The sequence below is a fragment of the Giraffa tippelskirchi genome, chromosome 7 (assembly GCF_054371585.1).
Source record: "Giraffa tippelskirchi isolate mGirTip1 chromosome 7, T2T-mGirTip1v1.2.pri, whole genome shotgun sequence".
Classification (NCBI taxonomy): Eukaryota; Metazoa; Chordata; class Mammalia; order Artiodactyla; family Giraffidae; genus Giraffa; species Giraffa tippelskirchi.
The window spans coordinates 123,897,046-123,969,134 of record NC_137281.1 but is presented as its reverse complement, the minus strand read 5'-3'; the positions used below and the strand labels follow the sequence as shown (position 1 = coordinate 123,969,134).

The window sequence follows — 72,089 nt, the reverse complement described above, 5'->3', positions numbered from 1 at the left end:
AGAAACCTTTGCAGGGTAGCCATGCTCCTCAAACCAAGCGGAACCTGCTTCCACAAAGTGGGAGTTGCCTCAGTCCCAGAGTCCTTTTTCCAATCCTCTCCTTTGACAGAGCACACATAAGAGACTGTTTGGGCAACAGGATGTTGTGTTTTTCTGCCTCTCTCCAACTTAAGGAATGTCAGAGGGAGAAAGGGGTAGAGGGAGCTCAGGAGGCCAGATCAGCAATTCAGTCCCTGGTGAAAAATGCTCCAGATCTCACAGCGAAAGTGGAATCTTGAGAGCTCTCTAGCATATTAAATATTCATCAAAAGCCAAACACTACTTTTTCAACATTTGACTAATATAAGTGTAGCTTTGTCCCATCGCTACTCTTGGGTTGATCAGATATACATCACGCTAAACTACAGTTTTAATGAAGTCAGTTTAAACGATAAGGAAAGAATCCTTTGTAGTTTATCCTTGCCTTTCATTTCCTCTTAATTTAACCATAAAGTAAATGGATTCATAAAATGTTTATAGAGGGCAATAAAGTGATGTTTTTAATGCAAAGGTGGCTTATGTAATTAAGCATACATTCTACGACATTCTGTGTAATTTGAAATAGTTTGCATGAAATTAACAAATACTTATATCTATTTTATTTCTTCTTCTGTTAATGGCAAAGAATAAAACAAAAAGAAAACAAGTAAGTTCCTGCCTATGTAAGTACCTACACTTTGGAAATTGAAACTGCAGATGTTGCTAAAGACTTTATCTTTTTCTTGGAAATGTGTCATTAAATTTAATTAGATTCCTTATTTGTCTTCCTTTTCTTTCACTCTTTTGCTCTTTTTCTTTTCTGCCCATCTCTCCTTTTTCTCTCCTCTCTCTCCTCCCTAAATGTTAGGAAAACAGTATATATTTTTAAGTGACCTACATAATATAAATGAAAACTAATTACTATAAGAAAAAATAAAGTGGCCGTTTTTCTAATCCTCTAAGTTTGACAGTATAAATTTTCTTGAAAATACTGTTACTTCAAAGTTCACTGTGATCATTACATAATATGACAGTAATCATGGCTACCACACTCACTTTTCATAAACTTTCTTTTCTTTTTCTAAATAAGAAGGAAAACTGTCCTTGAAGAATTAAAGTCATATTCTATTTTATATACAACTTTTGTAAGGAGAATTGGAAGTGATCTAATCTTTATCGTTATAGCATTTCATCACCTAACTGTCAAGATGTGATTTCTTACTCTGAAATGATCCACTCTCTATTATATTTCATGTTAACATTTCAAATCAAGTAAAATGATGATGTTCATGTCGTCCAAGATAATTTAGAGAAGAAGCCACTGAATTGTATTCCTCTAAGTTCATTTGGAGAAGGCAATGGCACCCCACTCCAGTACTCTTGCCTGGAAAATCCCATGAATGGAGGAGCCTGGTAGGCTACAGTCCATGGGGTCGCTAAGAGTCGGACACGACTGAGTGACTTCACTTTCACTTTTCCCTTTCATGCACTGGAGAAGGAAATGGCAACCCACTCCAGTATTCTTGCCTGCAGAATCCCAGGGACGGCAGAGCCTGGTGGGCTGCCGTCTATGGGGTCGCACAGAGTCAGACACGACTGAAGCGACTTAGCAGCAAGTTCATTTAGAGTTTAGCAGCAAGTATTGATAATCAGAGCCTACAGATGCCTAATTTTACATGGAGTGATAATGGTTTAAGTAAACTAATTTGTGGACATTTTTCCTCATCTAAGAATTAGATGAGAAAAGACACTAAAAAAGACAGAAGTTCCCTTAGCAAATCTAACATAATGATTTTGGATAGTTTCACAGAAAGTTTTTAAAGTATCCATCAGCATTTTCTGTAAAAGTGTCAGGCTGAAAAGATATCACCAAACAGCTCACAAAGGTGCTAGATAAAATATGGTGAATTGCCATATCTATTCTTTCTATGTTTGCAAGACATGAGTGAGAAATGGGAATAACACCATAATTCTCCACTGTGTGGTTTCTATGTTGGAGGAAACAGTCCAGAAGTGGGAAGGGTAAAAGGTGAGAAACTTTTCTCACCTCAGTGCATCTGAGGACATGTGACTTCAGAGAGTATATTCGTTAGCCAGGGACTGCCCTAGTGGCTCAGATGGTAAAGAATCTGCCTGCAATGCAGGAGACTGAGTTTGATCCCTGGGTCGGGAAGATCCCCTGGAGAAACCAATGGCTACCCAGTCCAGTATTCTTGTCTGAGAAAGTCCAATAGTCAGAGGAGCTTGGCAGGCTACAGCCCATGGGGTCACAAAGAGTTGGACACACTGGGCAGCTATCACTTTTACTTTCAGTTATTCAGTGATTTCCTTACTCTCTGTAAGTATTTAGCTCATTTAGATTTTGCTGTTTCTCTGGAAGATAGAAAGTACCCTTGTCCACTAACTGTAATTATAAGAACAATTTCCAATTTTCTGTTGGATATCTCCTCAGGGACACCATACCAGCACTTTAAGCTCCACTTAGCCAAAACTAAACTTAATTATTCCCCCTGCAAACCTGTATATCTCCATCACTTATAATATTTCAACTTTTCTTAAATTCAGGAAGACAGAGAAACTTGGAGAAATCTCCCACGTCTCCACCTCTGACATTCAAAGATCAGCCCACTCTGCTGCATCACTGGTATATATAATCCTACTTTTCTATTGACTCCACCACTGAAGTTATCTTCTGTCATGACCCCTACTAGCATCCTGACTTCTCTGATGCCTCCTGTTTCTCCAAGCTGTGCTTCCCTCTGGCTTGAGAGCTGTCTCGCAAAAGTACAGCCTAGATTAGGATGACCTTTTCCTCAAAACTCTATGATTTCTAAACTCTCTGAGTAAAATTTTCAAATTCCAGCAAGTGCCAATTCAGAAGTACCATACAATGATCCTATCCTGTGCTTTCAGTCACATCTCCTCCTTCTTTGCCTCCAGAAACAGCAGTCATGCCCCAACTCCACCATGCCCCCCACCACCCATTTCCACTTTTGCTTTCTTCAAGGTCCACAGGACTTTGGCCATAATCCTCTCCCTTTGACACCTGTCTTTCAGAGTGCTGGGCTGAGATCATATGATCCCACATCATTAAGTCTTTCACAACCACACTGTTATTCGAGCCTTCTTTTTCTGTCTACAGTACTCTTTCTCTGCCTCTGGGTGTAGCATCTCCAGCGTGCTGCCACATATGATGTTAGCCTATTGCATATTTTGTTTCTCCAGCTAGGATGCACACTCTGTCACTGAGTCCATTCATCAAATGCGTCCAGGGTTCCAGTCCCCATCACTGTTCTAGACAGTAATGATACAAAAAAGACCTACTTCTCTCTCTCCAGAAGCTCAGTCTAGTAAGTGATAAAACAGGTCAGTAATGTGATATGGTGAAATAAGTATAATAAGGAAGTCCAAAGGGCAGGGGATAGGGAGACCCTGTGATAAGCACCAACTTAGATTCAGAAGACTCAGGTTCAAGGTCTGGCTGTGCTGTGTAAGCTGTGATTAAATGAATCTCCTTGTTTCCGTTTTTTCATTTGCAAAATTAAGATCCCTACCACTTAGTGTTCTTGAAGTCTCAAAATAAAATTAAGTAGTGCATTTCCATTTGTTCCACCAGATTCACTCTGTCCTCTTCCTCTACTCCTTGCCTGTAGAAGTGGACCTCTAAGCAAGGGGTTCCCCTCCACATCGCCACTGTGTCTCCAGGTTCCGCTACTTGCTCCCTCCTCTGGCTGCTCAGGTCCTCGGGGTAGTCAGGCCCCAGAGTAACTCTCCCTTGTGGGTTCCCTGCACCTTTGCAAATAATTTCTTTATTAAAGGCTCCTCAAATTACCCAAGTCAAATGTGCCATCTGTTCCCTGCCAGGACTCTGACTGATAAAACCGCTTTTCAAACTTGAAGTTGCTGTCTAAATGCAAGTTATTTCTCATTTATCTCTGCACAGAGCTTTACACAAAGCAGATTGCTGCTATTAATAACAAATGGTAAAATGAATGCTTGCAAGGATGAATGAGTGAATGATCCTACCCTCTTCCACTTCACTTATGTTCTTCTCTGGGGAATATCTCCTTGTCACCTTGATTGGATTTTGTGATGCCCTGATCTGATTTCTGTTCTCCTTGGAACTCACTGTCTCTTAGGGCAAATGTTTCTGCAGAGAGTCTAACTCAGGCTTTGTATGTTTCTAGTGGTTTAACTTGGAAGGGTTAACTTTGTTTGAAATTTCTAAAATATCTGCCTTCAATAGGCTGCACACTTACCTGATATCAAAATGGATTGCTTATTTGTTCATTTGTTTGTATTTTTTGTTCATCAACGTAAATAAATCAAAAGCGAGCAAATTGATTGTTCTCCTATCACTTGAGAACCAAGAGCATAATTAAGGAATCAGTAACCCAGATTGGGGTAATTTTTTTCAAAAGCACAATGAATAAATGTGGGGTAAATTATTTCCTCCACTGACCCCTTTTCTAGGTAAAATCCTAGCCAATGAATGGACAGCTGGGTATCTTTACCAACTGATCTAAACAAAGATAAATCTCAGAATTCAGTATCTTGATATTTATTAAGAGGTGAGATCATGACTAATTAGACTTTAATATGAAATTAATTTATTTACAGCAATTACAGACTATCCTTTTTTCCTGAATCCTCACGTATCTCAATAAAATAAGAGACAAACCTTTCGTTTTATTTTAGCATTAGGTGGGTGACTTAGAAATGTGAAACTGACCTATGGAAGCTATCTTTATAAAACATAATTTTGAGTAAACATATTTAATGGTATGCTTTGATAATGAGCAGGTATTATTAATTAGCAAATAATTGCATAACTGGAATTCTTAATTAAAATTTGTGATGAGAAATGAATCTGTTTATTCTGTAATTATGACCCAGAGATTCAGAATATGTTGGGATAGATTACGAGCACAATTCCCCAAATTTTAATATAATAAAAGAACTCACAAAGCCTTTAAATAGGGACTGTTGGAGGAAAACTACACATACAAACACACACACACCATGCACAGCATGTGTATGCATGGGTTCAGATGCAATAATATTTGAAAAGTCAACTGTTGAATGTAACTATTAATATAACATGAAAATATTCTTACTTAATGATGTGTGATACTATTAAAAATCTCACTATTAAAAACAGTACTTCTGGACCTCTCTGGATTTTCCAGAAAGGCTCTTAGACAATAGTTTCTTATTTTAGCTTTGTAATTGAAATACAAATTCAGACAATTGAAGACTCCTTTTTAAAGCTTTCCTTAATAATACATTTGAAGCGATTGTTCAGCATCCATCACAATTCACGCTTTTAGAAGACAGCCATGCAGGAGTCCATCCCGGCTCATAATCAACTGAATCAGATAATGTTTAAATCTAACTTGGCTACTAGGGCCTCCCTGGTAAAAAATTCTGTTATAAAAATGAAATAGGCCTTGTTGTTTTTACTTGCTGATTGTCAACATGTGATAGGTTCTAGGTTCGAAGACCAGAGAGATCTGGGGACGAGGAGAATATGAGTGCAGAATACCCTGTGGAACCAAGCAAAGGCTAGATAAGCTGAAGGTTTCTCCAACCTCATTCTAGAACATAAATGAAACCCCTGTAGCTGGGGCTGGTGGAGCAAGCATTACCTCTTGTCACCTAGTTTGTGCCATTGCTGACTCAATGGACACCATATTCCAGACTCGGATTTAAAACTTGTTAGCCAGATGTATCTCCTGTGTGCTGCTGGGCCTTGCCACTTCATCACGGTCTAATAGGGCATTGGGGATTTTAGACAACTCCTCTAATTACAGTGGAGCACTGACAGTGTTTGCTATTGATTTTTATCCCACAATGTCAACTGCTTCTGATCCTCTGTACACATACTATGCTCACTCCCCTGCATATCAGCAGTGTAATTTTTAAATGACTTTAATATATTCAATATTAACAAAATGCCCGTCATAGTAAGCATCCTATCTGAGAAAGCGAAAAGAAAGAAAGAAAGAAATGTATTGTGAGCCTTTGTTTTGAAAGACAGGAATTACCCAGAATCCTATTCCTTTTTTCAAACCAATAGGTGGCACTAGTGGTTGCTGTCAATACCTTGGCTCTGTGGCTCTAACATGTAGAAGTTCTAGTACTTAGAGGGTCATGATGATGATGATTTTGTCAAAGCTTTGATCATATAGCCCTAACCACTAATTGAAACATTTGTAACCTAACCAGTAAGGTTGATTTTAATATAAATTCACATGCTGCTAAACAGGTCTATTTTCTCTTTATTTATAAGCAATCCAGGGGAATTACATGGGTAATAGAATGCATATAATGTATAGAGGTTTAAACTATGTTATAAACCCCATCAAAGGGTTCCTGACACTAGTTTATAGGTAACAAAAACTAACAAAGAATTAGAAACTGAAGCACACATTTTAACCTTACTCTGAGTATCTAGTTGAGGATTTTTTTAATGTTTTTATTTCCTTTATAATTCAAGACATGTTTTTTTAAACTTATGCTCTTTCCATTTTTCAGAGCATAGTGTCCTTGAAAGAAAATTAGGCTTGAGAGCCAGACAGACCTGTATTAGACTCTAGGCTCCATCATCTACTGGGGCTAAAAATCCTGACAAGATGGTTAACTTAAACAAGGACGGGTTTCGTTGTTCCTAAACGATGCCTGTCTCCAAGAGCTATGTCAGAATTAAGTGATACTGTTATGGCTAGTCACAGTTTCTTCTCCCTTTGTTGATTTGAATTTTAACGTTGACTTAAGCAATGATAATAATAATAGGAAAGGTCTATTTTTAAAAACAAAGTAAAAAGTTATATATTTTTGAAACAGATGAAATTTTCTAATTCTCTGCCACTTTTGATTATTTTTGTTGTCTTTGTCCTTGGTTAAGACAGTCTAACATTTATTAGGTATTATTTGGGCCCAATTCTTCAAGGTCAGAGGCTTGATTACTGTAGATTTGTGGAGAGAAGGCTGTCAGGAACTTACACAGAGTCTCATAAGCTGACCTCCCTGTATCCTAAGCTTTCCTCCTCAACGTATGTATAAATAAAATTAAGCAACTCAAACTGAGTTAACACCTCTTTATTTGACCTTTCCTTCAGAAAGTTTGTTTTGCTTCTGTTTGTTCAAAAGATCTTCGATAAAATGTTGATAGCATCCTGCCTCTTGTCTGTTTTCAAAAGCGCTAGTATTATTAAAGGTTGTTTGCTCTTCATCCTTGATGGAAAAAGAAAAGCCTGATTCTTTTTATTTGTCTTGAGCACTCAGTGTCCTTCCACACAGTGGCACCTGCAGAGTCATTAGCAAAACTAGCTAAGTAACTGATTTATTATTTCCATAAATGCATGGTGCATTCGCCTTCCTTGGAGTGCACAGCAAAATTAGTCATGCTAAGATGGAGTAATCACAATGACTAAAAAAGCACATTTTTATCATTCCAAACATAAGCAGAACTGTGGTGGTATGCTATCGTAGTACATAATAATAGAAATGAATTATGTCAGTAAAATGTTGAGGTTTAAGATTTATCGTGATAAATATTTTTCATTAAAATGAAATATCTTGGCAGAGTCACTTTCATATGCAGACTGTTGACACAGGAGACCAGCTGTGCCTATGCAGATGCTGAGATTTGGATCTATATTATTAATGATTTATCATGTCATGGAGAGCTTAGATTAGTTTTGAAAGCAATCCCTTGGCACAAAAGCACTTTCTATAATGTGCGAACGCAAGGAATACTATATGTGCATTCCAAATTAATCATAGAAGCTATAGCTACCTTTGAAATTTCAATACCTCTAGCTTCTTATTTTGAAATATGAAATTCTACATTCTAAACTGTATGATTCATGAAAATTCATGCAAAATGTTATTTCATATCAACTGGATAGTAAGTGGTGTATCTGAATTATATATATATATGTGTGTGTGTGTATATATATGTATACACACACACACACACACGCATAGATAAGGAAATTAAAGCAATGGAATGGAACAAAAATTTATTGCAAACCTATTGTGTACCATGTGCTTTTACTCTAAGTCTCACATTTAGTGTGAGGTTGGATTAAGTTTCTAATCCAATTCTGCAGGATTCTAAGGTTGCTCTGCCTACAGGGCATGTATAATAACATTGGCTAATATTTATTCAGTGCTTGCAGTGTTCCAGGTAAGATGCTAAACACTTTACATGCATTATCACATTCAGTTTTCATAAAATCCATTTGAAGTATTGTTATGACTCCTGTTTCACAGATAAGAAGACTGATGCTCAGTGTAGTTAAATAAATTATCCCAGGAGAGGGGGGAGTCTGGATTTGAGTCCAAGTTGTCTAATGTTTCCAAAGCCTTCACTATTTACCACTGCTGTTAACTGTGACCTCAGTATTAATCACTATTACAACTAAGTAAGAGGTTAGGTTTCTCTTACACAATTACTACCGGCGTGGCCTTAGGCAAGTCACTTAAATCCTCTAAGCCTCAGTTTCCTTTTCTACAAAATGTAGATAATAATAATACTTAACTCATAGAATTATTGTGCACATTAGTATTTTAAAAATGCTTAAAAGAGACTGACACACAGTAAACACTAATGTTTTATTTAATAGCTGTAATAGTTAAGGAGTGGTATTCGCTGATGATTGATAAACTTTTACTATTACACACTGATTTTCTATAATTTTCAGATGAATTTTATTGTTAAAGCTGGATTAGAAATGAAACATACAAACAAAATTTTGAACTTTTCCTAAAGCAAACAGACAAAAAATAGATTGTAAACAAAGTTATTACTTATCACATCACTGCTGGGAGATGTATACAGATAACACAAAAGCATAATCCCTAACCATCTAAAACACAGACCATTTTAAGTATTCTTTCTAGGTGTTAAAAGAGCCAAATATCTTCCTTCTTTCTTTCTTGATGCATTCATTCTTCTCTCATTCAACAAACACCCTTGGGTAGATACTGTGCTTGCCCTGGGGATACAAATGAATCAGTCCCTACTGTGTAGAAGCATACAATCAAAAGATATCTGTGTTCTCTGGTTCAGCCCATAAAAGAGTATGTTGGGAAAGTTGTGGCTTCCCTTGCCAGATCTGTTTAACAGGTACTTGTTGAGTGCCGACTAAATGCCAGGCACTGTGCTAGGGACTGGGGTTAGCCGGGTAAATAAGACAAGATCCTTGCAGTTGAGAAGCACCCAGTAAGGAAAACATCCTGAGCAATTATTTTCCCTTCCATTTGGTAAATTACAGAAGTGAACTTGCTAGGAGAACACAGAAGAGAGATGCTTATATCCATCTTAGGGGCTGGTGGGATAAGGGAAATTCGGACACCTAAGTGAAATTATTAAATTATTAAAAGTTAAGAAAAGCAGAAACTAAAGTACCTGAAGTGATGGAGAAAGAGAACCCTAAGAAGCAGACAAAAGTGAAGATATGGAGACAAGAGACAGTGTGACAGGGGGGAACTTTACACAGCAGGGCTGTGCTAGAGCCGAAGGGCTTCCCAGGTGGCACAGTGATCAAGAATCCACCTGCCAATGCGGCAGATAGAGACTCGGGTTTAAGCCCTGGTTTGGGAAGATCCCCCGGGCGAGAAATCGCAACCCATTCCAGTATTCTTGCCTGGAAGATTTCATGGACAGAGGAGCCTGGTGGGCTACAATTCACCTGGTTGCAAAGAGTTGGACACGACTGAGCACGCAACAGCAGCTTAGAGCCTAAAGCATACTGAGCAGAGAAAGTCCAGTCTGACTGGAGAAGTAAACAGGGCTAAAAGGTTAAGTGTGTAAAATCAACCGAAAGGACAAATGCTAATAAACTGCACCGAGTGAGCAGTTCCTTTAGATTTCTCTCCACTAAAACCAAGCAAAGAGAGTGTCATTTTCTTGACATTCAAGACTCTGGGAAACAGAGAAATGATTAATCTTTAAGAATAATATTTTTATCTGACCAAAAGTAATATTTTGATTTTTTTTTGAGGTATCCACTGTAATGTGTTATTTCTAAAATACATCTGAAACAAACACATAAAATGTTAAAATGTGTTGAAGTTAAGTGGTGGGCATATGAATGTTACAGCCTTTAATCTTCTGGTTGTTTGAAAAGTTCTTTTTCTTACAAATTACACCTTGAATATAGGGCCTGAATAACACTCTTCCTAAGTCTGCACTTTTACTTGGTAAAAGTAACACTCAGTAAAAGTGTTGTTTACCATTCTTTTGGTGTCACCAGATTGCCCACTTCCCTCTCTCTCTTTCTGTACTGGACCAAACATGGGAACTGGCTCTGAGGTGCACCTCACTGATACTTAGACTGAAAACACGTCTAACCCTTGGCTCGAAATGACCTATCAGCATATTCTTCTGCAACCTAAAAGGTGTTTTCGTTCTTGAATTTAAGAACTCAGTCTAAGGTAAATGGCACTCTCTGGGGTGGCACTCTTTAAAGTTGGCCATTGCAGGATTTCAACAAAGAATTCACAAATCTGGAGAACTGAACTTTCTTTTTTTTTCTTGGCTGCTACTGCAGACAGAGGACAATTCATAAACTTTCTGCCTCTAGGTGGGTGGTGATATAATTCGTTAAGCCACTGGTCACTCCTTTGCATATTCCATTCAATGCACAGAGCCCTCTGCCTGCAGCAGGGCTTGCTCTCTTGATGGAGAAAGGACAGAATGACTGGATACGAGTAAAAGAGGCAGAGCTTTCTGGGTCAGAAGTTGGCTGGGGAAGGGCCCTGACTGCCAAGTAACTTGCAATGATGTCAGAGCCCAGCACAACCCGAAAACACCAGCCAGCCAGCCAACAAAAGCCTTAACAACAACAGAAAAATCACAAAGCTGTGTTGCCAAAGCTGTTCTTTCCGCCCCCTACCCTTTACTTGGAATAGGAAGAACAGCAGGAAGAGAGCTTATATTTTAAAAGACTCCGGGTCTCCTCTTTCTTCCTTTTGGTAACAAAGTGTTAACTAGTAAGGAAACAGTTCTCCGGATGAGTCCTGCAGCAGTTCCTTGGGGTGTCTTTTTTGAGCTCCTTTTCAAGGCTGTCGGTGGAAGTTTCAGAAATAACTCACAACAGGGTATTTTTTTCTAACTGTAAACATGTAACTGTGCTTGGGAGAAGCAGGAACCATTGAGGAAAGGAAAATACTTTGCCCCCTTCTCTTCTCTTTCACGGTAATTAACCATACTCAAATGAAAATTAAAAGTTTGGCGGAAAAGCTTTCGTCTTTTTCTTTAAATGAGGGCATCATGGTTCATTCCAGCCATTTAGAGCCCTCAGTGATTCATAATTCAACTGGAAATTTTAATAAAACAAAGCCCGTTCTTGGATATGAAGTTTGAATTAAAATCCTCTCGTTTTTAAATGTGTGACTTTTTTCCTTTCCTTTGTGACAGTCAGTTTTAAATGATGTCACTTCAAGGACATTTTCATTTCTCCCACAACATATTACACGAAACACTTGCCTGTAAAACCGGCTCATTAGCCTGCAAAATTATACTGTACTGAATGGCTTTCATTCAAAGTAGAAATGGGATTTTTAGTAGGCAATTTCTGTGTTTTATAAAGATAAAACAATGTTTGATTGCTTCTCCCCAGCTGTTTTGCGTAGTGGTTATAAAGGGAAGTGGGGCGGGGGACAACAAAGGTAATATGGGGGCGGGCTTGTAAGGATGTGCTTAAAAAAATAAATCTTAGATCAGGAAAGTAAGGCATAACTTTACGGAGCAACTGTGCCTGCAGCTCCTCTGGGCTGCAATGATTTGTCCTCTAGATGTCTGGAGGAAAGCTCTGAAAAATCTTTGAGAGCGAGAAAAAAGAGGGAAAGAGGGGGAAAAGCGAAAAGGCTGCTTCGCAGGCTGCAGCAGCCGCCGCGAGCCGGATGACTGAGGCGCTGGGAGTTGCTGGAAGGAGCAGCACTTGAGAGGTGGCGAAAGGGAGGGCGCGCAGCCGAGCGCCGGGGAGGAGGGACGCGGAGGCCACTGAGGGGTCAGCCTGGCCGCGGCGCCGGGCTGGGGGCCTCCAGGCGGCGCTGGCCGCGGCGCTCCGCCGAGCGAGCGCGCCGGGCCGCCCGCGCCTCCTGCTGTCCGCGCCCGGGGGTGGGCCCCGCGCCGCGAGCTGCCGAGTGCGGGGAGGGAACGAGACTCCGGCTCGCCTGATGGATTGACTTGGAGATGGATCGAATTACACCATTTGCCGTGCCTCGATTTGTTTTGCTCCCGCTTGGTCCGGCTGCTGCTGTCGCTGCCGCTGCTGCAAGGACTGGTGGTGGCGAGTTTCAGGATTATACCGAAGAAACCAAAACCCAAAGAGACACAGGGATATATATCTTTCAATTTTTTATTTTCATTTCTCCTTGAGCGTAACAAGCTTTTATCATTATTTTTTTAAACCAAGCTTCCCCCCATGAGGTAAGACAGCCCTATAAAAATTTGCTAATGCTCTAGGCGCCTGGTGGGGATCGGACCCAGATCCTTAGAGCCTGAATCTCTTCGTGTGTGTGTGTGTGTGTGTGTGTGTGTGTACGTACGTGTGCGGATGTGTGTGTGTTGGCACTGGAGAGTTGATTTCTTTTCCAAGCAGCTCTCCGCCTGCCGTGCAAGGGACGCGCAAAAGGCTGGAGAGGTTTGGTGGACGCGTCAAAACTGGCATTGCTGGAAGCTTGGGGGGGAGGGGCCCTTCAACATTGTGCACCCCCTTCCCCCCAAAAAAGGAGGAGAAGGAAGGAGCTAGCAGAAGTTTCTTGCCAGGCAGCGCCAGCTCCGCGCTCCCCAACACCTTATCAGGGGGAACCCGGGCTGCTTAGGTGCCGGGCACCACGTCTCCAGCTCTCTCCACCGCCGAGCCGAGGCTAGAGCCGGCTGCGGGCTCCGCCGCCCCCTTCCGCCCGCCCGGCAGCCCCGGAGCCGACTCCGGCATCGCCGGGCCAGGCAAGCAGTGGACGGGCGAGCACTCGCCCGCGCCAGGAGAGGGGGCGCAGCGCAGCCGCCGACACCCGGGCAGCTCTCGGCTGACACCCGCTACCTGTCGGTGCGCCTCGGGGTCGCACGGCCCACCGGTAGTGCCGAGGGGCGGGGGCTCGGGGGACTCGGCCCCTCCCCAGCCCCCAGGCCTCTGCCCCGAGGGCGGCCACTTCCCACCCTCCCTCTCCCCCTGCTGGCCGAGCGCGCCGCAGGCGGGCTCCGGGGCCCGGAGCTGCCCACCGCCCACCCCCGCCTCCCACCCGGCGCCTCGGTTTCTCTTCCCGGCCACTCTCCCCCGCAACTTTCCGTGCTTTGTTCTCCCGCTGGAAGTGATTTACGGAAGCGTCTTGGACAGGGTCTCCGCCAGGCGGCAAGAGCCCAGCGCTGAGATGTGTTACGTTCTCATCTACCCATCAATTATGGATGGAAACAAATAAGGAAGAGTCAATTTTGCATGAGCCCCTTCTCCGGCGGCCAGAGGCATCCGCAGCCGGGAGGGAGCCGCCGCGCGCGTTGGCAGCCGCTGGCAGGGGGATGGTGAGGAGAAGGTAGGGAAACTTTTATTTCCCGTCTTGACAGCGGTGGTGTTTGTTCCTGGTCTGCAAAATTACTGCAGCTGCCTTGGGTAATTTGGAAGGGCTTAAAGCTTCCTCTATCGTGTATAACTCTTGGATTGAAATAAAAGGTCATAAAGGACTTGAAGGTGTGGATGAGAACTGGGTTTGAAAATTTTTGCCGTATATACTCTTGGGACCACTGCTGTCAGGTGATCTTTTAAATCCCGAACCTGTGAAGAGCTAAATGCCAAGAAGCTAGAGATGAGTGAGGTAGCAGTGTTAGAGAAACTCAGAGTAATACTCCCCGTTCCGACGTGACCAGTCAATAACCGAAGTTCTAGCATCCCAACCTCTCACCGCGTTCAGCTGGGAGATTCACACAGAAGGATTATTACAGATAGACAGACTTTGTAAACAGTCATTGGCCCTTATGTCCATTGCTATGGGCGACTGCTTTCCCTTAAAAATGACCGTAGTGTTTCCAGTTACTTGGGAGAAGAAATGAGGGGGACAGTTTTCCCAAGAACTTCTGGCTCCTAAGAATTTAAATCTGCAGTACAATGTTGAGTTGCTTTTTAAGGATTATCCTTCCCTCTACTTGATATTTGGGTGAAGTCGGAGGGAGAGGTTTAACATTTTTCTAATCTCCTTTGCTCTCCCCTCCCTGCCCAGAATTGGACAAATACTTGTTTGGAGAAATTTTTCAAGGTTTCTTTCTTGTAGAACTGAGAAATCTTATCCCAGACAGCTCAAGGTGAGGATTTTACTGTTATTTTGGTGGTTTAACAATAGGTTTTGATGCTGGCTTATTCATGTGGTTGAAAAATCCCCTCCCTCTCTTTGGTATCTAACTCAAGAAATTAAGTTGTGTGTAGTCATGTTTATGTAGTAGTCATGTTTAATGTAGTAAGTGACAGGCATATTCTGTCAGGCTGGTGAGTACTATACAGACATTTACCCTGGCTCAGATAAATAGAAATTGCTAAATAAGTTCTGAGATGTAAGCCTATGTTACCGTGAACTTGAACATTTGTAAGTAAATAAACCGTAGCCCAGCCATAACTGAGTTTTGTATTTTATAGTTAGTGTCTTTGCTATGACTTAGGTCCCTGGACTGTTCTCTCAGAAAGACAGTTAAGTGAAAAAAAAACCCTGAGTTTTCCAAATGCGTTGTTTAGCAGACTGTTTTTTTCCAGTGGTATATTTGGTGAGATTTTAACAGCCAGCACCTAGTTCGGACTGGATTCTAGTTGTTACCTGTCTTTGTTTCTATGAGGGATACTACATAGGTGAACATTTTTTTTGGAGAAACATTTCTGTGATTCAGGACAGTGTGCCAGGATTATTGTGGCTTCTCCTTCACAAAACAGCTAGTTAACTTGAATTTGATTTAGATTTGTGGGCATTCTGCCCTTTTTCTCTTTTATTTATTTATTAGTATTTATTTTGGAGTCCTCTAATAGCACCATCTGGCCTTGTCTCCCCTCATTTGATGGATTTGAAAGATGGTTGTGACGTAAACTATAGAGTGGGGGTAACTTACTTAGAAACCCAGTGGATGTCAGTTCACTTGCTGCTTGCTTAACAGGAAGGATCTGTCCAGTACCTGTGCTGGGGTAAGTAGGCCCCTGAATCCTCTGCGGTGATTTCTATTGCTTTAAAGCACGCAAGCAAAGTAAGCAGGAATCAGAGCTTGGATTCGCAAAGATACCCATAATTGTTAAGGACTTATTGAAACTAGAGAAGTTCTTCACTTCTTGCTGCTCCATCATAATAAACCTTGGTAATTAGCTTAGTCATTGTTCTTGCATTTGACTTTCACTAAGTTACAAAGAGTGAAAAATGCATCTGAAATAGGGTCATTTTTCACCCTTCTGATGCATTTTATGCAGAGTTAAGAGCCTGGCTGAATGCCTAACCATTATTGGTGTAAGAGTAGGAGGTGAACGCCTTCCTTAGCATATTGCAAGATAAAATATTACCTTTTATTTCAGTTAATAGACTTTAAGCCTGCCCATTCTAGATTCATTCCTAGAGGAAGCAAGAGGCACTTGGGGTATGCCAGGCAGTCAGCATTTATTGAGTCCCTGTCGTTTGCAAGGAGCTATGCTAGCCAATGTTCCAACATCACATGAGGCAGACGTGTTTCTCTACGTTAAACTTAGTAAGAATCTAAAGAGACAGAGAATGGCAAAACTGGATCGTTTGGCAAGAAATGTAAATCTGCATCTTCTTCTGAAGCATGTTATTTCATTCTAAAGGTTTTAAGGCAAGATTGTCCATACCAGATGTTTACAAGGGGCCAATCTTCCTGCCTTCAACAGTAATAATGCAATGTACTAGTAGTGTAATTCACATGTTGAAACTGTCAATGGAGCTGGAGATCTCACTTTCAGTAGCTCCTGTGAATGGAGACTTAGCGTTAAAATCTACCAAAGCCAGTGTCTTAGTTGCAGCTTATCTTGTGAACAGCTGCCAACTTCCAGTTGGGGGAAAAAATGTGTTTTGATTTATTCCCATGACACGTGGTGAGAATGAAAATCATATAACTATATTAAGCATATCGTAACCTTTTCAGTTACGGTGGCTATTGTCAGTCTGACTTTTTCTCCTCAGACCTGACAGCAGTGGCAGTGCAGCTGATAAGTGAATCTGCTTCCATTCATCCCAACAGGAAAACTAGGAAACATTCTTACTTTGAAAAGCAACTGTTTATGTAACCAAGAGTGATGAAATCAGTGCTCCACATAGGTACCACATGAGGTAGACTTATTTCTCAAACTTTTCTTTTCTATTAAGCTTTCGTTAACTCACCCAGATTAGCATTTTAACAACCCTGAAGTGAACTTCTGCCATTCTCTCTACTTGGACACAGTATGTAGATCATCCATCATTCTGTCCCTGGCTACAACAGGCTGCTGGCTCCATCACCATTTGGAGTTACACAGAATCCATCCGACTGTGAACAACACAGCTGGCTACAGCAATTTTTTCTTCCACACCACTGGCAGCATTGTCTGGCTGTAGTAACTAAAGTTAACACCCAGAACAGGAAGTTTCCATTGTTTGCCAACCTGTGCTGGGCCCCTCACCCACTTTGGCGGCGGGTGAGGGGCGCACCTGCAGAAAGACCCTGCTGGCTTGCCGTGGCCTGCTCCACTTAAGAGGAGGCTTGCCTCAACCTTACAGGACTCACAGGAAAGCCTCTTCAGACTTGATACAATTAAATCACCAGAATTACAGAATTAGAAGGAGTCATTCAGTCGTCACTCATCCTAGACCTTTAAAACTCAGTCTATCGAAAAGGGGAAGAAAAGAATGAAGTGCCTTTAGCTGGTGATCTCGAATGACTGAAACAGAAAAAGACCCTGTATGGTTGTTTGAAGAAGTGAACGTATCATTGTTTTATCTCTTTTATCACAAAGAATGTGTAATGGACCTAAAATCTGGGACCCAAGCCTAAGGGAACCCAGTGCATTCTGTAACATTTTTTTTTCCTCTTCCTTTTACTCAGTTAAGATACTTGTTACAGTGAAGTGAAGTGAAGTCACTCAGTCGTGTCCGACTCTTTGCGACCCCATGAACTGTAGCCTACCAGGATCCTCTGTCCATGGGATTTTCCAGGCAAGAGTACTGGAGTGAGTTGCCATTTCCTTCTCCATAGCCATTGCTTATTAAACCAAGAATGGCATGAATTAGGTGGACATGTTTGTAAGGTTATGTTGCCAAGCTTTTAAAAGAAAAAGATTTTAAAGTACTGCTTTTTGAGTTTGATATAGGAAGGGGAAAAGACCCTGATGCTGGGAAAGATTGCAGGCAAGAGGAGCAGGGGACGACAGAGGATGAGATGGTTGGATGGCATCACCGACTCAATGGACATGAGTTTGAGTAAACTCTGGGAGTTGGCAATGGACAGGGAGGCCTGGCATGCTGCGGTCCATGGGGTCACAAAGAGTCGGACACAACTGAGCAACTGAACTGAACTGAACCTGATAGGAAGGAGAGAGGGTCTCATAATTTGGTGGGAGCTAGTCTTCTCACCTCTTTTTCTAATGTTTACTAATGAAATCAGCTACAAGATAGCTGGGATAATGTGATGATGATGATGGAGGAGGAAGAGGAGAAAGCAGCAACCTTGACAACTATCACTTATCATTAGTCTCCTTACTAATTTCTAGGTACTACGCTAAGACCTTTATCTTAATTATGTCCTGTAACACTCAGACAGCTGGGATGGTTGAGGCGGATTCTGTTATTATCACTGCTTTACCGAAAAAGCAGAAAAAGAAACTCAAGAACCTGAGAAGTCAAGTCATTGTCCTAAGATCATAGAGCAGGGAAGTAGTTGGGAGTCAGGATTTGAACTCAGGTCTGCCTGACATCTCAGCCCACCATGCCATCACTGCACTAAGTTGTTTTCAGGAATCTGGACCCCCAGGCAATTTTCTGACTCTTTGATACTTCTGACATTCTTTTTCAATAAAATAGTTCTATTTTGAGGGAAATCTTTGCATTGATTGAAATGATATGTGCAGAATATGTATGCTCTTAACTTTTGACCTTTCTCTGAATGAAACTGTATTGACACACTCTTCTTCATTTTAATTCCTGTTAGGCAAATAATTATGACATGCCCTTCTTTTCAAGTGTCCTAGGGTAGCATCTTCTCCCACCATTTTTTCCCTGTTAGGTTTTCCTGTCCAAAATTGCATGGCACAGGACAAACAGCAATATTCATCACTCTACCAAAAAGTGCTTCTGCATCTGGGTGTGATTGACATTCATTTCCCTGATCTTGGCAGGTGAAGATCCATTATGTATCTTTGTCCCATTTCCCAGGAGTATTTATGGGCCCCCATCAGCAAAGACAGTGAAAGCTGCAGCTGTTCAAGCTTTAGTGGCATGAGGATGAAAAGTGTATTACTGAAGTTTGACTGCATATTATACTATAATATACACTTTTCTTACTTATGGCTGAGGGAGAATCCTTTTACCTCTGTGAGTAATCAGATATGTTGCTTGAGAAATCATCACCCATGCATCAGCATTTTTTGTTGATCTTTTTAATTCAGGATTCCTATGGGAGGGAAAAAAACAAATGCACATTACCTATAGTGCTGAAATTTAACGTTTTCAACATTTATTTATGGAAAGGAAATACGGGTTTTAAAAAGTCCAATATGTTGGTACATGTATAAAAAATCCTTGGGAAGATCTGCAATTACTTAGCCTATTATTGGAGTCTGTATTTAAAAATAAAGTCAGGAGTTTCTACTCAGGCGAGGAACTGGCACATATGAACCAGAGCAGATGAAGCTCTTTGAGAAAATAACACTTCCATTCCCAGGAGCCAGCTGTCAGTAGACCAGGGACTCAGACTCCCCCAGCGCCTACATTGGTCGAGGCCTCCTTTGTCATTAGAAGGGTCCCTGGAAACACTTTTTGGTCTGCAGAGCTGTCTATGTATATCAGTAAGTCCCCATACCTCCCCTGGGTAATTGGTAGATCAAGTAAACATATTTTTAAAAGCTATTGAAGAAGGAGGAGAGATAGAAAAAGGAAGAATAAAGAATGTTGCAGTTGCTTCTGTTTTTGTCATTGCTGGGGTAACCATTTGTTCATACAGCTAATTTTTACCAAGTGTCTACTCCGTACAAGGAGGTGCCAGGGTGGGGAAACAGTTCAAAGAGGAACTGACATGGATCCAGAGCTCAAGGCTCTTCTTACTGAGTGGTGTATTGAAGACGAGGTAAACACATAGCCAAAATAAAATGGCCAGTGTCTTAAGTGCCAGAACACACACGGACCTATGGAAATTGAGAGCAGTGAGAAGTTATTTCTGGCTAGGGTGGTCAGGGAAGGCTTTGTGGAGCGCTGATATTTGAGCTGGTCCTTGAACTAGGTAGGATTTGGACAGGTGGACACTGAGGGGCAGTAGGGGAGGTGCTGAGAGGGAGGGCATTCCAAGCATAGAGAACAGCTTAGGCAAAGGCCCTGGGATGGGGGCGGGGGGGTCTAGGTCACTTGTCCTCTTCTGAGTCCCGACCTAGACTTGCGTTTCAGGTGTGAATAAGCAGTTTGCCATGCAAATCCACAAATATTTATTGAGTGTCTCTGGTCTACTGTACTGAGCCGATCAGCAGATGGCCCTGTAGCTTAAGCCATCGGAATGGATGGGATCAATCTTGTGATGATTCAGGAGTTTGCTTCGTGATCAGAGCTAAAACCCCCACATCAACTGCCAACTGGTTCATTGTTACACAGGAACATGGCAAAGGATCATGTGGTTTGCCTCATATTACCCTCCAAGCTGGTTTCCCCCACAGAGGGGTTTAGAAGAATCAGACTAGAAGGTTGTTGCATCATGGGCTTCATCTTTTTGCTTTAACTTGAAAAGACTAGGTGTAGGCTCTTAACAAAGAACACGGTTGCATATATAGATAGGGGTTTGGGGAGGATGTGGAGATAGGAAGTAGAACAGAGAGCAGCAACTTGTTGAAATTGTGAGACACGCATGAGTTGGATTCCAGGTGCTCCTTCGACTGCAGGCTCCAGGAGCTTAGACTGCTTTATTCACCCCTGTAACTTAGCAGAGTATGTGACACATAGTAGATGTGTTGCAAATACTGTAGTAAACGTGTTAATTGAGTCTTAACTTTTTATTCGACTGTAGTTATAACCTGTCATGCCTGGTGAAGGGTTGGAACTCTGGCAACCGTATCCTGATAGAACAAGTGAAAAAGTAGCAGCAAACAACTTGGAGTTACTAATGTAATACTTCCCTTTGGAAGACCCCATCCTTGAGTGACCCTGGGGATCTAGCATCCCTTCCTGAGTCTGAGCTTTCAGGATAAACTCACCCCCCAATAGTGGCTCCCCACGATCCTGCCTTCCCAACTCCCTTACCTTCTCCCTGCTTCCCCACATGCACATCCCTCCTCTACATGGGGCTGTTTGGGTATGAGGATTTCCAAGCCGTTATTAACCACTTGAGTTAACGTAAATTGTAATCAGTCCACAGTTACATATAATAGTGGAGGTGATAAGCTTTCTGGGCTTCCCTGGTGGCTCAGTGGTAAAGAATTCACCTACCAATGCAGAAGACATGGGTTCAGTCAACCCCTGGGTTGGGAAGATCGCTTGGAGAAGGGAATGGCCACCCATTCCAGTATTTTGTCTGGGAAATTGCATGGATAGAGGAATCTGGCAGGCTATAGTCCACAGGGCCACAAAGAGTGGGACACGACTGAGCGTCTAAACAACAACATAAGCGTTCTGAGAGGAAATACCAGAAGTTCTCAGTAGTATAAGCACGAGAACACATACTGAAGGAAAAGTAAAATGAAAACAATTACATTAGGGGATGATTAAGCCAATTGCTTGGCCAAGAAATGCTCCAGTGGTTCAATTTTCCTTGGTATATTTAAGTCTTTTATAAGTTAACAGTTACATGACAGTCTGAGAGCAGATTCTTAGTCTGAAGAATCACTGCCAATGAAAGATCAATCAGAAATGATAAGATAGGTCAATGGGGAAAAAGGGTTAAGCATATACCAATTCAATATTAGGAACTTTTCAGGAATATTCCACTGACATAAAGCAGAGAACCTGTTGGATTTAATAATTAGTCTGGCTGCTACCCAATTACTTTCTGAAGTGAAGGGCGTGCTGCCTCCCCTTGCAGAGAGCACAGTTGCCTTTCAGACAAAACCTAAAATAAACCATCCTGGCTCAACTTGCCTAATAATAACAGCTAGCCCTCACCGTATGCTTACCGGGTGGTGTGGCACTGTGCCTAGTACTTTAAGTATGTTATCTAATTTAATCCTCATGCTACCCCTGAGAGTGGAGGATGGATGAATAGCTAACTCAGAATTAGCATTTATTAAGTGCTGACTGTGTGCTTGATACTCTTTTAAGTGAATATATTAAATCTTCTGGTCAGAATTCTTTAAGGTGGATACTACTGTTATTACTCCTTATTGCACCGGAGAAAACAGGGATGGGAGATTAAGTAATTTTACCAGGGTCAAACAACTAATGAGTACTAGAACCAGGGGACTTGGGCCCGTGAGAAGCAACTTAGTAAGGTGGTTAAGGACATGAACTCTGGCACCAGCCTATTGGGGTGTGAGTCCTGGCTATGTGATCAATAAACTGTGTGATCTTGAGCAAATTACTTAGCCTACCTGAGCCTTAGTTTCATGACATGAAAGGTGGATGATGATGAGTGGTGGCCACCTGGTAGGGTGTATGTGAGACATAAATGAATTAATATTTGAACGGCACTTAGAATAGTGCTTGGCCTGTAGTGAGTACTATATTTATCTCAGTGTCTGTTAAGTAAAAGTAAATACAGTCTGGCTCCAAGGCCCATGCTTTTAGCCCTTATACTATGCAGTCTTTTCACATGTGGTTCTGTCATATCTCTTTGACTGATACATAGACCTTGAAGCCTGTTTTACAACCAGCTCTCCTCCACCCCCACACACTACACTTGCCACACATTCAGCCAGACTGGAAAGGGAAATTTGGCAGGAGAGCTCCAAGGCCCTAGAGATGTACCCAGACCTTGATGCCTAGTTGCCTAGCCCTGACCCAGATAGCAGCCATTTCAGATTCATGATGTCAGAAATCTGGCTCCACTGATGGTTGAGCTGAAGGACAAAATGTAGGTGATTGGCATGTGTTCTATGCTGTTTGCCCCCTGGGCCAATTAAAGCCTGAGTAACATCATGGAAAATTAGGCCCATTGCAGTCATCACCCACATCTTTGATCTCTACCAGTGGTCCTCAAACTTTAGAATTGATCAGAATCACCTAGGGGTATATGCAGATTCCCAGGGCCCCAGCACCAATGGGTCTGTGTTGTTGGATCTGGCATGAGGTCCCAGTGTTAGCATTTTCAACAAACTCCTCAAGTGACTCACATTGGTACCTTGACCACAAATGGAGAAATGATGCTCTGGTGTAGCCAGAGTTTCTCAACCTCAGAGCACCTGCAGCCTGCCCAGCATCTTGTAACATTCAGATTCCCATCCAAGCAAGGTGCTAGACGTCAAGACTAGTGTTGGCAGGCCACTCGGTAGTAGGTCGCAAACCTCTTGCCCACAGCACAGGGAGAATACATATGAGCCAAAGGCAATCCGGCCAGCTCATGAAAGAGTAAAGAGAGTAATAAAATCTGCTCAAAGCTGAAGAGAGACTTTTTTTTTTTTTCCTAGTTTGCAAAGGATCCTCCCGGTGAGCAGAAATTAAGAGAGAAAAAGGGCACTCACTTACTTCTGCTGACTGGCGTATATCATTTCATAAATGGAGTCCTGGTCCAGTATTCATAGCAACAGTCTTTGATTTAATGATAAGCTGAGATAAGGGTAATCAAACTTCATGCTTCAGGGTATCAGGTGATTGCCTGCTGCGGTCAGGATGAAATCTTTTCCCTTGTGCTTTGCACAATTGACTAGATGCATTTGAGACAGGCCACAGGCTGCTCTTGCAAGAGCTGGGGCAGGAGGCGCAGGCAAAAAACGCCGCTGAATGAGACCACGTGGGAAATGGCCTTGTGTGGGATGAACAACCCCATCATCATTTGGCTTTATCATTTTTGTTTCATTTTAAGATTCTCCATACCCTATGTGTATATTTCTATAAACCACATGATGAAATCGGCAGCCTGCTGTGTCTGGAATGACTTAGACTCCCAACTTTGGCCAATAGTGAGCTCTCTGAGTGACCTAAGGAAAGCACTGTCCCCCTCGGAGGCTCTGGCTCCTCGTCTGTGGACTCACAGTTAAGATGAGCATCAAATAAGACAGTGTTGATAAAAGGGCTTCATAAAAACCAAAGTGCCACTCAAATGTAAGGGATCGTTATGATACTATGAATTATACTTCATGGAATCACCATTTATCACAATCATAATATAGCAATCTCATCTCTATGTAATGATATCATACATAATGACAGTGAACATTTATTGAGTTCTTCATTTCTACCAAGCATTAAAGAGTTTTATTTACATTCTGTTATTTAATCCTCATGTCAGCCCTTTGGGGCACATATTTGTTTTACTCCCATTTTTTAGATAAGGGCACGGATGCTCCAGGAGCATCAGTTAGTTTCCTGTTGCTGTTGTAACAATTTAGTACAAACTTAGATGTCTAAACAACAGGGATTTATTACCTGACAATTCTGGAGGTTTGAAGTCCCAAATGGGCTTCACTGAGCTAAAGTTGAGGTGTCAGCAGGACTGTGTTCTTTCCAGAGGCTCAAGGGAACAATTCATTTCCTTCCCTTTTCCAGCTTTTAGGAGGCTACCTGGATTTCTTTGCTGTGGCCCCTTTCTCCAAACTTAAAGTCAGCCATCCTATAACTCTTACTTCTGTTTCCATAGTCATGTCTCCTTGGATTCTTCTGCCTTCCTCTTCCACCTTATAAGGACCCTTGTGATTACATTGGGTCCACCCATGTAATACAGGGTAAATCCACCTATTTTAAGATCCCTTACCACAACTTTCTTATGCATTTGTCTGCCAATGGACATTTAGGTTGCTTCCATGTCCTGGCTGTTGTAAACAGTGCTGCAATAAACACTGGGGTACACGTGTCTCTTTCACTTCTGGTTTCCTCGGTGTTGTGGTACATATACACAATGGAATATTACTCAGCTATTAAAAAGAATGTATCAGTTCTAATGAGGTGGATGAAACTGAAGCCTATTATACAGAGCGAAGTAAGTCAGAAAGAAAAACACCAATACAGGATATTAATGCATAAATATGGAATTTAGAAAGATGATAACGATGACCCTATATGTGGGACAGCAAAAGAGAAAAAAAAAAGATCCCTTAATCACATATGAAAAGTTCCTCTTTCCATATATTATGGTATATTCACAGGTTCTCAGGATTGGGCACGGACATCTTTGCAGATGAATGGGAACATTATTCTGTCCACTACAATTATGTACCTGCTAGGAGCACACAGTGGCAGAGTCAGAATTCATGCCCAAACCTGTCTGACTCCAAAGCCCGTGATGTCAAACCACTCACTGTAAAATCTCCTTGATTCATTCAGTGAAAGAAACAATAAAATCATAGAACGTAAGTAGTGAGGAGGGCCATGTTACTTTTATAATATCAATTGGGGGCTTTTAAATCATTATAAAAGTAACAATAAAAAAATTAACCTTACTGGTCTTCATGTCCTACTTTGTCCTAAGCATTCTATATACATTCCTTCACTTTTTTCTTGGGAGGGTGAATATTATTTACCTGAATAACTGTATTGAAGGGTTCCTAAATCCAGCTGTCTTTTATGGAGTGACTAAACAAAGAAGGAGTGAGGGAACAGGGGACCATTTTGGAGGACTATACAAAGGTATTTGAATGAATCTACTGGTTCAGCAAAGGATGGTTGATCAAAGGTGATAGAGATAACCAGGCTCTCCTTTGCTGGCTCTGACACTGTCTCTTGCCCAATCGGATGTGGTTTCTCAGGTGACAGTTACCCCGCCCTCTCATAGCCAAGACCATCTCCAATTTATGAGGCTTTAATGTCCTCAGGGAAGCACGGCAGCTGCGATGGACAGGAGATCACTTCAAGAAAATTAGAGATACCAAGGCAACATTTCATGCAAAGATGGGCTCATAAAGGACAGATAAAGGACAGAAATGGTATGGAGCTAACAGAAGCAGAAGCTATTAAGAAGAGGTGGCAAGAATACACAGAAGAACTGTACAAAAAAGATCTTCATGACCCAGATAGTCAAGATGATGTGATCACTCACCTAGAGCCAGACATCTTGGAATGTGAAGTCCAGTGGGCCTTAGAAAGCATCACTACGAAGGCTAGTGGAGGTGATGGAATTCCAGTTGAGCTACTTCAAATCCTGAAAGATGATGCTGTGAAAGTGCTGCCCTCAATATGCCAGCAAATATGGAAAACTCAGCAGTGGCCACAGGACTGGAAAAGGTCAGTTTTCATTCTAATCCCAAAGAAAGGCAATGCCAAAGAATGCTCAAACTACCACACAGTTGCACTCATCTCACACGCCAGTAAAGTAATGCTCAAAATTCTCCAAGCCAGGCTTCAGCAATACGTGAACTGTGAACTTCCAGATGTTCAAGCTGGTTTTAGAAAAGGCAGAGGAACCAGAGATAAAATTGCCAACATCTGCTGGATCATCGAAAAAGCAAGAGAGTTCCAGAAAAACATCTATTTCTGCTTTATTGACTATGCCAAAGCCTTTGACTGTGTGGATCACAATAAACTGTGGAAAATTCTGAAAGAGATGGAAATACCAGACCATCTGACCTGTCTCTTGAGAAACTTGTATGCAGGTCAGGAAGCAACAGTTAGAACTGGACATGGAACAACAGACTGGTTCCAAATAGGAAAAGGAGTCCGTCAAGGCTGTATATTGTCACCCTGCTTATTTAACTTATATGCAGAGTACATCATGAGAAATGCTGGGCTGGAAGAAGCACAAGCTGGAATCAAGATTTCTGGGAGAAATATCAATAATCTCAGATATGCAGGTGACACCACCCTTATGGCAGAAAGCAAAGAAGAACTAAAGAGCCTCTTGATGAAAGAGGAGAGTGAAAAAGTTGGCTTAAAGCTCAACATTCAGAAAACTAAGATCATGGCATCTGGTCCCATCACTTCATGGGAAATAGATGGGGAAACAGTGGAAACAGCATCAGACTTTATTTTTGGGGGCTCCAAAATCACTGCAGATGGTGATTGCAGCCATGAAATTAATAGACGCTTACTCCTTGGAAGGAAGGTTATGGCCAACCTAGATAGCATATTTAAAAGCAGAGACATTACTTTGCCAACAAAGGTCCGTCTAGTCAAGACTATGGTTTTTCCAGTGGTCATGTATGGATATGAGAGTTGGACGGTGAAGAAAGCTGAGCGCCGCAGAATTGATGCTTTTGAACTGTGGTGTTGGAGAAGACTCTTGACAGTCCCTTGAACTGCAAGAAGATCCAACCAGTCCATCCTAAAGGAGACCAGTCCTGGGTGTTCATTGGAAGGACTGATGTTGAAGCTGAAACTCCAATACTTTGGCCACCTCATGCGAAGGGTTGACTTATTGGAAAAGACCCGGATGCTGGGAAGGATTGGGGGCAGGAGGAGAAGGGGACGACAGAGGATGAGAGGGTTGGATGGCATCACCGACTCAATGGACGTGGGTTTGGGTAGACTCCAAGAGTTGGTGATGGACAGGGAAGCCTGGCGTGCTACGATTCATGGGGTCGCAGAGTCGGACAGGACTGAGCAACTGAACTGAACTGAATGTCCTCAGAGGTCAATCAGGAAATCAGATGCTGTGTGTGATAGAAAGTGTGAGAAGTTAGCAGAGATCTCTCCCTCACTCTTTCCTTGTCCTGTCTCTCTCCTTCTCTGCCACACACTTATAGCTAATTTGTGAGGCTTAATGTAATTTTAAAGTTCAAAACATGGACCCATCACTGAAAAGGCCATCAGAGCAGTTTAAAATGGAGTGAGAGGACAGAGCTGGGCATCTGGAAACTTGGCCTGGCAACACTATCAGCCAGCCAGCTATCTGGAGAAAGCCCTGGCCTTCTGTGGCCCTTGTGCTCTCATTAGAATAAAGTGAGGTTGGGATGGGCATCAAAGAGAATCTAAACGATTTCCAAGTTTCTTTCTAGTAGTAGCATTCCTTAATGTTATATTTATCTTCGTATTTTAATTGCCACCTAGTATCAAATCTGTTGGTGATTTCAAAAAATATGAACCCACCTCATGAATGTGCATATAACTGTCTGTACAAAGACACACACACACACACAAATAGTCCAACTTCTCAAATTTATTATTGCCATATACATTTTATAACACTTTGCCCTTTTCTTTCAAGATCACTTAAAACTTCATTGCTGCTAATATAGTTTTTATACTCAATTTTCAGAAATATATAGATAATATTTTCAGTTAGCAGTAATTGTACCTCATTGAGCTCTCAGGGGTTGATACGCTACCATGGCACAATTTCCCTGTAATTTTCAGTTATATCCCTGAAGAGCCATTCCCCATGGAACATGTAGGACAGGCAGGGCAAATGAATTTCAGAGAGGCCAAACCTGATTGGTAGTAGGCTGTTGCATCTTGTGTTGTAGAAATGTGTGGGGCTACATCTAAGGTCAGGGAGAAAAAGGATACCTTGATTGATTTGCAGAGTCTTCTATGCAAAGTAGAGAGAGTGCATGGTAGTCCCAATACAGCACATTTGCCATCTTTGATTTAATTTTTTTTGGAGACGTTTATCTCCCTGAAAACACTCATGCATGCATGTTAAGTCGCTTCAGTCATGTCCGACTCTTTGCTACCCCATGGACTGGAAATCCGTCAGGCTCCTCTGTCCATGGGATTCTCCAGGCAAGAACACTGGAGTGGGTTACCATGCCCTCCTTCAGGGGATCTTCTCTACCCAGGGATCAAACGCAAGTCTCTTACATCTCCTGCACCGGCAGGCGAGTTCTTTATCACTAGCGCCACCTGGCAGCCATCCTCATTAATGATCTTTGTATAGGTTGACGAGTATTTAGTGCAGATGCCATCTGGCGCGATGTCTCAGAACAGAGCTTGAATTAGCTGACCTGTGAGAAGGCAAATAAATAACTCAATGGATAAGTAAACTTGGTAATGATTACTTTTGCCAGTTCTTTCCATTTTCTTTGTTGTTGTTGTTGTTGTTGTACAGTGACTAAGTTGTGTCTTTGCGACCCCATGGACTGCAGCACGCCAGGCTTCCTTGTCCTTCACCATCTCCCGGAGTTTGCTCTAACTCATGTCCATTGAATTGGTGATGCCATCCACCATCTCATCCTCTGTCGTCCCCTTCTCCTCCTGCCCTAAATCTTTCCCGGCATCAGGGTATTTTCCAAGGAGTCGGCAGTCTTGGGCAGAGAATGGGACCACCATTATCAACTTATATGGAGGAGACTGGTTTATTATTGAATACATGTACAAAATCAGCATTTTGTTGCAAACTATTTGCAACTGAACAACAACAAAATTTGTATTTATCCATTGTTATATATGCATGTTATGTACACACCATGTAACATTACATAAACATGTTCATGAGGGCTTACAAGCTCCAAAACTTTGGCATTTGGCCAGAAATATTTTTCTGCCATTATGAAAAAATTTTGCATCCCTGGAACAGCACTTTCATTTAATTAGGCAGTTTAAAAATGTAAAAACTATGACATTGGTGGGCAATGCTACAAAAAAGTAGACAGGATATATCAAATGAATTTGCTCTCATATTTCTTTTCTTTTTTTTTGCCTCCCTATGGCTTGTTTTAAATGAGACGTAAGATACCTGTGCCAGACTTACACTTTGAAACATCATAATTAATACAAGCCATAATTATGAAGCCACTTCTATCTGGAGAGGTAGACACAGAAACATTACCTCTCTTCAGTTCTGAGACAAATGTGAGTCTGTCATCATGAATGTTACCCACATTTTTGCCTTTCTGTCCCTTAATGAAATACATTGCCGACGACCTGAGTGGAAATCTCAGCCTGGCGAAGTCTTCCTTCACTCAGAGTAGAGTTCAGTCTCTTTTCCTGTTACAGTAATGCAGTGAATCAGATCCTAAAGCCCCATAAAAGATGGGTGAGGAGGCTTCTCCTTTACCTGTCTTTATCCAAATTTGCAATAAGCTATAAAATTAACCACCTAGATTTTCAATATCAGAAACTTCTACTTGCAGGGTTTTATGACTGCCTTTTTGCTCACCAAAGTGAAACTTCCCTCAGTCCTTATCAGATGAAAGTCTCACTCCTTAAAGGCAGGCCGCAGCCCTCGCTCTATGGTTTTGTGTTTAGCCAACCTTCCAAAGAACTATTAGTCTCCAGGAGTCCACATGGTCCTAAAGGCAAATTCTGTCTGATGTGCCACTCGACCTCTTGGAGCCTCGTTTTCCTCACTGGAAAATCAGGATAATATACTTCATTCACAGTTTGATGTTATGAGGTCTTTTCTTCAGGAGAAATACATGCAAAGCACGGAGCACGGTATCTGACATAATAAAACTCCACAAACTGTTGTGTTGTTATCACTACTGTTATCAAATCAGGGATGCTTGGCAATATATGAAATACTTGCATCTGAAGTATTTTGTAGTTTTGCACATGGATAGGTTCTGTAAAATATACCTGGATAGCTACTTCTAAACACAAAGAGAAAACGAACACAAGACCAGTTCTGCTAAGAAGCTGGCATTTCTTGAGCACATAAAAGCCCTGTAACACTACCACATGTAAACCTTGCTGCTCACATTTTGGACATGGTACTGGCAACTTACTTATGCTGGGGCTAGGAGATTGTTTGTGTTGTGAAGTATTTTCAGATTATGAATTGTGTCACTTAATAATGGACCAAGTTCTCAGGGTGACTTAGTGTATTAACTCAACCTGACCCTGGGTCTGAGGTGTAATTTTCCAGCTGCATTCTTTCACTCATTCACCTACACATTCATTCACTTATCCACATGATAGGTCATTTTTGAGCATATTCAGTGTTCAAAGAGCTGGTCTTCCCCTTGGCCTTCAAAGAGTCACAGTTTAGTAAGTGCTGACATGACTGCAGCCAGGATCAGTTTCATGGATGTGTTACTTGTGCGGTCACACTTGGCCCCATGCCTAGAATGTGCTGCCCTAGCCATCTTGAAATTCTTAATATTTTTTTTAATAAGGAGCCCCCGTTTTCATTTTGCACTGGTCCCTGATTATCATGTAGCCTTGCCCGATTGCTCCTTTTTACCACTGCCATTTATTCTGTAGGATCTGAGTAGACAGACATGAGTTGGAAAGAGGCCCATTTTCTAGGTCTGAGTTCCCACTGCACTGCACACTCAGGCAAGGCGCATAATTTCCCTGGGCCTTGGTTCTCTCCGTTATAAATTGAGGCAGAATAGACATGGTATTCAGGGCCACGCTAGTAATCTGCACACTTCAAGAGAGTATAGACGTGTGTCAAATGACGTTAGGCCTGGGTTTGGGTTATAACTGGGGTGACTAGACTCTCAAAACTTAAAATTATGGTATGGGGATTATATGGGATCAAAAGAAAAAGTAGAAGTCAGGACTCTTCTTGAGAAGTTGAGCTGTATAGCTGAAACTTTTGACTTCTAGTCTAGGCCTACATGCTGTGTGGTGATTTTATAACATAGAATCAAATTGATTCAGCACTGGAATTATTCTGCTCATTTCATTTGGATCTGTCCTTTCCTCTCTATAGATTTTATGCTGATATCCCAGAGGAGATGTAACTCACTCCAGGACTTTTGCCACACTTAGAAAAAAAATCTATATCTGAGACTTTAAAACTCTAATATACAAATATTGGCATCCTTGAGAGTTCTCTAATTTACTGCCCCAGTTTTGTATATTACAAGGTGATAAACTGTTTAGCCAGCCCACTGGCATGGGCCACTGACCAGTTAAAACAGACCCCACAATGTGGTGCCAAGTGAATGCTGGTTCTGGGTCTATTCTGTGTAGTCTTTTCTTTAACATTTTTATTGGTGCATAGTTGCTTTACAATGTTATATTAGTTTCTACTGTACAGTAAAGTGAATCAGCTATATGCATACATATATCCCCTCTCTTTTTTAATTTCCTTCCCATTCAGGTCACCACAGAGCACTGAGTAGAGTTCCCTGACCTATACAGTAGGTCCTCATTAGTTATCTATATTATACGGAGTATCAGTAATGTATGTATATCAATCCCAATCTCCCAATTCATCCCACCCTCCCCTTTCCCCCTTGGTATCCACACATTTGTTCTCTAAGCCCATGTCTCTATTTCTGCTTTGTATATAAGATCATCTCTACCAGTTTTTTTTAGATTCCACATATATGCATTAATATACGATGTTTGTTTTTCTCTTTCTGACTCATTTCACTCTGATGACAGTCTCTAAGTCCATCCATTTGTGCATGCCAAGTCACTTCAGTCGTGTCCGACTCTTTGTGACCGCATGAACTATAGCCCACCAGTCTCCTCTATTGATGGGATTCTCCAGGCAAGAATACTGAAGTGGGTTGCCATGCCCTCCTCCAGGGGATCTTCCCAACCCAGGGATCAAACCCATGTCTCTAATGCATCTCCTGCATTGGCAGGCAGGTTCTTTACCACTAGTGCCACTTGGGAAGCCCAGGTCCATCCATGTCTCTACAAATGACCCAATTTCTGGGTAGCCTTAAACTTTAGTTTTAACTATTAGAAAAGGTACCACTCTACTCATGGTGGCCCAAATACCTAGTTCTGTGGAGACCCAGTCTCTCCAAAGTTCAAGAAAAAGGCACCACCAATGAATCTGCATTTACTCTATGTGAGAACCATGATTTTTCTGGTTCAGTCATTATGACACTTCAGAACACTTGCAAATTCTATATTAAAACTTATAGCTGTTTAATGGGAAGCACAGATTTCAGGTATATTCAAGGTTTTTATCAAGTTGAGGTACCAACTTGATAAGTAAATACCTATCAAATAAGTAAAGACTATCAAAGAAAAACGACTTTAATTGAGATGTAGCAATCATTCTTAGATAGATCTTCATTTCTTCCTGGAGCCACCTTCCACTTGAGCAGATTTTAGATCACAAGAGAATCTGGTGCTCCAAGTGTCTCTCATCACCCACCTAAACATTTACATCATATAAGTGGACCTTTTCCACTTTACAGACATGTTGTTGGCCTGTTTAAGTACAGAGATGGGAGGCTGTTCTGTAATGTTAAAGCCCACAAACATCTCCAGTGTAAGCCACAGTACCACAAGCCAATTAAAGTCAAAGTCTTGATGCTTGATGCTGCAGACTTCATCACTTAAATATTAAGCAATTTTTACTTTGACACTGATCAAGAGGTGTTAATGTAGATTCTTTTAAACAACTCGATTTAAGGTATGTATATGAGAGAAAGAATAGTAATCTTTTTGACTTTTGAAAGCTGGAAGTATCATCTCTGTGGGCCTCCTAAAAGTTACTCAGTTTAGGGGTTGTTTACTCATTTATTTTAATTTAATTTAACCTCATTTAATTTTAGTTTATCTTGGTAGAGAACATCTTGACTTCTGCCTGTTTTATTGTGTGTGTGCAATAAGATGCTTAGCTTAGGAGCCTTGGAACCAAATGGGAGTTTATACTTTAGCTCCCAAGACTTTTCTTGAGCCCCTAATGACTGGCTGACTGATGTGTTTACATTTATATTAGTGTTGAGTGGGCTATTCAAAAAGGGCTACAGGTAGAGCTGATGTCTGACTTCCTGTTGCTCTAATACCTAGAGGCAGAATTATGGAATTTTCTTTCTCTACTATGGAATTTATTTTATGACTGAGAAAAATGGCTCAATGCAACCAAATTCTGAAATGGATTCAGTGTTCCAGCAGCCATTTATCTTTTAAAGTAAATTGTAAACAGCTCTGCTTGGATATTAGCTTAGGAAAATGTGTATTTAATGTTTGGCTACACACACAAATAAAAGTATGTTTAATGCTTAGAATGGCACTTACGTGGCTCATGGTGAAGTAGGCTGATGCCTCCAGCAAGAAGGCTGGCAGAGAAGTCATCCTTACTTCTTGCCACTCCGCTTACCAGTCTATAAGAGGAAGTTTGGAATTTGAGTGAGCCAGGTCTTTCTTCTCCATTTTCCTGTGCATGTTTTTAGGATAGAGAAAGGAGACCATAAAGCCAGTGTTTAAACAACCAGGGTAAAAATGGGTTTGGCTTTAAATATCCAAGGACACAATTGCAATCAGTTATCCTTTTGCTTTTAATGGCATGCACTTGATCACTGAGAAGTCTAAGCCAGGTTTTCTTTCTCCTATGTGGCTAGAATTCTTAATTTTTAATGCAAAAGACAAACACCATCTTACTAGCACCAGGAGTACAGCAGTGATTTTGAATTGTGATGGATCTTTGTGAAAATCAGATTAAAGTTCACTTTAAAAGTAGAAACTTGTTGCTGGTTTTATTTTAGCACTTTATATTTGAGAAGCCTAGGAAAGAAAAAGTTGGAAGGTTAAAAGTCGGGGGGGAGCCGCAGGGAGGAAAGCAAAGCCAAAATTATGATATGCTAACTTAACTGAAATCTCTGAATTACCTCCATTTTCTTTTATTAAATGCCCAGAGTGTAAATATGATATATAAAATTATAGAGGACTTATTTTCTAAGACATTGTCATCTAAAATAATGTTTTCAGATACAGATTCCATAGGATCCAAGTATTAGTTCTTGGCTTTGGTCAACAGAAGGTCAATAATTGCCTTCATCAGGAAAATGTTTAGCTTATTTGGGTTGGAGAGTGATTGTATATTTTTAATGGATCATCGCTCCATCTCTCCTTTTATAATGTTAAAAGTATTATTCTTAAAGGGGAAAAATCCTAAAATAGCTTATTTTGCCTTTCTTCCCTTTTAACATTTGTCAATATGTGTATCTGTTTTTATAGAGTTGTAATTAATGAACATACAATTTTATACTCTGATTTTCCCCATTTGGTATTACATCATAAACTAAGGATTACTTGTCTTCATTATTATCATCTTAATGGTTACATGATATTCCATGAGACTGGTATAATCTACTTTTATTTTTACTACTTCTCCATGTTAACTAAGCATCTTCCTTGTCCTTCTTTAGATCTTTTGCTTAGGATAAAGTATAAGAAGTAAAAATCACTGAGTCAGGGCTAGTATTGTTAGCATACATGTATAGGAGCATGTGTGTACATACTGACAAATTGTTTTCTAAATGGTTGTAACTTTTTTACCCTGCAGTGTGTAATATGTCAGTTAATTCCAATTAACATTGTATATTATCCTTAAGAAAAAAGACATGTATTTGCCTTTTGTAAAATGTACCTTGTTGATATAATTTGCATTCCTTATTATTAACAAGAAGCCTGATTTTTTTTAGAAACTGAGACAAGACCTTTTAGGAACAAGTTTAGTCCTGCTGACACATAGACAATCTGAAGGCTGGAAATTGTGTTAGCATCTACATTCTGACCAGCAGCTGCCTGTGTCTCTGCCATATACCCAGCTCTGACAGCTAATTTCAGTCTTCAGCTGGACCAAGAGGAGAAAGCAAAACAAAGCAGTATTTCAGGCCCCAGAGAGTACCTTAAAGGATCCAGGAAAGGATTCTCCCCAAAACATGCAGTGTATCAATTATCTAGCTTCATTAGACACCATTGCAAAACTGAGTGTTTAAAATAATACCAATCATTCATTCGACTCAAAAATCTACAATTTGAGCAGAGCTCAGCACTGCTCCACTTTAAATCAAGTAGGGTGACTCAATTATGGGCTAGAAGATCCATTTCAAAATTGGTGCACTCATGTGGGAAGCCTATGTGTGTTGCCTTTAAGCTGGGAGATCAACTAGGGCTGAGCCTTAGTCTCAGAGACTAAACCGCAGTCTAGTCTTTCTCTACATGGGCCTCTTCATGAAGGCCTCATAAACAGCGTGGGCTTCCTCATACTATGGTGTGTTTGTATGTGTTCAGCCGTGTCCGACTCTGTGACCCCATGGACTGTAGTCCACCAGACTCCTCTGTCCATGGAATTTTCCAGGCAAGAATACTGAAGTGGGGTACCATTTCCTACTCCAGGGGATCATCCCAACCCAGGGATGGAACCTGAGTCTTTTGTGTCTCCTGTTACCACTAGAGCCACCTGGGAAGCCCCCTACTGTGGTGGCTGGGTTCAAAAAGTATAAGAAGCAGAAATTGGAAGCTGCCCGTTCATTACCTTCTGGACCCACAGGTGATGGAACATCACTTCCACCATATTCCACTCTATTCAGGCAAGTCATATCCCAGATTCAAAGGAGGGATCTATATACCCACTTCTAAATGGGAATGGTAGAAAATATTTGGGGACCATGTTTTTGAGAGGCTAAGAATCTAGATATTTGAAGCATCATAGTCTGGACGGTATTATAGCATTGATGTCTACCCTTGCTTTCTAGAATACTCCAGGAATGAGTTCTCCAATTATTTAACTCACCTTTCCCACAGCAGGGAATTCAGTCATTGAGATGTGTCTCTTCACTGACTTTTCCACTAGGGAAAGCCAGCAGCATTCCTTCCAATCCCCCAGCCTTCCATAGGAAGCCAGGTCTCAGGGCTTTTAATCATCTATGTCATGGCTCTTTTCTTCTGAGATAGATATAGAAGTGGGCCTGAATATGTGATGCATCTCAAGAAAAAAATAGCAACTTTAAGTATATTTGGTGCATTTACACCAGTAAAATGTTTATCATCTGATGTGCTGGAAGATTCCAAGAGAGAATTTAGAACATAGAAGACACTGAAATCACCAGAGGTGGTCTTCAGGAAAGGTTAGATTATCACAGGGCAGGGAACCCAGAGACAGAGTTATGTCGATACTGATACTAACAGCAATAACCATAAGAGCTAAGACTTCACTTATTTGCCTCAACACTTTTCAAGGTTTTCTGAATATTAAGCCTGTAACCTTTAAACAGTCCTTTAAGATAGTCTGCTTGTTTTCTGTTTTTTACAGGTACAAGGCAAAGTAGGTTTTCCGAGGTCACACAGCTAATGGGTAGTAGAACCAGAATATCCTTAAACCCCATTTCCTCAATGAATTGTATGAGGGTGTTTATTCTCAGGCACAGTGAGGAGATGGGCTGTCATCTCATGGCTCTTTCTGTGGGTTTCCATATTGACCCCCTTTTTCCAGCCATCTCAGGGTTGAGATGGAGTATGGATAAAAGTTTCCTCTTTACTGTTCTCTTATTGGTCATTGATGATAGAAAATAAAAGAAGTAGACAAGCCTTCAGAGGTGCAGACTTTCCTTCTCACATGCTCCCTGCCACATCCATGCTGCCTGGCCTGCTGGACATTTACAGGAAGGGATTCTCAAGGAAACCTTTCTTTAACACTGAGAGACCCAGGAGCAGAGGGACCTGGTGGGCTTTCCACCCTCAATTTGTGTCCACACAGGAGGAGCACCTGAACAAGAAGGTTCCCTGATTTTGGAGGTGGGTCCCCATTGCATCCCTGCCCTGTCACCTTGCCCCCTACCCCGCACCCCACACCAGAAAGATCTTGAAGACTTTGATGCTGGGTCAGAGATGGTAAGGAAGAGCCCCTGACCACTTCAAAGGTGGAGGTAGGAAGAAGAGGTGGAAACCAACTCCCAAGACTTAGGGAGACAGGATCTTTGCTCACTTCCTGCATAAAAGTCCTCTTACTATTTTGTTGTTTCATAAAATCTTTTATTTATTTATTTGTCTGCTGCAGTTACCTGCTAGGTCATTAGACTAGAAGAAGACAAGAATGCTGTTTATATCTTCAAATAACAATAGTAAAAGCAAGCTAAAAATATGACTATGCTTTTCTTAATAAATTAAAAAGGCCCCTTTCTCCTCTCCTTTCCATTTCTTCTGCATTATCTTTTTCAGGTGTCGTGATTAAGGCCACAGACATTGGAGTCCAACTGACTTAAGCCCTGCTATTTAGTTTTGTGACCTGAGGCAGATTACCTTTTTATTTTCTTATCTGAAAATTTGGGAAAATAGCACTGGCCTCCTAAGGAGTGTTTATTAGCACAGTGCGTAGTGTTTCCTTAGCATTCGACCATGGCTTGTTGTGCTCAGAATCATCTCCACTTTTTCAGTTTCTAACATGTGCACGTTACTCGGAACTCCAGACGTTTCCCATGAAAATAAAAGAGGAGTATGTTATTAGGCACACCCTGCTCTCTTAGAGAAGTGGGCATGGGAACTATTTCATGTAGTGGCCCGTGAACTTATTTCCACTAAGAAGTCTTAGATCCCGCCTTCCAAGAACTCAGTCTCATCAGAAAGACTAACATGTAGATGGTCAGAGCAACCTACCATGGTCAACCCACAGTCAAAATGGATGGAATGTTGCAAAAGGAGAGAAATGGAAAAGAGCTCAAATTGGTGAAAGGTCCGAAGGGATGAGTAGGAACTTGCCATCAGAGAAGCCATGGAAATGGTCCCTGGTCTAGAGAACAGCAGGAGCCGAGAGTCAGCAGCCCAGCAGGGCCCTCAACTTTCAGAGTAGCTGCATCCAGGGAAACAGGAAGGTTAATATTCATCTGAAGCAAAGCAGAGGCAATGTCGCTGTACCATGCTGTTGCAGACTGGGACTAAATAAAGCACTGATAATAATACTACTACTTCACACGTATAGCACCTTTACAATCTACAGAGTATTTTTACTCTCATTTTCTCACTTGTCCCTTTAAAAAACCGTGGTGAGTTAGTCAGCAGTGATGCTTCCTTATCTCACCTCCATAGAAGCACTGGGCTGGCCTAAGAGCGTGGGCGGCTGAAGAATCCCACACATGTGGGTGGTACCCTTGCCCTGGGATCCCTCTGCTCCTCTGGCCTCTATCTCTTCTCCCTTGGGCAGGCTGGATGCTGCAAAAGACACAGTAAGCAGAGAAGGCGTGAAGGATGACTCAAGACAGAGCTTAGGGCCTGGGAACTTTGGGTTAGGGCACCTCTGAAAGGAATGGCCCCTCCTCCCTTGGATCGAGGGTCGTGCCTGTTGGTGGCTGCTGCTCCTTGATTTCCTGCCACCCTGAGGGCTGGCTGGGACCTTAGCATGTAAAGCATGAAAGAGGCAGCTCTCCTTCCCCCAGCTTGGTGTAGACACAACTTCGGAGGAAATTCAGAGGTCCCTGCTGTCTTTCTTCTCCAAATACCGCTTAGCAGTTCTCTGCTGAATCTCCTTGTAAGCCCACTTTTGTCCCTGTATCCTTTATACAAAAGACCTCCAACCCTCCATCTCCCCTGATTTTTTAATCTTTCCTTTTTATCAAGGAGCTGTGAGTTTGTGTTAAGGGTGGATGGTAAAAAGGAAAGCCAGCCACACTTTTCCTCCAAAGGTAAGCAGGCTAATTTCAACAGTGTTCAGCCTGTTAGCATGAATAAAGCACCAATTATTTTTCTATACCTCCCCAGGATGCTGCCTGGGACGGCGGTAGAATTGTGGGCCCCAGGTCCAAGGCATTGATCATTAAAGGAAATAGGTCGGAGAATATTGCTGGAACATTATTGAAAGTCCTGTATATCTATCCCAGCAATAGTAAGATCAGTGGAAGTCCAAGTCTTAGTGTGATTACATCGGCAGTTGTAAGAGGCCACCTTCCCCACATACTGTAACATCATTCAATGTTGCTGTGTGTCTGTTACTTGGTGACTGGGGGGTAACCTGTTGCTAGCAATTCATCATGAGTGGGAAAGGTGCTCTTCGGAGATTATGTAAGTTTTCTTTTTTTCTTCAAAAGATACAGAGTTGCATCTATCAACTCATCTAACCAACAGCCATTTAAAAAAAAAAAACCTGTATGGTACTGATGAGCCTATTTGCAGGGCAGGATTAGAGATGCAGACTTGGACATAGTGAGGAAAGAGGAGGAGGGGACAAATTGGGAGAGTGATATTGATATGTATACACTACCATGTGTAAAACAGATAGCTAGTGGAAAGCTGCTGTATAGCCCAGGGAGCTCAGCTCAGTGCTCTGTGATGACGTAGAGGGGTAGGGTGGGGGAGTGGAGGGAGGTACAAGAGGGAGGGGACCTATGTATATAGGTGGCCGATTCACTGTTGTACAGCAGAAACATAACACAACATTGTAAAGCAATCATACTCCAATTAAAAACAAAACAACTATGTACCCACCACTTTTTAAGGAATATATTTATGGATGTAAAGGACATAGTCTTTGCACTCAAGGAATTCACAGTGTGGGGCTAGGTGGGGGGAGAGAATGTTGAGAAAACAAGGAATTTTATTTATTCTATTTTTATTTTCTATATTCTATATTTATATATTTATCTATATTTATTATCATGTACATAGCATATTGTATGCTATGTGCTCTGATAAAAGGGGAGCCCGAGTTTTGGCAACAGGTGGAGGAAAAGAGGGGATAGCCTGGTGGGAAGTGATCTCTGATTAGAAACTGACTACATGAAGCAAGAGGGAGGACAAGAAGGGCGCCCGAGGTGGGAGGCACAGCATGTGCAAGGCCAAGAGACAGGAGAAGGAGTGTTGTTTTTAGAACTCAGTGAATTCATACACCCAGAACTGGGGTACTAAAAGAGGTGTCAGCTAAGAGAAGTGAGATCCAAATGCTGACCTCTGGACCTTTTGGGTCCTCATAGTTGTAAGCTCCTTGGACTGCAAGGAGATCAAACCAGTCAATCCTAAAAGAAATCAACCCTGAAGATTCATTGGAAGGACTGATGCTGAAGCTGAAACTCCAATACGTTAACCACCTGATGCGAAGAGCCAATTCATTGGAAAAGATCCTGATGCTGGGAAGGATTGAAGGCAAAAGGAGAAGGGGGTGCCAGAGGATGAGATGGTTGGATGGCATCACCTCAGGGGACATGAATTTGAGCAAACCCCGGGAGATAGTGAAGGACAGGGAAGCCTTGCGTGCCGCAGTCCATGGCGTTGCAGTAGTCCATGGCGTTGCAGTGAGGACAACTCTGTTCAGTGACTGAACAACAACAACTTGTAAATTCACCACTGAATGTCACTGTGGAACCTAGTTTTTCTTTTTCTATGCAAATCCGCTTTGAGCCTCTCTGAATTAGCCACTGAGGTGATAGAGCAATGAACCTGGACACAGACGATCCAGAAGCCTGACCTGGAGCAGTTCTTGAACTTCTCGTCTCTACAGTAAAGATTCATTCACTCACTCAGCAAACATTCTCTAAGTAGATACTGTGTACCAGACAACATGGTGGTTGTGGTTGTAAAGATAAAGCAGAGAACAGAACAGGTGTAACTTCTGTCCTCATGAAGCCGACATGTTGTTCAGTGGAGATAATAATTTCTGTCTTAAACCTTTAAGGACCAAAATGGATAAGGTATATCTGCTTTAAAAAGTGCAGGACGCTATAAAAGTGAACAGCCCATTGCCCGTGGTCTCTGGTCTGGAATGACTGTCACTGAGAGCTGGGAGTTCCTGATCCCTGCCTACACACACAGAAGAAGTTAGTGAAATACCTCCAGCAGATCAGCTACCAAGTACCTCTGGGAACGCAGAGAAGGGCTAAGAAACTTAGTGGTTCCTGGTCTATGTGACCTGAACTTCCCGCGATCATGTCCCTCAATTTAAAGAAGAAATTGAAAATGATCTTTTTGACCCGAAGGAGGGCCCGCACCACCTCACCCCTGGGTCCAGAAGCTAGAGATCAGCATCTAAAGGCAATACTTCCAAGACCACGTGAGTGTGAGGGGGGAAAGATGCACCCTCTGCCTTTCCATCTGGCTTAGAGTCAGAATGCCAGATCCACACACATCAGCATGTGTGGAGATGCGTTCTGTGTTGAACGCATCTAACAGTTTGTACTACAGAGCCCGTTTGTGGTTTGGTGTTACAGATCAGAGGCAGCGATCACAGCTCTCCTGTCTCGGGGTTCAGAAGGAGCATGTGTGTTTTGTATCCTAGGCAACACCAATGCTATAGGAAAAATTTACAAGTGTGAATTGGGAATTCTGTTCCTTTTGGTGAAGAGCCCTTTTTGACTCAGGCACCTAAGTCAGAATCAATAAAATCTAATGACTTAGAAGGACCTTAGGGATCATCGATGTTCTAGCCCAACCCCTTGTTTATAGATGAGGAAACTGAAGCCAGAGAAGGTGGGGCCTCTGAGCTCCTAGAGTAGAATCTAGATTTCTCAAGCCCCTGTTATCTCCAGGTGTGTTTGATATGTTTGATGTTTGGGGTGAGATTAACATCCCCTCAGCTGAGTCATAAGGAGAGGCGAGAATAAATGAAAATAAGGGTCATATAACACTTGAGGCATAATTCTCTCCAGCAGTAGCTTGAACCACACAGCCCTTCCTCAAGGTTGTGCGGTTAGCCTTGCACCTTCCTGGTACTCACCTGATCACAGAACAGGATCAAAGGAGCTCAGGGCACCTCAACTCTTTAGGCACCTCACCCAGTCCTCACAGCATCTTTCCCTAAGAGGAGCTGCTAGTTCTCCCCACTTCACAGGGAAACAAGCACAAAGCAGTTAAGCAGCTTACCCGAGGCTAATTAAGTGGCAAAGCTGGATCTCCTCCCTAGGCATTCTGGCTCCAGAGTCATGTTTGCAAGTTGGTACTACACTGCTCAGCACTCACTCAGGCTCCACCCCAGAGGAGGAAGGACCTGACTGCTCATACCCTCTGGGTGTTGAATCAATTTGGTAAAAATCAAAAATTGGCATCAGTTTACCAAGACTCCCATTTTGCTTCTATGAGCACAGAGGTTTCTAAAGCTCATAGATTCAGAGCCCAGACAAAGAGCTCCAGGTGACTCCCGGTAAACTGACTCTGGCCCCGACTGAGCCCTCACAGAGCTTTCTCTGGCCATAAAATTCACTTGGGCCATTTATTAGTCCAGGACTGCTGGCTGAACCCTCACTGAAGACTTCATTTGCATCAGTAGAACAAAAGAACATTTTTTAGAAGTTGTTTTGAACCCATTATAAACTAATAGGAAATTGCAACTGTAGCAGAGAACCGTGTACTTTTCACCCGGGAAGTGGATTTTTAAAAACAAGTCACAATTCTCAAATGGAATACAGATAAAGGTAGTGCTATGCTTTAGATCCTTCTGAACAGTTAGTAATCATTCTCTACATTTCCCATAGACAAGCAACTGTTAACTGTGTTTTCAAATAGGAGGGCAGATACAAAGGCAACTGGAAGCCATAGTGCTTGGATCAGGAATTTTTGGCTTTACAAATAAGTTTAAAGTGCACTTTTCTTTCTCTGGATTGTTAAGTTTAACCCTTCTATAAACCCTTCAGCAACTGTTTTAAATCATGACATCACCTAGGAACCTCTGGTGAGGGGGCTTGCAGAAGATGAAACCGGAAGACATGAGCTTCTTTATGTTAGAGTGAATCCCTGCTGTGGGCAGGGCTGAGAAACGTAGATCACTAGACTCTAGTGACATCTGGGTTCTACACTAGTTTCACGACTCCTGGACCTTAAGTCCCTTAATTTATCTCTGAGGAGATAAATGAGTTCTTTTAAATGAAAGAATGAGTTCTTTCCTAGGAATAGGAGCAGCAACCCATCCCCAGCCCTCCCTTGCCTAGGTATTTTTCACGTCCTTTGAAAATCCTTAAAAAGAAAAGAAAGAAAAGGCACTGTGGAGGATACTGAAAGCTATGTCTCCATAAAGGCAGCATCAGACATGCCAGTAGGATCACAGCAAACATGTTCTACTTCTGTCATCCCCGCCTGGAGGGAAGAACCAGGCACGGACCCAGGCCCTATTATACCGAACTGAATGTCATGACACAGGCCATACGGCAGCCTCAGCAGGTCAGCTGCTAGAAGAAGCCAATGTTCCAAAGACAGGCTGAGTCCCTTGGCATCTCAGTCATCCCTTGGAACCCTGAGCCCTTGCTTTGTCTAGAATGGTTCCTTTCATGGAGGCCAAAGGGGAACAGCCAAGTCTGGCTGGGACCACACATTTGGAGGAGATAACAAAGGAAAAGCTTTTCATGTCTCTTGTCACTAGTCAGCCTTAAAAGCCTTGCGGTCCTCCCTGAAGAAAGGACACACCGTTGTGTTCATTTCTGCCACAGCAACCTCCTGCTTTCTCTCTCTCTCTTTTTTCAATTGTAGATGATTCCTATGTTTTATATTTTCACAAAGCTAGTTCTCATCTTGATCTCATAAGAAGTTGATGTGTTTTGTCATCTGCCTGGTTAGCAGATACTCTCTGCTTAGATTGGGGCTCATCCTCTCATTAGTTTCTTGTGTTATTTTCACTTTAAATTAAGATTGTTTCTAGAGTGGTTTAGCTTTAAAATGTTACCCAATTTGAGTTAGGACGGACAGGCAAGATCTTGCAGGCAAGTTGTCATTGTCACTGGAATTATGCTCCCCAGAGCCATGGTTCTGATCAGAGGTTGAGTTCTGGGATTCCTGATCAGATTTGCTTAGAATTTGGCAGAGACAGGTTAGATCCTGTTTTCTGTCCCTTCCTGCTCAATTCCTTTTAAGTGCTATTCCTTTTTGAATTATTAATATTTGACCAGAAGCATTACTGATGGAGATATTGTTATGCTTTGCTTTAAGAAAATCTAGGCTTAAAGGGAAAATCTTACATAAGAGCTGCTTTAATTTTCAGAAAACTTCTTTAAATAGCCAGCTTTCCTCATGCATGTAAAATATAATTAAAATAAACAAAACTGACCCAGCTTTTAGGAAGACATTGATTATAAAAGCAAGGCATTAATAAAGAACACGACAGGCTTCCATACCCTGCAGTGTGCCCTTTACTGCCTTCTGCGGTGTCTGCTGCCACCTTTCTTTCTCTTCTATCAGAATCTAGCCCCAAGGAAAGATCTTATAAATGTATTCATACTGATTTCTGGCTTATGTTATGCTCTAGCACTACGTACTTTATACCTGGAAAAAAGGCTGTCAGCCAAAGAAAAGAATTTCCCGTTGTAGAGGCTCCAGCATCAGGCAGCCATTAGGCAGGCTGGTTTTTATTTTATTTTTGCTTGTTGGGTAGTGGGGAGTCAAGTAGACTTCCTTTTCTGCCAGTTCTATATACCCTGCTCTTTAATCTCAGAAGTAGCTCTGCTTTCCTTTTCTTGTACTGGGAAGACTGTAAAATGAGGAGGAATTTCAGTGTGTGTGTATGCGGGAGGCGGGGGGGGTGGGTGGTGACAGAAATCACTTACTCTCTTGGCCTGTGTTGCCCATCCTTCCTGGATTAAAGAGCAGTTTGTTAATGATGCGAAGGTGTGAAAGGAGACATCTGTTGCCATTTGTAAGAACCTGTTAGTTTTGGAGCACCTAGAAGTGCCCAGGGCTGATGAGGCTTATGTACTAGTGCTGTCAGAGGAAAGTAGTAGACCCAAGACTTGGTGCTTATAGCAATGGTGGCAAAGTATTCAAGCCAAGGCACCTGTGTCATCACGGCTATGTCAACCACATGTGCAACCTTTGCCTATTTATTTTTCCCTCTATCCTTTACACACTTATCGGAGAAGGCACTGGCACCCCACTCCAGTACTCTTGCCTGGAAAATCCCATGGACGGAGGAGCCTGGTAGGCTACAGTCCATGGGGTCGCTAAGAGTCGGACACGACTGAGCGACTTCACTTTCACTTTTCCCTTTCATGCACTGGAGAAGGAAATGGCAACCCACTCCAGTATTCTTGCCTGGAGAATCCCAGGGACGGCGGAGCCTGGTGGGCTGCCGTCTATGGGCACAGAGTCGGACACGACTGAAGCGACTTAGTAATAGCAATTACACACTTGTTGAGGACTTCCTTACATGCCAGGTTCTGTGCCTGATGCAAAGGATAAAGAGTTTGAATACAATGTACTCTTTCTCAAGCAGTCCAGTTTAGCAGGGAAAATGTGGAAATAAGTAACATTATGATGAATAGTAAGTTCTGTGTTAGAAGTATTTACACAGTATCATAATATGATTAGTCATCCTGAGGGAAACAGAGTAGCCTGGGGAGAGAGGGCTTTGGAGTATAGGAAGAACCGGAAAGTGGGAAAGGCCAGAGTCATTTTGAGCTGGTAAGTAGACAATTTCCAGGAAGAGCTTTTGAGGGAGAATAGTATGTGTAGAAGACACTACTTTAGGGTCAAGTTTGAGAAGCATCTAAAGCTGAAACAAAGAAGCTAGCAAGAATCAGATTGTGGAGGACCTTGTACATCTTGGAAATGAATTTGGACTTTATCATATAGGCCTTCAGGAGCCATAAAATAGTTTTTAGACAAGGCATTAACATGATGCTATTTGTACTTTGAGAAGATTATTCTGGTGGCTTTGTGGAGAATCAAATAGAAGTCTAGAAGGGCAGAAACCAGTCCAGAGTAGATTCTAGAATGTTGAAAAGAGAGAATCAACAGGATGTACTGACAGGTTGAAAATGGGATGATGGGGCAGGGGAGATCTAGGGTGACTCCCGGGTTTAAGGCTTTGGTGACTGAGTAGGATGTTGAAATACAAATAACAACAACAATATTGTCGTAACAGTAATTGCAACAATAATAGTTGTAACTGTTGGATCTATACTAGGTACAAAAGATTTAGCTATGTGCTTTGACTAGATTATTTCATTGAATCATTGTAATATTAGTGCTAAATTATCTTCATTTTAGACATGAAAACTTGAGACTTTGGAGAGGTAAAGTAGCACCCCAGGGTCACATTGCTGATAAGTGATAATGCATGAATCTGAACCCAAGCATTTGAAGCTCAGAGCCTGCCCTCTGTAGGGAATTTAACAAGAGTACAAGTCAAGGCACAGTACCTGAATTTCAGGCTTGCACCTTCCAAATTTAAGTTGCCTGTATTTTATGAGCCAAAATATCTAGCAAGAGAGTTGCACAACTGGATCTGGAGCTGAGGAGTATGGTATCTGCTGGGCACATGGAGTTGAGGATTCATCAGTTAACTGGTGGTAGTGAAGAAGGTGGGTGTAATGTGGGTGAATCTCCAAAGAGCCAGGTGGAGTCATGAAGAACCACATCTAAGGGTGGGCACGTTTGGACAAGTTTGGAAAGTTTGCTGAAATGGAGTAGCTAGAGAGGTGAGGAGTTAACTAAGAAATCCAAAGGTCCAGTTTCAAGATCTGATGGAGGGACCAACATGACTGAATGCTTCAGGGAAATGAAAGAAGATTTAAAATGAAAATTGAGTTGGATTTGACCATATGGTAGCTGATGGGCAAGAGTTGAAGTTAGACTGGGGGGGATTAAAATTTTAATAAAAAGTGAGTAAAGGGAGACAGTGAGCTCAGACTTCTTATCAAAGAAGTTTGGCTGGAGCGGGTGAGAGATCGGGAGGTAACGGAGGCAGCCTTAGGATCAGGGGACCCAGTTTGTGATGGAGTCACTTGAGATGCTGGTATGTGGCAGGGAAAGACTATGTGGAGCAGTGGGTGTTACACCAGGATTTTATCTGAGCAGGCAGGAAAGTTTGAATCTGCCCTCCAATCCCCAGAAGGAGCTCACAGACTCTTGAGAAAAAGTGCTCCTACATTTTGAATGTACCTACCTTTTATTACATGAAGAAACTCAAGCCCCAAAAGGAAAGTGACTTGGTGCCTGGTTCCTTTCCTCCCCTGCTGCTGGTGTCAGTGGGAGAAGCAGCCCTGATGTGCCTTCTGGTCCCGAGCTCCCAGTCCTCCAGACCAACTCTTCCCTGCTGCATCAGAAGGCACATCCTTCTAGATTCTGACAGGTCCGCAGGGCTTCATGGGGGGGGGGGGTCAGGGGTGAATCAGAGAGCTGCTTTGTCATTTCCTCAGCATGCTAGAGGGCAGTGTTTTAAGTTGTTAAAAGTGTCATTAACAGAACGATGCAGGGAGGAACCATCTCTCAAAGTCAGGGGGCTTTCAGACTTCTCTTCTTGCCCCAGGGTCAGGGAAGACATTTATTTATACCTGGTGCCTGGTCCCCAAGCCCATGTGAAGGAGAGGACTGGGTGGATATGGGTGGGATGTCCATAGAGAATTTCTTAAATGAGAGAGCTAATGCTCTCCCAAGAGACTCCATCAGTCAAGAATCACTAAGTGATCCGGGATGTAAGAAGCTACCTACGCTGCTCAGAAGGACCCAGAGAACCCCCAACTCTGCTTAGAGGTCTTCTGGAATCCGTGTCATCATCCCTTCTTCTCATCTTCTTATACTCCAGAGGTTATGCTGTCAGCCTGGCTGCCATACCATTCTCATTAAATACTGATGTTGAGCACCAATTAAAATCCATAGCCCTACACAGAACGAACTGCCTAGAATCTAGAAATGTGAGCACTCTATAAACATAAACTTCTCTTTTGTAATTGACCTTCAGTTACAACCCTCTGTGTGTTGGTCGACTCCAAGGAATAGCAATTAACTTTCTTCTCTTTGCTCTTTTTCAGTCTGCTTAAACCCATTGCTCCTTTTCCGTTTTGTCATGTGAGGCTGTCAAGCCATAGACACAACTCCTGTAACTCCTCGGGCTGTCTTTCTCATCGACTGCCATGTGGACAGTGCCCCCTGGAATTTCATAGACTGTGGAATGAATGGTACCCCTTATGCTGCAGCCTCAGGTCCACCCCTGTTCTCTCCTGCTGTTCACAGCACTCTCAAATAAAAGAATAAATGCAATTTGGGAACAGAACCTGGGGTGCCTGTCCTCCCTGGGTTTGCTGCCCTCTCTTGTTGCTGTTGTTTAACAGTATTAAATAAATCTAAATCAGACAGAAATCCAAAATGCTAATCTTGCCCTGAGAGATTTACCAGAGCTTGTGGTATTCAGGGCACATGATTAGTTCTTTTGTTTCTTCCTTCCTTTACACTTTATTCACAGTTGTGTCAATGATGACAACTGTGAGACATGCTTGTCCCAAGGGACTGAGAAAACTCTTCTTCAGGCTCTGAAAAAATGAGGAGGACTTAATTAGGTCAAGGATGGGAGGCAAGAAAGGCCATCCAGAGGGAGAGAGGAGCAAAGGCTTGGTGGCATTAGGTAGCGTCTGACACATTCCAGGGTCAGGTGGTAGAAACACAAGTAAAGAGGGAGAGAGGCTCGAGATGAGGCTGAACAGGGAGCCAGGACTCAGAACAGGAAAAACCTCATGGCAGAGATCTGGACTTTCTCCTAGGAGTCATAAGAAGTTCCTGGAGGATTATGAAATTCGGTGATGGGGTTTATATTCTGAAAAGCTCATTCTCACTTCATCTACAGAATGAATGGGAAACAAACAAGGGCAACCAGAAAGTAGGTAAAAGGTCAGAAGAATGTGGTAGAAGGGAAGGGAAGGATCCCCAGTGCTTGAAAAAGCTGTGGACCATCATCTGTGTCTTAAGTTACTGAGGGATCCCATGACATAGAACTGGAAAGCATCCATTGTGTTGAGCTACCTGGAGGTCATCAGTGTTTTTAGAAAGGAACTATGGAGAGAGGAGTTAGAACAGAGGAAGTAGAAAACAAACTGGAGGGTGCGGAAATGATGACAGTGAGAATGAAGAACTTTTGGTCAGTGTCTGTGAATGGAAGGAAAGAGGTAAGTTGTGGCTGGAGAAAGATCTGAGGTCATGGAGCTTTTTCACCTTTTTTTTTTTTTGAGATGAGAGCGGTTTGAGCAAATTTAAGTACTGATGGATAGTTTTTATGCAATAAAAAATTATAGAATATGCCAGTAGAGAAAAACATAATCCATGTTTTTTTTCTGTTCCAGGGAAAACAGCAGGGATTGGATTTAAGGCACACGGAGAGGAGGTGGGGAGTGAAATCCTCTTAAAGCAAGAGAAAAGGAGGAAAAACTAGAGGAAGAAGCATATAGGTTGATATTCTTAGTCATGGGAAGGGGGAAGGAACAAGGAAATTCTTATCTTAAGGCTTTATTTTCTAGGTGAAGTAGCTGTGAGGTCGGAGGGAAGAATTTTTAGAGTAAGGAGGGAGAAGAGGTAAGGGCCTTGAGGAGAAAGGGGAAAGTTTAAACTTACTCATTTGGGATGTGGGCAAATCTAGTAGAAAAATAGTGGACCCCACAGTTTTATACTGCAAGTGACAGTTGGTAACTTGCAGTATAACTTTATGACATTAGTATGTACCAAACTGCCATAACCTGTGGCTGACTTAATTGCTCAGCTCTTCTGGAACAGGTGCAGAAGGCTGAGTTCATCCACAGCAGAAACTTGGTGAGAACCTCTGACACAGAAAGAAAGGATGTGGGAGTTTAGAATACAGGCAAAAGTGTTATTGAAGTGACTGACTACTGAATATCACATGTAAGATGGATAAAGTGTCGAGACTGGGGATGGATAATGGATGAGAAGAAAGTAGCCTGAAGGCCCTGATGAGAAGAAAGTGTTGTCATGGTGAAAGCAGTCAGATAAGCAAGCTAGAAGGACAAAAGTTTGGGATCGAAGCATGTAATGCTTGACTTCATGATTTGGGGAATGAAGAATCTATAACTAATACCAAGTCTTGAGAGTTGAACCATGGACCAGGACTGCTAAAGTCTTTGAAATGTTTTTCTTAGAGAAAGTGACTGGAAAGTTATTAGCTAAAAGAAAGGAGGAGGGAAAGAACCTCAAGTAAGCACAAGATTTTTTTGTAAAAGGCTGGAAGCTCAAGGTCTCCAGATTTATTTGTGTGGGTCTTCCCAAGGTTTCCCAGAGGCCCTGGCAAACTGGGAAGAAGCAACACCCCTTTCAGATCCTGAGGCTGGGGGAGTATGAGTCTAAGCAGCTCCTGTTTGAGAAGGAGCATTTCCAGAAGAAAGCCAGGAATCTAAAATCAATGTGGTTTTGTTTTTTTTTTCTAAGTTCTTTGGACTGGGGAGAAAATTAAGTAGGCCTGCTCTATTTCTGAATTCTCATTTCCTTTAAACTAATATAGTTTTAAGGGAGATAGACTATAGATCAGTTTCTCTGTCTGGGATTCATTAATTCCAAATGTGACCACTATGTTTTAACCATAAAAAGAACCTGTATTAACCAACCCTGTAAATTTTCATGCTTAAAGAACTTCCTTTCAGTATTTCTTTTATTTTGTGTCTGTTAAACAATAAATCTCTCAATTTTTGCTTGTCATAAACATCTTAGCTCGCTTCATTTTTGAAGCATATTTTCACTGATTATAAGATTTTAGGCTGGAAAAGTATTTTCCTTCAGCACTTTAAAAATGTCATTCTGTGGTCTACTGGATTCCATCATTTCTATTGATAAATCAGCTGTCAGTATTCTTGCTTCTTGAGAGTAAAATACCTTAGCTTTTAACATCTTTTAAATGTTTATTTTTAGCATCTTGACTATGATGGATATGTGTGTGTTTTTTCTTTGTGTTTGTAAGTTCTTAGAACTCCTTTAATAGGTGTCGTATTGTCTTTCATCAACTTTGCAGCCATTATCTTGTCACATATTGATTCTATTCCTTTTTCTCTCCTCGCTCTCAGGGATTCCTGTATGTAACATCTTTTCACAAGATCTTATGTATCTCTTACTCACTGGTCTGTTTTTTCCAACTTTTTTGCTGTCCATGTTTCTGTTTGATATTTTCTATTAATGCATCTCCAGTTCACTAATCTTTTCTTCAGCTGTAAGAAATATGTTGCTAAAGACATCTATCAGAAAGCTGTAATTCTGTGCTTTTTAGATGAAGAATTTATGTTTAATAATTCTTTTTCAGTAGATTCTAGGTAGCTGGTGAAATTCTTCATCTTGTCATCTTTTTTTTTTTGACAAAATAAATATAGTTTTTAAAACTATATCTGAGAATTCTAGTACCTGAGTCCTATTTTTTGTTGTCTTTTTTCTCTCTTAGTTCTTGGAATGTCTTGTCATTGCTTTTGGAATGTTGAGCACTTTGTGTAAAAAATTATAGTCTCTGGGTGATTATCTTTTCTGTAAGTAGCTAGAGGGAGAGGAGTTTACATTCATCCAGTCCAGACTTAGTTTATTAGAGATCAAATCGGAGTTTTTATAAGGCTTGATCAGTCTCTGACGATCTATACTGTTAATTTTCAGAGATCCGAATGAAAGGCTTTGGATGGTGGGTCCTAAATTGAGACTGCCAAAAATTTGGCATTTCTTTATAACTACATTCTCACCTTTATATAATTTAAGAACTAGCAAACCCCATAATGTGAACTCAACTGCTGAGTGTGGGGCTCATTTCCTTGTACTTCCCTTTTCTCCTAAATCCTATCATTCAAACCCTAGCTATCTTGGCAACTCTGAACTCCTTTAAAGAGCTTTTGTTTTTATATTTAGGCTTAAAATTAGAAATGTAAGGGGAAGCCCATATAAGAAAATCCAAACTATACTTACTCAAGTACCCCTGCTCTCTCACTGAAAGGAATGACCTCATATAGGTATGTACTTTACTATAAACTTGGACATTAGACATGTGGTTCCCTTCTCCTCCTTGGAGGCATCTGTGTGTATAAAGCTGTACCTTATCCTCTAAGAATACGTCTATTATTGTTATCATCATTAGACAGTTGTAGGTAGTTATACAAAATGAAAGAGTAAACACTTTTTCCTTTTGCCCCATAAGATGTAATAGTCATGATAATATTCACTAAAATTTACTAGAGATTTACTATGGACCGGATTCTGTGTTAGTTGTTTTGTATAGATTATCTCAGAAGAACCTGTGAGGTAGTAAAGGTAATTATTCCTATTTTATACTTGAAGAAACTGAGGCTTAAAGAGGTTAAGACACCTTAAACAAGGTCTCAGAACCAGGAAGTAAATGGCACAAGCAAGTTTAAACTCAGATCTTTCTGGGACTTCTTTGGTGGTTCAGTGGCTAAGACTCCGCATTTCCAATGCAGGGGGCCCAGTGTTTGATCCCTGGTCAGGGAACTAAATCCTACACGCCACAACTAATTGTTCATGTGCTGCAGCTGGAAGATCCTGCACACTGCAGCAAAGCCTGAAGATCCCACATGGTGAAACTAAGACCCTGCACAGCCAAGTAAATGAACTCTAAAAAAATAAAACAAAACTCAGATCTTTCTAACCTCAAAGTCTATGTTCTTTACCAACATCTCGTTATCGTGTCTTGCCTTCATTCCACATAACTGGTTTGATAATCTCAGTAGCCCTGGAACCCTGAGATCAAATATTTCCTTAAGTAAGGTGAGAAAAAAGTAGTCTAAATGATTTACATACAAATAAATCCCCTTCTTGGTCCATTTTTCTCAGGTATTTCCAAATTCTTCCCTTCCCTACTCAGCTTTGCTTTGATATGTATTTCACATTAAATATTTCCATTTATAATTTCTATGGCAAATCTGAAAGTAGTTTTTTAAATACAGCTTTATGCAGGGACAGGAAGTAATTAGCAGTGGGGTTTTATTTTTGGAAGATGAGATGGGTAGGGAGCAGGGTATAGGGAGAAATTGCTTTCTGCAGTGTCAGTTGAATGAGTTAGGAAATGATGGCTCAGCCAGCAGCTTGGTGCTTGCCAGTGAGTCAGCAGTGATTCCATCCTCATCTCAGTGCTGGAATCACAGCTGTAAAAGACACTCTTCCTGGTGAGCACCCCTCCCTGCATTGCTGTCTGGGGCATGGAGGCTCTGCCCACATGATGGGAACTGTTCAGTTACCTGTCCCTGTGGACAAAGATTCACAGAATTATCTTGTGTTCAGGCAAGTGTTTCTATGTTTCTTTAGGATTCATTACTGTTCTCATTTTTCCATCTGATACCCAGCAGAAACATCCAGTGTGGTATTGATGTCCTAGCAGAACTTAATTCCTAGGGCAACATTTCATATTTTTGTATGTCCAGGGTCTCTTTTTTTTGGAGTACAGTTGATTTATAGTATTGTGTTAGTTTCAGGTATACAGCAAAGTGATTCAGTTACACACACACACACACGCACATATATTCCTTTTCAGATTGTTTTCCCTTATAGGTTATTACAAAATATTGAGTATAATTCCCCGTGCTATATAGTAACTTCTTACTGCTTATCTGTTTTATCTGTTTCATATATGTTAGTGTTTATATGTTAATCCCAAACTCTTAACTTATCCCTACCCTCGTTTCCCTTTTGGTAACCATAAGTTTGTTTTCTCTGTCTGTGGGTCTATTTCTGTTTTCTAAATAAGTTCATTTGTATCATTTTTATATATTCTGCATATAAGCAATATCATATTGTTTTTCTCTATGGCTTACTTCACTTAGTATGTAATCTCTAGGTCCATTCATTTTGCTGCCAATGGCATTGTTTCATTTTTATAGCTGAGTAATAGTCCATTGTGTGTGTACACATACAGTGTCCCAGGTGGCACAGAGGTAAAAAATCTGCTTGCCAGGGCAGCAGGAGATGTAGGAGATGTGCGTTTGATCCCTGGGTTGGAAAGATCTCCTGGAGGTAGAAATGGCAACCCACTGTGGTATTCTTGCCTGGAAAATTCCATGGATAGAGGACCCTGGCAGGCTACAGTCCAAGGGGTCACAAAGAATCAGACACGACTGAGCACGCACGCACATATGTATATATAAATGTATATTGTTGTTGTTCTTCAGTCGCTCAGTCGTGTCCAACTCTCTGTGACCCCATGGACTGCAGCATGCCAGGCTTCCCTTTCCTTCACTACCTCCCATAGTTTGCTCAAATTCTTGTCCATTGAGTCAGTGATACTATCTAACTATCTCATCCTCTGCTGTCCTCTTCTTTTGCCTTCAGTCTTTCCCAGCATCAGGGTCTTTTCCAATGAATCAGCTCTTCTCATCAGGTGGCCAAAGTATTGAAGCTTCAGCTTCAGCATCAGTCCTTCCAGTGAGTATTCAGGACTGATTTCCTTTAAGATGGACTATTTGGATCTCCTTGCAGTCCAAGGGACTTTCAAGAGTCTTCTCCAACACCACAGTTCAAAAGCATCAATTCTTCGGCACTCAACTTTCTTTATAGTCCAACTCCCACATCCATACATGACTACTGGAAAAACCATAGCTTTGACTAGATGGACCTTTGTTGGCAAAGTAATGTCTCTGCTTTTTAATACTCTGTCGAAATTTGTCATAGGTTTCCTTCCAAGGAAAAAGTATCTTTTAATTTCATGGCTACAGTCATTGTCTGCAGTGATTTTGGAGCATGTCTTCTTTAGAGTCTTTAAAATTGACAAAATACTGTGGAAAAGCAAGACAGGGAGATGCCACTTAAGGAGAAGTAGTAGATTGAAAGAGGTTTTCTTCTGTGAAGATGGAAAATATGTGCATGTGGCAAGAAAACTAGAACCAGATCATCATAGTTGTTGAGTTGGGATGGTAGGATTATTAGTGATTGCTTTTTACTCTTTTCTATGTTTGATAAATAGGCTCAAGTTGTAAAACTTATTCTAAAAACAACTTAAACCGTTGGGAAAACAATTGACCAAGTAGCGTTAATATTTTAGGATGCCTTTTTTCCAGACTCTGCCCATGTTCTTAAGGTCAACTTGGTCATATGCATGGTGTCCTATAGGAAATGAGAGAGGAGGATTAACTTTGCTGTGAATCTGTAGGTGTCAGGTACTTAGTTCTTTTTCACCCAATGGAGAAGGTGGTATTATCCACATATTATAAATAAGCTAATGCTAAGAGAGATTGAAAAACCTTTCCCAGGTTGATAAGCCAGTAGGTGGTAGAGTTCCATTCAAGCCCAAATCCCATCACCACCAAGTTCTACAGTCTTTCAACTAAAGTACAAGATAATGATGCTGTGAGTTCCATTCCACCAGACTATTTTCAGGACATTTTAAATGTGTTAACTTACGACTGGATTAGTTGTCCATTGAGAAAAATTGTACTGCAGTATTTTTCTCTCCTTTTGAAAAACTAGGATTCCAAATGTTGCATATACATACATGGCTTCTACTTCAGTTAAAAAGATAAATATTGAAAATGTTACTTAGAATGCACATGTGTGCATCTGTGTTTTTGACATTAAGAAGATGAAGCAAAAAAAATTAAAGGGATTTCCCTGGCAATCCAGTTGTTAAGACTCTAGCTGGGGTGTGGATTCAATCCCTGGTTGGGGAACTAAGATCCCGCATGCTGTGTGGCACAGCAAAAAAAAAAAGAAGAAGAAAATGATGATGAAAGAGGTATATAGCATTAGTTGAGTGGTTGAACTCCCCAAGAATTTGAAGTGATTCTTATGATCCCTGATAAAGTTTTTAGATATATAAGACTGAGACTAATAGTATAGTAGCAGTAAGTGACAGTTTTGGTCAAGGAAGGGGTGATACTGTTGCAAAGCAGAGCTTTTACCATTTCACAAAAGTATCCGTTGTCCCAGCAGGGCCTTAGTTTATTTTCTTAATTAATTAATAATATTTAAAGATTTTATTTAAAATATTGCAGCTAATAATGTACAATCAATGCTATAAGCTTTGTTCATATACTGACATACAATACACTGCACATACGTAGCTGTACAACTTGATAGAATTTAATGTAGGCCTATACCTGTGAAATATCACTTCAGTAAAGATAATGAGTATATTCATTACCCCCCAAAGATTTTTTTTTGTAGTGCTCTATTCTCTAAGGAGAAAAACCCAGTCATTTCATTTCATTATCTAATTTGATGAAAAACGCCTGGATAGGGACTCAGGTGATGTCAATCTGGACTCTCCGATCTTGCCCTAAATAGTTCCATGAAATTCAGTGAGTCCCTTAATTTTTCAGGCCTTAGTTTTCTTATCTGAGAAATGAGGGGGTTGGACTAGATGGTCCCTAAGGCCCCATATGGCTCTAAAGCTTAATAAAGCTAAGAGGACAGGCATACTTAGGGTATTGGTTTGTGTCCAAATGCTTTCATGTAAAAATATAGACTTCCCCAGTGGCCTGGTGTCAGCTGTGCTGGTCATCCCTGCCCTACTTTGCCTGATTGATTGATCGTGAAATCATTTCATTTCTTTTCATTCTCTTTCACCCTGATTCAAGGTCATTCATGTCGTTGCTTTCATGCTGTTCTTTCTAAGCTTAGGGAACTGTTCTACTTAAGAATTTAGGGGGTAGCTTGAATAATGCTGGGAATTTGGCAGTGCCTTAAGGGGCTGAGAGGGGCTACAGGCCCATCAGCTCCTTGGATACTCTCGAGGCAGCTTGGGCATTTTTGGAGGGTGGGGAGGGCAGAGACAAGCTGTACTGGATTTATTTCAGGGATGGGGGAAGGGAAGCAGATTGGTATTTAATTAAAATTCTAATCCCAACTTTGCCCATCTTCTTGCCCAGTCAGCAGCCAGCATTTCTGTTTGTGATTCTGGTGATTTTGCTGTGATGACATACGTAGTTACCTAAAAAAACTCTTTCAAATGGGCCTAAAGCTTCAATATGCTCACCAGATGCTTTAATCAGACTTGGCTAATGCCGCCTTTGGCCTGTGTTTTCAGAGGTATCTCCTTCACCACTGCCATCTTTCTGATGGGAGGGGGACGTTGGAGAGAGCTCATGATGAAAACTGAACTGATTACAAATGACAAAATTCTTTCATCACAGCAGAGATCTTTCCAAACTGTTTGTGTTTTCCAGGTAGCTAAGTGGAATTTCTGAGGAGGGGCTGCTCTGCCTTCACCTTGGCCCAACCATGAGGTTCTTCCTGCTTTGTGCCTACATGCTGCTGCTACTGATTTCCCAGTTGAGGGCAGTCAGCTTTCCTGAAGATGATGAACCCCTTAACACTGTTGACTATCACTGTAAGTAATCTAAAGAATACTCTTTTCTAAGAAGGAAGGGTTTCTTTGGTTTTGATTTTCTAAGCATATTCATTTTTAGAAAGAAAATTTTATATCTTTAAAATGTTTTACATCCTCATTTATCCATAATCATTTCCTAGTGTCTGGAGAAAATGGGACAGTTTAGTTAGGCACTTTTCTGAAGCAACCCATATATAGGTTATATGTTTTCAAGAAAAAGACTATTTGGTGATATTCACCGTCTCTTATTCATTCATATTCAAGACCTTAAGAGAAGAATTTAGTTAAAACCCTTCTACAACTAGTATATACAGCTAATCAATGCTGTATATCGATTCTCCAGCTCCGTAATCCTGACTGATGGTTTAGCCCGTTTTTACTTGCAGATTCAAGGCAATATCCGGTTTTTAGAGGACGCCCTTCAGGCAATGAATCACAGCACCGGCTGGACTTTCAGCTGATGTTGAAAATTCGAGACACACTTTATATTGCTGGCAGGTAATTTTCCTCTCATTGGTTTATTAGATTAAAATTCTTTTCTCTTGTGGTGCTTGCATTAATGTGTCTAGTTCATGAAAAACTAATATGTGATTGTGATCAAAAATTGCAAGTAACCAAAAATATTCACTTGAGAAGAGTCAGCGTTGTGTACCAGGAACAAAATACAGCAAAAGCCTTCAGCAGTCCTATTTTATTACTGCCATCAAGAAATCAGACACCATTCTTTATTCCTAAAGCAGCAGGAGAAAAAAAATTTTTTCTTTAGTCTTTTTTAACTTGGAATTATTCAAGCAAATATTAAAAGTATGTCTATGCTAATACTGAGTAGTGGTTTGACCCATGCCTGAAGAAAAGGGCTTTCTTCACTCCCTAACCACAGTGATATATAAAAGCATCTCATAATGAAAAAGTACTCTTTTGTTGACTTTGTTGGAGACAGAGAAAATCCAAATGATCTCTAAAACACAATAAAAGCAGCTCTGTAAAAATAAAATAAGAAGCAGCTTAACATTTTTATGTATTCACATGATATGACTTACTGCCTTGTTTCCAATAGGGATCAAGTTTATACAGTAAACTTAAATGAAATCCCCAAAACAGAAGTAATACCAAACAAGGTGAGCAACTGTAGTTGGCAAATTTATTTGCATTCCCTCAGAACTTCGATAATGTCCCTCTCCCCTCAATATTTAAAATATTGAACTTTGGTTTTGCTTGGTCGATACAGAAACTGACGTGGCGGTCAAGACAACAGGATCGAGAAAACTGTGCTATGAAAGGCAAGCATAAAGTAAGTAAAACAGATATACGCTTACTAGATTGAGTCTGTGTGGTGGCTTGAGCCCACGATGTAAGCATATGGAATGTCTAATGTTAGTGTTGTTACTTTCTTTAGGATGAATGCCACAACTTTATTAAAGTATTTGTTCCAAGAAACGATGAGATGGTTTTTGTTTGTGGCACCAATGCCTTTAATCCCATGTGTAGATACTATAGGGTAAGTATATTTTATACAGTGTGCTGTTTTTAATCAATTTTTCTTCCTCTACTGGTATGGTGTTAGCGTCGAATCCTTTCTTCTATAAATCCAGTTGTTTGTTTTATCTCTAACACTATGAAAGAATAAAGACAGAATTCTTCCCATAGAATTTCAATACAAATAAAGCAGTATTGCTTTCAAACATGTACATTGAACAGATGTGACACTAGCTATTTATTTTTCTTTTGTAGTTGAATACCTTAGAGTATGATGGAGAAGAAATTAGTGGCCTGGCAAGATGCCCATTTGATGCCAGACAAACTAATGTTGCCCTTTTTGCTGGTAAGATTCTTTAGTGTAATGAGTATAAATGATTAATGACATTGAAGGTGCAAGAGGAATTTAAAGGAAGGAAAAAAGCTCATAACTAGAATAGCTACCTTGACATGGGTGTTTCAAAGACTAAAACCTATGAACACATTTTCAAAAAAGAGGAATTATAAGTGGGCATATTATAAGTATTCTGACACTTGGCTCTGTCGTTAGGCTGGTGATCCTGAATAAGCTGAAAGTGAAAGTGTTAGTCGCTCAGTCGTGTCTGACTCTTTGCTACCCCATGGACTGTAGCCTGCCAGGCTCCTCTGTCCATGGAATCCTCCACGGACAAGAATACTTGAATACAAGAATGGCAAGGATACTGGAGCCATTCCCTTTACCAGGGGAATCTAGCAACCCAGGGATCGAATCAGGATCTTCCTGCATTGCAGGCACATTCTTTACCATCTGAGCCAGTAGGGAAGCCTTTTCTGAATAAGTTGCTTAACTTTTTGGTGCTCGAAGTTCTCATCTATAAACTTAGATAATACAGGTCAACCTGTCACAAGTTGATTGTGAACATCAGGTTTTAGATTTATTTGTATATGTAGCAATGATGTCAGTGAAAACACTCCAAAGGATCTAACACACCACATAGGATAACATGGGCTTCCTAGGTGGCGCTGGTAGTAAAGAACCAGCCTGCCAATGCAAGAGACTTAGGAGATGTGGATTCAATCCCTGGGTTGAGAAGATCCCCTGAGGAGAGCATGGCAACCCCTTCCAGCATTCTTGCCTGGAGAACCCCATGGACAGAGAAGCCTGGTGGGCTGCAGTTCATAGGGTTGCAAAGAGTTGGACACAACTGAAGTGACTTAGCACACACATAAGATAACACGCTTATGATAACCGTGGCTATTTTTATTTAAATTATAACCTTGGTTTCAGATGGGAAGCTGTATTCTGCCACAGTGGCTGACTTCTTGGCCAGTGATGCTGTTATTTATCGAAGCATGGGTGATGGATCTGCTCTTCGTACGATAAAATATGATTCCAAATGGATCAAAGGTACCTTTGAAGAGCAGTATTGTGAGATCGCCAAGGGTGGCAGGATGGGTGCATGGGAACAGGAGCTCTGGCATCGGAAAGTTCAGTGCATGACTTTATATTGTTGATTTAGAGCCCAGTACAACCTGCCTTGATTGGCTGCATTAGTGGGGAATGAGGAGCCCAGTAGCTATGTCTGGAAAGTAGATTTCTATCTTGGGTGACCTCAAAAAAAAAAAAAAATCACCATTCTGTGTACCATTTGTCTAACTCTAAATGCATGCACTACTCCTTGTCCACTTCCTTCTACCTATCCTGGAAGGTTTAACCCTGGGAATTGTTAGTTCATATCTTCAGAGTTATTTTGTTCTTTGGAGTCTAGAAATCAAGATTTTTTAATTTTCAACATAAGAAGTTTCCTTTACTAGCTAAATAGGTTAATGAATAAATCTGTTGAAACAAAGACCTTTGCTGTAGTTCAGTTCCCTGTAGGCTTTTTCTAGTCCATTAGCTAAGATTAAAGACTCTGGGTTCCCTAAAGCTTCAACATACCCATAATGAGACTCCTGAAACTCGGTGGCGTATCCAAGTTCTTGGCTTGAAAGTAGCAGTGTGATGTCTGTCAGTCATGCCTAGCAGTCGGGATATGATGCTAATTGAATTACCCTTTAGGAACCACTTTGTTTTCACTTTCTCTTTCAGAGCCACACTTTCTGCATGCCATAGAATACGGAAACTACGTCTATTTCTTCTTTCGAGAAATTGCTGTAGAACATAATAATTTAGGCAAGGCAAGTATATGATTGTGCACTTGTATTGCATGGAATTGAGCCTACCTTGGTAGGGTCTTTGCATGTTTTCCAGCACTCAGTGCATTTAGGGCCAAGTGCAGGGAGTTGTGTTTCTTAGCAAGAGAATAGTTGCTGGGAAATAACTGAACAATAGCCAAAGTGGGAACAGCAGCCTTGGACCTTGAGAAGGTTTTATTTATTTTTTCCTGTTACTGCAGAGAATGTGCTACAGGCACCCTTGAGCTATGGATGCTTCTTTAACTCTTAGAAATCTATTGATAGCTATTCTTTCTTAGTGTCAAAAGGCAGGATGGAAAGTAAGGACCCCTGTTCATTGTCAAGTACTTCAGTCCAAGACCGTAAGATTCTAAAATATTGCATCCCCTTCTATGCCAGGTTTAAGGACAGTGCATTTCCTTAACAATATGAGAAGCTAAGTGGGGAATGAAGTATGGGAATGGTTTCCATCCAGCCAGGCAGCTCAACGGCTCACTTCTTAGGGAGCTTGTTTGGTAGAACAGGAAAATGGCCCTCCTGTTTTGTTTTTCTCACGGGTAAATATAGTTTACATTCTTACTCTACAGATCCCTAGAGGGAAGGCTGCCGGAGTCTTGTGAACCACATGTATCTTTTATCATTTTTTGTCCCTCCCTTATCTGGCAGCTTTTTGTTCCTGTTCTCCCTCCATGCTCATGATCCTGTTGCCTTGCTTTTGTCCCCTGGGCAGGCTGTCTATTCCCGTGTGGCCCGCATATGTAAAAACGACATGGGTGGCTCCCAGCGGGTCCTGGAGAAACACTGGACTTCGTTTCTGAAGGCTCGGCTTAACTGTTCTGTCCCTGGAGATTCCTTTTTCTACTTTGATGTTCTGCAGTCTATTACAGACATAATACAAATCAATGGCATTCCCACAGTGGTAGGGGTGTTTACTACACAGCTCAACAGGTGAGAACTGACCCCCAGCACTTCAGAAGTCTCTCTGTGACTTGTTTGTGGGAATTCAGAATAGGTCTGCTGTCCCCTGATGCTGTTCCTCTTTTTCAGCATTCCTGGTTCTGCAGTCTGTGCATTTAGCATGGATGACATTGAAAAAGTATTCAAAGGACGGTTTAAAGAACAGAAAACTCCAGATTCTGTTTGGACAGCGGTCCCTGAAGACAAAGTACCAAAGCCAAGGTAGGAAAACAATAAAGACGGAAAGGATTTCTGTCTTTAACAAAGCCCTCAGGTCACTGGAAGCATGCATCCTCAGAGAGCAGCTGGGCCCCCTCCCTCTCCAGGAAGGGTGTCCCTGTGCAGCCCTGCAGATAGAAACTCAGTGACATGACTCTGAGAGCCTGAATGTGGAGAGGCCACAGAGTTCGTGGAAATAACGTTACTCAGAGGGTTTGGCTCACTCTCCTTCCTCTCTTGACGTTTTCTTCCAGGATAGACACCTTTTCCCTAGATACAAATTGTGAAGAGGGGAAAACACACTATTTTCCTTTCAGGCCTGGCTGTTGTGCAAAGCACGGTCTTGCCGAAGCTTATAAAACCTCCATCGATTTCCCGGATGAAACCCTGTCGTTCATCAAATCCCACCCCCTGATGGACTCGGCGGTCCCACCCATTGCCGATGAGCCCTGGTTCACAAAGACTCGGATCAGGTAAGACTGGGCAGACACGCAGGCCCGCTCCCATTCAGTAGTTCCCCTTCCTGTTGGCCCCCTCTCTAACCTGATTCACCTCCTCTGGCAGGTACAGACTGACGGCCATCGCCGTCGACCATTCTGCCGGACCCCACCAGAACTACACAGTCATCTTTGTTGGCTCAGAAGCTGGCGTGGTGCTTAAAGTTTTGGCGAAGACCAGCCCTTTCTCTTTGAATGACAGCGTGTTACTGGAAGAGATTGAAGCATACAACCATGCAAAGTAGGTGTATTATACCAGAACGCTTTTGGGGACTTCCATTGTCTGTTTCATCTAGTCATTTCCTTTCAGCCCTCTATATTAGCAGTGGTAGAAATGGTGGTGGTTAGTCGCTAAATCATGTTCTACTCTTGTGACCCTATTGACTGTAGCCTACCAGGCTCCTCTGTCCATGGAATTTCCCAGGCAAGAGGACTGGAATGTGTTGCCATTTCCTTCTCCAGAGGATCTTTGCAACCCAGGGATAGAACTCAGATCTCCTGCATTGCAGGTGGATCCTTTACTTATTGAGCCACCAGGGAAGCCTTAAATTAGTAGTGGTTTGGCTTATTAGTATTGTGGTTTGTTTGTTTTTCTCACTGAGGTAAAAACCCGGATTTGTTGTTTTCCTGAGTCTCTTAGGGTTTGGAGGGTGGACAATGATATACATTTATAAATAATTCAGCCCTTGTTTGTCACCTATGGAAAATGAGAATATTTTACCCCACTCCTCTTACCTTGCAGATCTATTTCAGGATGCTGCATCCGGAACTATGCTACAGCTGGCTGCAGATAGACACACACACACACACACACCCATAATTCTTCCAACCACTGATATAAAAAATTATGTGAACCATTAAAACAAATGAGATAGATGAGAGTAATGGAGCAAAGAAGACTAAGGAGAGGTCTAGAAATATCTAGCACAGGAAGATTAAAATGCATTAGAACATTATCCTTTTTCTTCCCTATAGCCTAACGTGCTCTTCACAAGTGCAATTCCCTTCTATCATCAGAACAGGAAGCCAATCTTTAAAAAACCCTTTGTCCAGCCTGAAATTTAACTAACCATGCAAAGCAGTAGAAGATGAATCACATAATTATTACATCCTAAACTGCGTACTTGCCTAGTTTGCTACTGAGAGTATTCCTTAACACCTCTCCAGCTCTCAGTAATTGCAAAAACCAAACCTCACTTGCCTCATATAGTTCCTATAGCTCTTGACTTACTAAACATCTATCTTGAAAATTGTCTCCCACAATATAGGTGCAATGCTGAAAATGAGGAGGACAGAAAGGTTATCTCATTACAGTTGGATAAAGATCATCATGCTTTATATGTGGCGTTCTCTAGCTGCGTTATCCGCATCCCCCTCAGTCGCTGTGAGCGTTATGGATCATGTAAAAAGTAAGCTGATGTTTCTTTCCTTACCCTGGGTTTTTCAGGATCATGACCTTTGATAATGAGAAAATTCAGGTTACCTTCTGTCTGGTTGCATACAGGTCTTGTATTGCATCTCGAGACCCATACTGTGGCTGGTTAAGCCAAGGGGCCTGTGGTCGAGTGAGCCCAGCAATGCTGTAAGTAGACTTTGTCACATTAACTGAGATCTTCTCCAGATGTGCTTCTGTCTTCTCCGGGGACTCTAAAACCAGGAATTTTAGAAAAATTCCAATAACACTGCTTTTCTTCTTTCTTTTGTTTCTTTCCTTTTTTCTGTTTTGTTGTTGTTGTTGTATGGGAGAAGGAAAAACAAAGAAAATCTGGAGCTATGACAGGGAAAGGAGATTGTAGACAGTATAATACTTAAGGGAAAGGGATAGATGGCAAGAGAGAAAACAATTCTCTTCTGCTCTCTAAACACTCTAGATACCAAATGTTGAATACAAATACTCATGCTAGCAAGCTGTGTTGAAATGTCCATTTCTCTCTCTCTGCTCATTCTTACTAACCTGTCTGTGTTCTTGGTTCTGCTCTGGTTGTCACTTGTGTTCCTATGAAGGCTGTTAACTGAAGACTTCTTTGCTTTCCATAACCACAGCGCTGGAGGATTTGAACAGGACACAGAATATGGCAACACGGCCCATCTAGGGGACTGCCACGGTAAGACCGAATCTTCCTTTCCCTCCTGGTGCTTCTTTTGGACCACATTTGCACGTGAACATTGTTTTACAATCAGCCTTTTATAATGACTCAGGACACATGCCACCTAGCATTTAACTTGAACTTCGCAAAAGCTGAGCTGTTTGATCATGGGGATAAGTTAGAGAAGAATCTTACTTTTTTTTTTTTTCCTTCGCCATTACAATTCTATAGGAAATCTAGAGAAAGGTAGTCTAACCAGTAGGTTCATTTTTTAATTTATAGTCCTTTCTTTTGACTTTTTGAGTTAATTGGAATTCGTAAATTTTTGCTTTCTTTTGGTTACTTCTTACTGATTACTTGTTCCTTTAATTCTTTTAGAAATTTTGCCTACTTCAACTACACCAGATTACAAAATATTTGGCGGTCCAACATCTGGTTAGTTTTTTTTCATTTTTTTGAATTAACAAACCTTTTCTTTCCTTCAGTTCAGCATTTTCAGCCCCTTCTCCCCTCCTTTTGCGCAGTTTGGCAGCCACTCATTTTTGTGCTTTGACTCATAACCCCCTGATGGTCCCAAAGACTTTTTCTTACTCAGCACTTCACCTTGTGTAGCATGTTAACAGTCCATCATTGACCAAGGCACATCCTTTAAGAAAAATCCAATGGATTAACATAGGCTGCATTCCAGCTGCACGCCCGTCCACCTGAGCTTTCTTCTCTCACCCCTGTGCATCGTGAATGTTCCCTGCGGCCATCTATTTTTAATGGATGGCAGAACTTCATTATTTCCCCCTTCTCTCCTCACCTTTCCTAAGACCTAGTAAACAAATACACATTTCCCCAAAATGTGTATTTATAAATTTTAGAGATCTTTTTTGGAATGGTTTGTGGTAATCCCTGGAACCTTTGAATGTTGTGATCTCAGTGGTGTGAAAAAGGTTCCCATCGAATGAAGCTGGTTTCTGATGTATTAAGATGTTCACTGGGTTCCCTGTGCCTCCCCGCCCCCGCCTTGTCTTCATCTGTTCTGGAGTCTTCATCTGTGACCGTTGTACCAGTCTGAATTTGGGTCTCCGGACTTTTCGCCTAAAATCACATGCTTCCATTTTGATGGAAAATCTGCTTGGCAGAACTCAGTATTAGACATGCTAAGAGGTTAAGTTACTCCCGATCCTATCGCTGGTTCTAAAATTCACTAACAGTTTCATTCCTCAGAGGGGAGAAAAGGATGGTAGATCCTACGTATCAGGACATCCTTAATCAGTTCATAAATGCCATTTCTTGTGCATGAGTTGCTTCCTACTCTTTGGAAAAAAAAACTCTGCAGGCATTCTGGAAAGCTTCAGTGCTTCTCCGTGGACAGTGAGCCCTCAGTGCAGTCAGTAATCTGCAGATGGGCGGGAGGCTGTGCTAAAGCAGGACAGCCTGTCAAGTCCAAAATCGAGTGTTTATGCAGAACCAACCAGGTGCTTTCTGATGAAGTTACACTCTAGGTTCCCCAGTGAAAGATACACAACTTCCAACCATCAATAAAAATGTTTTAAAAAAATACACAAAAAAGAAATGAAATGATGCTGTCCCACAAAAAGATGAGGAAATCACAATCTTTGGGATTCATATTACCTTTTCCATGAGTGTCATTAATCACCCCAGAGGTTTCAGTAGGAGTATTTTGAGTGTCTTCAAGTTTGAAATCTGCTTAATGTGTCTTTATGATTAATTTCTAGTTTTTATTTTTCCCTTGCAAGAAAGGGATTTGGTGTAATCTCCTTAGATATGTTTTGATGAAATCCTCGAACAGGCTTTCTCATAAAATTTGCTTAAACTTTACTTGAAAATACAACAGCCCAGTCAGAAACAATGGGCTGACACTACCCACATTAATAAAAATCTGTTTGCCACCACAGACATGGAGGTATCTTCATCTTCTGTTACCACAATGGCAAGTATCCCAGAAATTACACCTAAAGTGATTGATACCTGGAGACCTAAACTGACCAGCTCTCGGAAATTTGTAGTTCAAGATGACCCAAACACTTCTGATTTTACTGATCCTTTATCAGGTATCCCAAAGGGTAAGGCCTCACCAGGGAACTCATCTCTCACTGAGTGGAAACCTGATTCCTAATATCTTTGAGGAGTGGATGGAGGTGAACCCAGACGGAGCCACCTCTGCTATTATTACCGCCTCCACTGGCTGTGGTCGCTCCGGTTTTCTGTGGTTACATGGAGTGCATTCCTTAACAGCGACAGAGGTGGAAAGCTGAAAGGATTGGTGGAACAGTCACTCAGACAATCTAATCCATGTTGGCTTCTGTCTGAAGAAGCTAGACCCTGCTGGATATCAGAAAATGCCAAGGGCCACCTGGGCAACATCCCAAAATAAAACTCATTAATTGCAAGTATCCTGATACTGGCTATTTTATTTAGGAGCTTTTCCCAGTCTTTTGTTTAGCTCCAGTTTACAATGTGATCTGAGAAGTATTGATACATGCCAGGCACTAAGTTGTTCAAATACCACAAGCAATAAAATATAACAGAGCACTTGTCCGGAACTATCATTTTCGGCCCATAATAGAAGCAGTTATCAAATAGCTGCCTGTTGAATTACCTTATTAGATCTATGACTCTGGGGGGGGGTGGGAAACAAAATCTATTCTTTAGTGCTTACTAAACTGTGGTATCAGGTTTCCAATCAGTTTTTATGGCAGTGCATTGTCATTTATGATTTACATCTGTTGATTTTGGATTTTTATGTTTTCATTGTAAACAATTTTATAATCATTCTTCCTCTTTTATTTTCTTTCATGATTCCGTTTCTCTCTACTTTTCTTTGTCTTTCACATTGCCACTGAATTCCATTGCCCTCAACATTGATTGAAAACAACTAATGTTTGAAGGCCTTCGTACTAACCTAGAGCAACAGAATCTTCAATTCACTCTGACTTACCTTTTTCTGGGATAGCTGTGTTTATAGCATGTAACAGACTTGGATACCTCTTAAACTAACATATCTAGATGTCTGTGGTTGCATTAAAAAAAAAAATAATTACAAACTAATTCACTCTTCTTCTTCTAGTCTAATTTAAATACTTCCTAAAATATCCTAAAACAATTGGATAATATCATTTAACTCTAATACATAGTATACTTCCTTAGACTGTCTGGATTTTTGTCATAGCAGATAATTCAAGAGTGCTTCACTCCAAGATGGAATGAAAAAAAAAAGCAAACAGGAAAGGTTGTATTTGTAGCTAACAGTGACTAAGCAGATGCTTTTAGTTTGTGAACAAATTATGTAGTTTCATGCTAATTAAGAAGAGCATAATTGTATTAGCATAATTATTTTAGCAAAATGTGTATTTATATGGATTCATACATTTCCCCAATCCCAGTAGCTGCCCTTTAATCCTGATTTATGACTTAGGAGAAAATCATGAGAAAGAAAAACATTTTATGAATTTTAAATGGGCCAGTTATAAAATATATAATTTCTAGCCCTAATTTTTAGATAGGAATGCTTAAAATTTTGAATGTTATATAACAACTATTTAAGAGGGATTGGAAAGGAAAAGACTAATATATAATACAGATCAGTGGAAGAGTTATCCTTTATTTATAGAAATTGTAAGTGTCTCTGGGGACCCTATTGTGATTAAAGAAAAAAATATATGATTTGGGAGTACACCTCACTCTCCAAGCTAAGCATATGGACCATGTGAAGGTAGTGTTGATTCAAGGCAAGCCATTTGCTGGCTAATATTGTTTTAAAGAAGCTCCTCACTCAGACTCTTTTCCTGTGTGTCTGTTGCAGGTGTACGATGGGAAGTCCAGTCTGGAGAGTCCAACCAAATGGTTCACATGAATGTCCTCATCACCTGTGTTTTTGCAGCTTTTGTCTTGGGTGCATTCATTGCAGGTGTGGCAGTCTACTGTTACCGTGACATGTTTGTTCGGAAAAACAGAAAGATCCATAAAGATGCAGAATCTGCCCAGTCATGCACAGACTCCAGTGGAAGTTTTGCCAAGCTGAATGGTCTCTTCGACAGCCCAGTCAAGGAATATCAACAGAATATCGATTCTCCCAAATTATATAGTAACCTGCTGACCAGTCGGAAAGAGCTGCCACCCAATGGAGATACAAAATCCATGGTCATGGACCATCGAGGCCAACCTCCCGAGTTGGCTGCTCTCCCCACACCTGAGTCTACACCTGTGCTTCACCAGAAGACCCTGCAGGCCATGAAGAGCCACTCAGACAAGGCCCATGGCCATGGAGCTTCGAGGAAAGAAACCCCCCAGTTTTTTCCTTCTAGTCCTCCACCACATTCCCCACTAAGTCACGGGCATATCCCCAGTGCCATTGTTCTTCCTAATGCTACCCATGACTACAACACTTCTTTCTCAAACTCCAATGCTCACAAAGCTGAAAAGAAGCTTCAAAACATTGACCACCCTCTTACAAAGTCATCCAGTAAAAGAGATCACCGGCGTTCTGTGGATTCCAGAAATACCCTCAATGATCTCCTGAAGCATCTAAATGACCCAAATAGTAACCCCAAAGCCATCATGGGAGATATCCAGATGGCCCACCAGACCCTAATGCTGGATCCCGTGGGACCTATGTCTGAGGTCCCACCCAAGGTCCCTAACCGAGAGGCATCTCTCTACTCTCCTCCCTCGACTCTTCCCAGAAATAGCCCAACCAAGCGGGTGGATGTTCCCACCACTCCTGGAGTTCCGATGACGTCTTTGGAAAGACAAAGGGGTTATCATAAAAATTCCTCCCAGAGGCACTCTATATCGGCTATGCCTAAAAACTTAAGTTCACCAAATGGTGTTTTGTTATCTAGACAGCCTAGTATGAACCGTGGAGGGTACATGCCCACCCCTGCAGGGGCAAAGGTGGACTATATTCAGGGAGCACCAGTGAGTGTTCACCTACAGCCTTCTCTCTCCAGACAGAGCAGCTACACCAGTAATGGCACCCTTCCCCGGACGGGACTAAAGAGGACACCGTCCTTAAAACCTGACGTGCCACCAAAGCCTTCATTTGTTCCTCAAACCACCTCCGTCAGACCACTGAACAAATACACTTACTAGGCCTCAAGTGTGCCCTTCCTTGTGTGGCTTTATCCTGTCTATGTTGTTGAGAGGATGATATGGTAAGGGTACCTTAAGAAAAGAGACTCGCTTGTATTTCAAGAGAACCAAGTGGCCAAAGAAACTCTTCCTAACTTTGGCAACATCAGAACTTGCCATATGTAGCTACTGCAGCAAGGCTTTCTGCCTGAAAACAAAGGAAGGTGCTGGTCATTCCATTTCTTTTGTTTGAAGCTAAAGAGATGTGTGGCTCTGTGGGGCTACCTGTAACCAGTATAAAGAGCTGATACAGTGCTCAGAAGAATCTGTCTGTGAGCAAATACTTGAAAATGGGTTCAACTTAGACTGCCATTTTGTGTGGTCTTCCCATTAAATGTGAACATTTTAATATGTATGCATTCACCTTGCCTCTTGCACAAATGTCAAAAAAAACAATGGTAATGTCTCAAAGAAACGAACTTGTAGATTACCAAACAATTTGCTAAAAATTCAGTCTTTGACCCAAACTGTAGCATCTTTTTCATGTGTGGCGTTTTTTTCCGTGCCACCAAGGAACTGTGTTGTGTGTGCATGTATGTGTGCGTGTGTGTGTGAGTGTATGTGTGTTCTGTCCCCACTAGCATTTGTTTAGGTGCCCATTGCATCTTTTTGTGCTATGGAGTTGTTTACATCGCGCATGACTGAACAAGAAACAATAACTTCTTCCCACAGAAGTCCATTGGGTTCAGCTTTGAGAAAGAAAACCAAGGCTGATTTTGACAGTCAAAATGATTAACCCGACTTCCATGTTACCCAATGCCAGAATGTAAGAGTACTAAGTAATTTTGTGCTGCTATTTGCTGAAACGTCTATTACAGTCTTGCCACCTTAAGGAGATAAGAGACGTTAAGAGGTATCCTTGATTTATCCACCAGTTTCAGTAGTAAAATTCACCAGTCCACTGTGAATCCCAGCCCCAATGACGCTATTAACCTTGGACACACTACCAAGGTTTTATTTTTATTGTGTTTGGTTTCTCCCCTGTAGTAAAATTCCTCTTCTTTTAACTCCCCTCTAACCCCAAGATGGGAAAAAAAAAAAAAGAGCCACACACACATACAAACAAGACAAAAGAAGGGAGTGTGAGAGGGTCCTAACTGGCTTAACAGAAACAGTCTATGAAAACCTAACGGTGGTGCAATCATGTTGTCTATGTTGTGTGATGTGAGAATTTTCTCCTAAGTCATGCAGGTAACGACAGTATACTGTAAATATTACATGTGAGTTTACCTGAATCTGTGCATTTTGTGCCTTATTCATGAGAATGATAGAAGTACTCAAATATGTCAAGTGTTTTCAGTATAGCACATCATTTACTGAGTGCCAGTTGTACATGTTTTTCAACCAGCACCTGAAAAGACTTTTCAAAAAAAATCATAACAACAACCTAGAACAATTAACTGTAAAACAATCCATCCAGATAGCCGCATTACATCCTTTGCCATGATAAACATTCCACTCCTGCTTTCACTAAGGATGAATCAGTGATAATGTGAAGTCAAATGAGGTTTCCCGGGTAATGTGACACCTGCAGAAACCATATAGAGTCATTTATTCATAGTTTTGCAGAAGCCACTTACAGTTGATGATGTGCAACCCTGACGACTGTTTCAGTTAATATGCTGCACACCTCGGTTTACTGAACCTCATCTAGAAAGTATCAAGGCAGAGGAATGCTCCTGATTTAGTCAGACAAATAAGTTCAACTGATTTCCTGTGATGATATCTATTACTTGGGGGAGGATGGGTTGCAAAAGACCAGAGCATTTTTATACAGAGTGTAGAATACGGATGCAGTTATTCTTTTCCTTTGAGAATATTGTTTTATAAAGAACATGATTCCCTGAGGTCTCTGGAAGCTCAAAAGCTAAAACTTCTGTTTTTGCAACACTTCAGCTTTGAAACTAAAATATTACAGATTGATAATAAATTAAACCAACCAACGATAAACACTACTCAGTCCACCGCCGACAAACTTGTTTGAATTCACCCTGCCAATATTAATCCCGGCGTGCGGAAAATGTAACAGTAACTGTATGTGAACCCGGATAACATTTTGTAACATTGTGCTGCCTTGTAGTTTGTAATGTGAGTTCTATCAGTATTTATGTTGAGATTTCTAACATAAAATCTAGTCTCTATCCTGTTAATTTAATTTTTAAATGCTTTATTCATTTGTGCAAAGGTAAACACAGATTGTATCTTTTTTAATGGTACGGCATAAAAAGTAACCCTAAAGTGAAGTGGCTCTATACTGTTTTATAGAGTACTTTAACATGTATAGATATCTTGTAAACTTGTATTGTGGATGTGTAAATAATATGTACTTTGGGTTTTTAACACCGCATGTAAAGTCAAAATAAAATATACAAATCATTATATTCTGCCTCTAGATGTGGAAGAGGTTTATAAGGTGTCATATTTTTAAATATCTTGAAGTCAGTCAGCACCAGTGAGAGCTTCTTTTAAAATATACCAAAATATTCTTACCTAGAATACTTGCCACCAAGTCATGGTTATAACACATTACTCTTCTTGAATACTGATCATCAGAGCCCCTGAAAAATGTACAATACAGAAAATCAGGTGAACTGTATTATGTAACAGTTAAATGCTTCAGGCAAACATCCCAGTGGCTCAACTTGTCCACATATTACTAGTTCAATGAGCTTTTTTTTTTTTTTTAACGTTTTTAGAAAATTTATTTTTAATTGGAGGATAATTGCTTTACAATAT

The 72,089-nt window shown here is 41.3% G+C and overlaps 1 protein-coding gene across 14 annotated transcripts; it reads left to right on the top strand.

Annotated features, from left to right (window-relative positions):
- The first annotated feature begins 11,729 nt into the window (after positions 1 to 11,729).
- Positions 11,730 to 71,732, top strand: SEMA6D (semaphorin 6D). Of its 14 annotated transcripts, none has more exons than XM_081517238.1 (20): positions 12,522 to 13,082; positions 13,371 to 13,563; positions 56,658 to 56,821; positions 57,208 to 57,319; positions 57,879 to 57,939; positions 58,050 to 58,112; positions 58,218 to 58,319; positions 58,553 to 58,643; positions 59,565 to 59,684; positions 60,366 to 60,454; positions 61,182 to 61,399; positions 61,499 to 61,630; positions 61,945 to 62,100; positions 62,192 to 62,365; positions 63,393 to 63,533; positions 63,629 to 63,706; positions 64,168 to 64,229; positions 64,590 to 64,646; positions 66,119 to 66,274; positions 68,026 to 71,732. In XM_081517238.1, the coding sequence occupies exons 3-20, from the start codon at positions 56,713 to 56,715 to the stop codon at positions 69,312 to 69,314; spliced, it is 3,210 nt and encodes a 1,069-aa protein (XP_081373364.1). In that variant the 5' UTR covers positions 12,522 to 13,082; positions 13,371 to 13,563; positions 56,658 to 56,712; the 3' UTR covers positions 69,315 to 71,732. The 14 variants fall into 14 exon arrangements, with proteins under 14 accessions (XP_081373360.1, XP_081373362.1, XP_081373358.1 ...); XM_081517233.1 differs by having other exon boundaries at positions 64,129 to 64,229; positions 66,119 to 66,286; XM_081517234.1 differs by lacking the exons at positions 12,522 to 13,082; positions 13,371 to 13,563 and adding an exon at positions 11,730 to 12,463 and having other exon boundaries at positions 66,119 to 66,286.
- The last annotated feature ends 357 nt before the right edge of the window (positions 71,733 to 72,089 follow it).

Coding starts and splice junctions, on each gene's coding strand:
- SEMA6D (XM_081517232.1), top strand. CDS start 56,713: ATGAGGTTCTTCCTGCTTTGTGCCTACATGCTGCTGCTACTGATTTCC. Junction 58,644..59,564: donor TAATGTTGCCCTTTTTGCTG/GTAAGATTCTTT, acceptor CCTTGGTTTCAG/ATGGGAAGCTGTATTCTGCC. Junction 62,366..63,392: donor GAAGCATACAACCATGCAAA/GTAGGTGTATTA, acceptor CCCACAATATAG/GTGCAATGCTGAAAATGAGG.